We start from the raw sequence: 72,089 nt of genomic DNA, 5'->3' as shown, positions 1-72,089 counted from the left end.
TTGCTTTCTTTTTCTCCAGAATAATCACCGTGTTTTCCTCTCTGCTTCCAAAAGTAAATCAGTGCAGCTTGCTGGACGCTATTGTGAAGTGTGCGTGTGGTGGGCCGTGATGTGCTGCACCTGCTGGACGTGCGTGGGCGTGCGTTATTTTGCAAACTGCTGCTCGCGTGCGTTTTTCTCCCAGCCAGCTGCACGCTCATGTGCATGTGACATGCTTCTGGACGCTCCCCTCCACTGGACGTGGCTTGGACGTAAATTGCTTTAATTCTCCATGGTGTGCGTACGGCTGCTGTTCTGGACCGTGAAGGCTGCTGGACGTGCGTATTCTCTCTGCTGGGCTTGCTGCTGCTCAAAAGATGGACGCGTGGTGCCTTCCGTGCTTGCTGGACGCTCCCCATGGGCTGTCTCTGTGTGAACCCCGCATGGACGTCCGTTGCTGCCCCAGCTGGACGCTGCTATCCGCGTGAAGCCAAAGCAGGCCGTGCGTTCTCTTCATTTTGCAACTCCCAAACTTGCTGGACCGCTCGTCATGGGCGTGTGCTTTCTTTCTTCCAGCACCCCTCTTTCATAAGCCCAAAAAGTAAAATCACCGTAATACCCTTTGTGCACACTTCTTTTGTGGAAAGTCTTGAATCATGTGATGGCCCTCTAAATGTCCCAAATTATATTTCCAAAATTTTCCCTGAAATCAATAATGCAAATAATTTGCTCAAATAATCCAAATTAATTAAAATTAGAATTTTTGGTCAAATTAAGCACAATTAGTAAAAATGGGAAAATACTGGACAATTAAGCACAATTCCCCGATTAAATTCGGTACAATAAACTAAGTGAAATTGAGAAAATATTGACTCATCACAGTGTAACGAGCTATCACTGTAATGAGTTATCACTGTCTTTATGACCATGGAGTCATTCTGATCGGGGTGTGGGGTGTGGAAATCTTCATCCGAAAAAATGATTACAGGCATCAACCTTTGCTTCCTGTCCACATGGTGAACGATTTTCAAGCCCCTTAGATGTTTTTTCCGTGCCGATGCATATGATCCTCTCCATGCGAAACCAACAGAAATTGTATTCATATGACCGTGCAATGGGCGATTTTTGCTTCAGTTTCTACTTCTACTCTGGCGTCGATTCTTATATCAACGCATGTTTCGCTGAGGAGGTCGACCATAATTGCCATGGCCTTTGGCGGCCTGACACACAGGCTGTTAGCGAACGGGTCAACTTTCAACGCCGTCGACAGATTATTAAGTATAAACTCCTGACTCACATCCTTCACCTACTGAATAGTTCGGTCCATGAAGTTTTTTAATGATTCATCTTTACCTTGCTTGGTGCTTATTAACGCAAGATAAGTAAGACTTTGAGTTCGGCTAGACCATATTGTCTGTCGAACAAGGTACGTATGGTGGTGAAGCAGTCCACCGTGTTTGGTGGTAGCGTATTAAACCAAGCTAATGCCTCCCCTTTTAGAGACAAAGAAAACGTTCGACACTATATCGGGTCACTTGATGAATAAAAAGCCATGGTGTTTGCAAAGGATCGAAGGTGCTCGTCAGGATCAGTTGATCCATCATATTTCTCAAACACAATGGGCATTTTGTTTCTAGCATTAGTGCCTCCATAGCTGCAATCGTGAATGGGTGCAAACCCTCTGCCTTATTAGTTTGGACGAAACAGGTTATCCTGATCATGACGCTATTTGCCTCCTGTCCTGTTTTGCCCGACTTTCCTGCCTGATTGTTCTCTCTCGTAGGAACATGAGTAAGCGATATCAACTGTTGGGCAGATTGTTCACCTCGCCTTACAGTACGCTCGAATCTTAAAGTTGTTATCTCCGTATCACATCTCCTCTGCATCTCCTGCATTTGTCGCTACATTTCTCGAATCAACTCCATCGGATCTGGTTGATCTCCTATGTTCCTTGTGGTTACTATTGGGTTTCTTCTCTCATCCTCGAGCCCCATGATAGACACCAAAATTTCTTTCAATAGGGTCGAGGATCTAACTCCTTGCTTGATTTTTCTCCAAATAGTTCGTTGTTGTTCGTGAGTCGTGCGGTCTATCCGGTGGTCACCTACATAAAACACTCCGACTAGCTATTTTTCTATGAGTCTAATAAAAACTAGGTTATGAAAAAATATCGTTTACCTCAATGTCAAATCTATATTTATAAACCTCCTAATGATCTTTTGATTCAATTAAACCCATTAAATGCTCATTAATAGTTGTTATTATTCTCATTAATCGCTTATCAATAACTTTTATCTTGATTAATTACCTTAATTACTACCCTTGCTAATCGGACGTTATTGGCGCCCGCCCGGTCCATTGACCCAACTGCGGTCATAGAGTAAAATTATCTTTCGGGTTATATGTATTTTGGCAACTCTTGAGATGAAGTGAGAAAAAAAGAAGTAAAAGGTGGTTTTCGGTAATCATGAAGTTGGACAACGATGACTTGTGAGAATGAAATTAGGGTCACCAGTGGATTTTGGGACTGGTTGCAGTGACGACAGTGCAAGCGTTCATTCACTTGCGGAATTCTTTCGTCTTCATGTTGCGTCTCGCCTCCTCCATTGGCACCTTTGCGATGCAATTGTAGAAGCACCGTCTGTTGACCATGCCAGCACCATCATAGTCTTTACCCCTGTGTGAGGTTTGTTCTCTGTCCAATTGGTTTCTCTTTCCGGTAAACATCCACCACGTTTTTGTACTCATGACTAAAGGAGGTGTTTCCGATTGCGAATACTAAATCCTCTTTCCCTCTGGTTAATTGACTTTTCTGATTGTGCTGTCTTGGTTATTTGTTGTAGGTGGGTGTGTTGATTATGATGGTGCATCATAGAGCCACACCATTTTATGCCTTTTCGGTTGACAGGTTTAGAAACACATATTGATAAGTTGTCAAAGGTTGCTTCCTACATACTTGATTCATAATTTTGATCTAACTTTCCAATGCTCCTCCCTCTACAAAAGAGAGAATGAATTGTTGCACAGAAACCCTTCACATTTTTTTGGCATAGAAGTTAATTGTAGGACTCTGTTGTATTTAAGTATAATTTTTGTACATATGCAAGAAGTCATGTCGTATATATTTGTGTAATAGTATTTATTATTGTAGCACAATGTATTGTAGTACTTATTGGAGCAAGTAAAAATTGTACTAATCACCTTAATTCTTCTTTTATATAGCAGAATGGTCTTATTTTGTATGTCTTTGGAGGAGTCAATTTGATGTATATTATTTATGTTCATTATCCTCGTTGCAGATACACACTATCCTTCAAACTATGTCATGCATGCTTTTGAAATTTCAAAACCCTTTTAAGTCATGTCTAATCAAGAATTATCATAGAAAAAATACAAATGATATTATTTTTCTTTGGATTAAATAGTGTTTAGTTTCTTGGTTGAAAAATTGAAATTTGTTTATATTTCAAATTTTAATAAAGTTTGATTTACAAACTTGAAAAATAAAGAAATATAGTTTTTTTAATTCAATTGTATTAAACTTTTATACATGTCAAAACACGTTTTTAATATTTGAATTGTTTATATCAATAAATTAGTGTTATTGAATTCAAATGAATATATATACTTTTTCAAAATTTAAGTATAAAAATATATAAAACTTCAAATTTTAATTTCGTGTTAAAGTTTACAAAAACGCAAAATGTTTATCTTGTTTTCATTTTCTATATATTTATGTTATTCTTATCTTTATTATATATTAATAACTAAGTATTTCATTAAACTTAGATTCAATGTAATATATTAATAAAATATAATGTTCATATACTATTTATAATGAGTAGAATATTTAAATAACTGAAATAAAGTAAAATGAGTATGAAATAGCTAATTTATAAACTTATAAGTCTTCCCTTAATCAATACTTACTTGTTATTTGTTATTTAGTGATTATGTTTATCACTCGAACATGAAATAAATATTATAATTGTGAATGATTTTACATAACAATTCCTCCATCTTTTTTATAAAATTTTGTGGTTATTCTATGATTATGCCAATGAAACAGTGAACATTTTTTTATTATATAGATAACTATTTATGAAATTAAAAATATTAAATACATTTCTTAATTCCTGACAGAAACTTTAAACATTAAATAAAATAAGACGAATTAAGTATCACTCTCTAAATATGAATTTATTAAGTAGGATCCTTATTCTATAAATCAAATATAATTTCTATATGTTCTTCTCTTTAACATCATTAAAGTATTTTTTAAAGAACAAAGTCATGATAAAACTAAACTTAAAGTACAAAAATAAACAATACTTTATATATAACACTAACAATATGATCTAAATATACTTAAAATTAAAGTATTTGATGTGTTTTTTTATGTTAAGTATCATCTTATTTTCTTGTATTACCAAATTTTTTAAATATCTTAAGATACTATAATTGAATTTATTTTACTAAGTGAAGTTTAAACATGGATGTAAAGTAAGAAATAAAACGTAAAATTCACACTAGAAATCATTAGAAATCAAATAGTTGGATAGTTCTGTTCATTTCTCAGTAAAATAGAATAACATGATCAATATACTTAGAAATTTAAATATGTAAATAATATTATTTAATCATTTTTATTTTTTATTAAAATATTATATTCTTTTAAAGTTTTTATTGAAAAGACAAATTATATAGTTTTGTGTTATTTTACAATTTTTAAATTAAATATTGGAGTATCATTTTTTTTATAATGTTATTCTTTCTATTTTGAAAATTATAAATAATTGTAATATCTGATTGCATTGTCTTGTTATTATATTTTCTATGTTTTTTTAATAATACCTTACCTAATTTAACTTTAAGGTAGAGATTAATATGATTAAAAAAATTAAAGTAACAATAATTTTAAATTTAATTAACTTTATTTTCCAGAATATATATATATATATATATATATATATATATATATATATATATATATATAAAGAGCTGTTGTAAATCATATTTACTTTTCAGTATGAGTTTATGTTTGGATTAAAAGATAAATTTAAAAAATTGAAAATAAAAAAGGGAAAATTTGGAGGTGAACTTGTTTAAACAAGAGATATTGTAAGAGATGAAGAGAAATAAAAGAGATATGAAATATTTTATAAAATAATAAAAAGTAAAAGATGTATATTATTATTTTTTATTAGTATCACTATGATTATTAATTGTTATTATTATTATTATTTCATTATTAAAATATTAATCTGTTTATTTTATTATTATTAATTGTAATATTTAATTTTATTAATTTTTTGTATTATTATTATATCATGTATAGACTTTTTCTACTTTATACGAGGAAGGAAAATTTAAAAGGAAAAAAATATGACATCAGATTTGACCTAATTTTTTCCACTTTGGTACTCCCCTGTTATCCATTGCTGAAAACAAATAGCGGCTATAGGGTTCTCTCTGTTGTTGCATTCTCAAGTTTTCTTCTTTTGTGCCAAATCCTTTCACAGTGAGCCCCCTTTCCCTGACGCTCACAATCTTCTCCACGCTTCTTCTATTTTCCCTTATAAGCATATGGAGATCAAGGGAATTAGCCCTGAATTTGTCATTCTTTAAGCGTCATTTGTCATGAAAGTTGAGTGCTTTCTTAACCTAATTCAGATAAATCACGTTGGATTTTTGTATTAGTTCAAGAAAGCATTCAAATTCATGACAAGTGATTACACAAGAATATGTCAACCGAATTACTGCCAAGAAAGCATTCATAAGGATGTGGTAATGTACAGCGCAATTATTCACACTATATTCAAAGGTAGAGTTGCAGACGACGGTTATGGTTTGTATTCTGAAATTATTGCCAAGGGAATTTTTCATAATCTTTTGATCTATAATAGTCTAGTTTATGGTTTTTTCATTGCTGATAATTTACCAGAAGCTATTGGTTTTGTAAATGAAATGATATTGAACCGTCTCGGACCGACAAGGTGCCGGCAGGGGACTTATTGTCCAATCTCGTGTGAATACCATGTCGATAGCCGGAATGTGATCGATCCGCCTTCAGAAGAACCTTAATCAAAATAAAGGTTAATTGGCCTTCACCGATCCATCGGTACACTAACTATCTCTATATAGACAGAAGAGGAGGAAAGGGGAAAAAAGGTTAACTTTTCTGATATAACTTATACTTTTTTAATCTCTTTACTAGATTTTGCTGACTTGATCGGAGTGTTTTTTCTTTTTACAGGTACCGATGGTGGGAGTATTATTTTGACAGGTACCTCTGACAGGTACCGATTAATGGACTAATGAAAGAGTGGATGAGGCAATGAATCTTTCAGGAAATGCATGGAGGAATATGGTTCCTGAGATAGTGACTTATACTTCTCTTATCGATATGCAAATGTGAAAGAATCTCTTCTGTTTGGATCTTATTGATGAGATGCATGATTGAAATCAACAACCAGATAGCTTATCTGTGTTGTAGTAATGATTTTAATGTATTGCTGTGTACAAGATCACATTAATTTATAGTAACCAAAATAATGTTATTTTTTCTGTCTCTGTGCATAATCCTTTGTGTGACTTCAAGTGCTTCAGATGCTAACCAAACTGGTTTATGTTTTTAATGTAGTTTCCACTTTTCAAACCACGGTTTCAAAAGTAGAGAGATAGTTACAAGAACCAGGATATTGACCAACATTCTTTTGTCAAAACATATAAATAACAATAGTTAAACTAAAAATTTAATCACAATAAGAGATGTCATATGAAGCATAATTTTTCTTGGCAATGAGCAAACCATAAATATGTTATCATCTACACCCAACATGTGTTAACTCAAGGAGATGAATTAGATTTTTTTTTAAACCTAAACTGATACTTATTCTCTAATTGTAAACTGGGTTACACTAATATAAAGAAATCTGTAAAAGTATAAAACTACCCACATCATGTGTCATATGGGTGATTACCTAAAAACCAGGAGCTAAATTTTAGCATCCTTACCACTAGAGAATCGGTCAACATGACCAAGTCTTATTGAATCAAATCTAAAACAACTTAAATGCAAAATAGAAGTTTAAATGACTTAACTACAAACAATCCTTCTTTTAAACTAAATGTTTAAGACATTTAGTTTACTTCTGATTGTTCCAATTTGAGTAACTTAATTTAACATCAATATGCTTGCTTCTACAATGAAATACTAGATTTTCATACAGTTTAATAGCTGAACTACTATCACATAAAACTAGAATATGTTTCCGTTTGTTAAGTCCAATATTATCTTAATGCAAACATGCACATTATGTAGTAGCTATATATTCTGATTCTATTGCAGAAAGTATTATTGGTTGCTTCTTGAAAGACCATAAACTGCTCCAGTTCCTAGAGAGAATACAAAACCTAATGTACTCTTCCTATCATCTATGTTTTTAGCAAAATTACTATCAATATAAGTTATCAATGTTGTATCTTCTTCGTTTTTGTAGAAAATTCCAAATTTGTTAGATCCTTTCAAATATCTTACAATATAGTATATTATATTTAACCAAAGTGTAATGTGAACTTTGCATTTCTAGCAACCCTTCACAGCTTGACAGAGCAAGAACACCAACTTCTTCCCCAGAGCAACTTCCTTATTTGAACGGTCCTAAAGGTTTATTGATAACGACATCAAGGTTCTGTGACATGCCTTCTTACCTTTATGCTTGTGTTTTCTTTCAATGTTTCTAACCTCGTCAAGTCTGCAACTTCTATTTTTCTTTACCTTTATGCTTGTGTATGCAATTTAATGTTAGGTTCGTGATATTTAATTATGATGTTGCTTTTTCATCCTTGGAAGTACTTACAGTGAGTGCATTGGTTCAGGTACCAAATACCAGAGACTCTCATACTAAAATACTTTATATTTATTTGTCTATCTATCTATATATTCTGCTCTTTGGCAATATTATTAAGTTGCATTGTGTTGCCTTACAAGTTAATATCACTGTGATTTATATCATCATGTTTATATCGATGTGGTTATTATTTTTAACGAGTTCTTCTATGAATAAATCTCTGATATTTCATGTTATCTCAAGGTCCTTATTTTTATTTTATTTTTGCTTATATTACTGTTAAACAGTTATTCCAATGTTAATGGTCTTACAATATACTTTCCCATTCAGTTTAGAAAAGTTAGCTGTAAGATTCTTTGCTATTCCTTGAGCATAGTTTTTTATGCTATTCCTTGAGCATATTTTTTTGCTCTGTTAGTCACTTTGTGCTTTGAGTTTGTCTTTTTTGCTATTTGACTACTTATATGCTCTCTTTGACTCAGGAAAACTCTGCTGTGTTTTACAAGTAGTTTTAGCCTAAAATAGAGAGTAGTTGAATATTCCATAATTATGTTTTCTCCTCAATAAATTGAGTAGCTCTGTTGTGGTCTAAACATACGAAAAAAATTGATGATTATATACAGAGAAATAGGTATTGAAGACGATGATTATATCCCTGATAAAAATAATTAATTAACACCAAAAATTGATAAATGTTATTATGTAACACATTGTACCTTACATGCTTATTATGTTTATTTTAAAGAAAATGTTTTTTAATAACTTGGTTTTTACAATGTAGACGTGTGATGATGATTTGATTTGTGATTGGTTCATTTCAAATATTTTTTTTAAAATAAATTTAAACAAAAATGAATAAAATAATAATACGTGGTTATTGTGAAAAATTGTTATGAAAAATTCTTATTTTAATTTTCACCTTTGAACCTACTTGGCTTCGATTGGACCATGGTGGTTTAGTAGTCATGCTTTTTGTTATCAATCAAAGGAGTGCAAAAGAGGAAAGTATCCACTCGTAATGGATCAAAGTGAACAACCAATTTAGGAAGTACTACCTAATTATGAACATTGTCATATAAGTATAATTTTGTAATAGCACTTCATGTTGTCTCTATCACTCTGTGCCAGGTAATTATTAGAGTGGTTCATGAGATCCTTCACCGATCATACAGTCTGGAAGCCGATATATGGAGTATTGGTGTTATTGCCTATATCTTATTATCTAGAAGTCGACCTTTTTAGGCACGAACAGAATCTAGAATTTTGAAAAAGAATATAAAACTGAATGAGAAAATATTTTAAAAAATTAGCTTCTCATAAAATTAGCTGATTCTTTTAAAAAAAATATTGTAAACAAACATAAAGTAGCTTCTGCATTTTTAAAAATATCTAAACAAAAACATAATCACTATAATCACTTTTTTATAAAAATTTATAACTAATGTTAATATCAGAACATTTCCACAAAGGAGCCGTGAGTCATACCTACTGCATAATCACTCCTTATTTTGTGTGTTTGCGTACATGAATATACAAGATTTATTTATTAGAACTTTATATTTTGTATTATTGTTTTCAAAATTTTTTAATGGTATTTAATTAATTTATATATGTCAAGGTGGTGTGTTATGGAAAAGAAATAAAGAACCTGATTTGATCAAATGCATTACAGAATTTGAAACGGATACATGATCACATCCTTCAATTTTCCAAGAGAAGGGAACCTTTATATGACTCAGCCTAGCCTATGAAACTACTCTGATTATACCAAAACAGGAAAATGCTTCCAATTCGGTTAGTATATGGATCTCATCCTTACATTCTTCTCATCTACAGCTTTAAAATATTTTGGTACATATTTTCAAGAGAGCACGACTTAATTATTAATTGTTTTATTGTTAACTTGAAAACTGAATCATAGTGTCAAACTACAAATGAGGAGGAAGTTTTCAAAATTCTAAACGAAAGATCCATTTATCCTGTAGGATGGATTCATGTATGTCTTTCTATCTTTTCACTAATGTTAATTAAGAGTAGAGGTAAAGTCTTTTGGTGCTACTTCTATATTTTTTTTTATGGATTAATTCATGTCTATATTGCTCCTTTTTGTAGTATCTGACTATCTGTAAATATATTTGTTCCACGGTGCAGAAAGAGTTTTGAGTGTAAGTGTCTCCCCAGTGTTCCTCATGCTAATGGGGTTGCTCTAGTGCCTCCCTGTCCCTTTGCTAGGTCGCTCCTGGTTCAATTACCACCCCTCAAGCATATGAAGTTGTCATGGAGGATGAAAAGTTCTTCTACAAGTAATTAGGAGAACTTCACTTATAATGATCAAGTGCAACAACAAGAGAACTTCACTTATAATGATCAAGTGCAACAACAAGATGAACAATCCTTTAATTTGTCTTTTTTTATAGTGATTATTAGTATTAAGGAATTCCAGATTTTATTAATTGATATGTTTAAGTATTTATCGACTCTAGACTTTATTTATTAGTATTAGACATTTGTATTTTACAATATTTGAATTTTAGAGTTTTTATGTATGAAAATTGTTGTATATTGACATTATTTATTTAATGAGTATTTCTTAGATATACATTGTATATGTACTTTAATCTATGTCCAAGTATGTATAATTGTTCTAAAAACCAAGCTATTTTATCAAAGCTGATGATTATGTTACATATAAATTTATTTGTAGATAATTACATACAGATTTTACTTACGAATAAATCCGTATGTAATGTTATTTATGACCATTTTACTTATATTTTTTGTCTGTATGTAATTCGTAGGTAACACTGTTTTACCTATGAAATTTTGACCTTACATATGGATTTTGGCTATGGTAATAGCAACAATTTTTCTTGTAGTGTTCGGAGATTCTTCTTCCTTTCACACTTCACACTAGTGCAGTTAAGAGAAACGACAGCGGTTATTTTTGCTTATAGGCACCGGTTCCGCAATCGAGGCATATACAAGCGAGGTAAAAAGGAGTAGACTTTTTGCCTCGGTTTAGAACCGAGGCAAAAAGTTTCGGATTCTGTCTCGGTTCACAGACAACCGAGGCGATAGAGTGTTTTTAATTTTTTTTTTTTAGATCCAAATCGGATAACCATTTTTCTAGAAACCCTAGCCGTGTTTTCTTCCTTCTTCGCGCCTCCACCAAATCATCTCCGAACCTCCAAGCACGCGAGCTCGTCGTAATCTCCTCCATACGCGAAACTAATTGCAACAACCATCGCAAGAACTCATCTTCATCACGCGAAGCCATCGTGCCACCATGGAAATTGCGAGACAACGCCTTTGAAAGCTTCATCTTCACAAAAACTCCATTCGCGACCTACAAATAAAAATCACCAAACTAGAAATCAAGCCCCAAATCGCGAGATCCAGCACCTAACCGCCACCACACCGTCGTCGCGTCCTCGTCGTGCCATGAGAAAAGAGTTTTCTTCCGATCTCGCGAAACTCAGCCATGCCCAACGAGACACTTTGGAGCAGCAGCGAGAGAACCAGAGGCACCAACGCGTGAAGAAAGCGAGCAACGAGGATGACGCCAGAGCAATGGAGGCTTGCATGAGGAAGAAGAAGAATTCTTGGGTGCGCGAGGAAGAATAGCTCTTGCGGTAAGAAGAAGATTAAACAGTAGCTTAAAATTTTTAACGCGTTCTGAAGTATAAAAAGCTATACTACCTCAGTTCTTCACTTACCCTAGGCAATAAATGCCTATATGCCTCGGTTAACAAAGCAACTGATGCCTATACACCTCAGAAATGAAAAAAAAAATAATATAAAATGACATTTTTGAAATTACATTCAACTTATACGCGCCACAAAACCGAGGCAGTAGGCAGGATCTGAAAAGCTGTCACGCGTGGGAAGTCAGTTATGCAGGGGGTGGTTGAATTTTTCAGGGTATTAGGCATCGGTTAAAATTGCAACTGAGGTAATACAACTTATATGCCTCGGTTCCCTTTGAACCGAGACATATAAGTTCGACAGAATTACAAAAATGTCACCGCATTCTGATAGGCTTCGGTTTCTCCTAAACCGAGGCTTATTATGCGAGTTTAAATGTTGTTTTTTACTAGTGTCACTTTTGACCTAGGGCGACTAAGAGAGACCCTTTGAGGTTTTTTGGAGTGTTGGAAAGCTCTCCCACTCCTCCTTGGGTCTTTAATCTTCGACCATGGTGTTTTCCCCTTCTTAGAGTTAATGAAGGAGATGAATTACGAATTGGAGATCTTGAGGCATAAGGAAGGCATAATTTGAGCATAGAGCAGCTGCCAAAAACCTTGGGAGATGGCTTGCGTCTTCTTTTTAGCTTCATTTCTTTCTTATCTCTTCAATTTGTACAATCCTAAGTTCTCCACCATGGAGGACTATTCTTATATGTTAAGATTAGTTGTAAAACATGAAGCTCTTTTGTAATTTTTTGCTATTAATGACATTTGTCTTTCCAATTCATGTTGGTGTTCAATTTTCATGCTTAATACTTGATGTGAATTGTTTTCGTGCTTGATTTGTGATTCTTGAGGTGTTGGAAAATATCTTTAGAATACAGACTTGAAATTGAATGTTTAATGGATGTTTGTATTTAAAAGTAAAACTTGATTCAATAGTAATCTTGTTTGTATCTTGAACTTAATGCATGGTTGCTTGTTGAGGATTCAATGAGAGAACTTAAGGTTTAATAGGTATTTTGGTCTAATTAAGATTGATTTAATATGATTTTTTGTTTTCTTATTTTAATTTTTGTTTTTTTTAATTTAATTTTCTGATTTAAAAAAAAACTAAAATAAGTATTAAATTAAAGAGAAGTAATTAAAAACTTACACAAAATAAATTTCTCAAATAAGATAAAATATTAATTAAGTCAATTAACAAAAAAAAAGGATAACTAGAAAGAAAATAAATATTTCTATTTTTTAAAAAAAGACATATAAATAAAATATATTAAAAATGCTATTTTTAAAATTTTGTTGTTACCAATTTATATTCTATTATATTAATAAAGTTTATAATGGTTTCTAAGATAGTAATCACAAATAGTATAAATATTATCTATTAAAACAAATAGTATAAATACTATCAGAATGTGCAAAAAATTGTAATGTTTCGAATGTGTTCAATTTTTAACACTTCATAAGAACTGCTTTTAGAATGGATAACAATTTTAATACTTTCGAAAAATACTTAAAAAGTAACTTCAGAAAATTACTTTCTACAAATAGTTGTTAATACAATAACTTATATAAATTCTACAATTTAAAAAGTATATTAATATGACTTTGGAAAGTTAAAAAATAGTGGCAAGCCCAGCTCTTGTAATTGTAAAAAGTTTCAAACCCGATAGATTTTAAATAAAGAAAAAAATAGCAAAATTCTATAACTCTCTAGAAGCGTGAGAATCTCGGTAGAAGATGTAAATGACTGAAGCCACTAGAATATAGAGAAAGGTTCCACAATACGCTTTGATTTTGTCCAGAAAGTTCCATTTCTTTCTGGAATAATCTGTTCCCCTTATAAATTGCTCTTTCTAATCCCTCCTCATCACAGAAACGTAGCAAATCAAAAACAGAGAAATATTCGCAGATTCAAATACAGAAAGAGATGGATTTCAGAGTGATGGGTTTGGAATCTCCATTTTTCCCCACGCTGCACCGCATGATGGACATGTCAGAGGAGGGTGCAGGGGAGAAGACAAACAATGCTCCTACACAGAAATACGTGCGAGACGCGAAAGCGATGGCTGCAACAGCTGCGGATGTGAAAGAATATCCGAATTCCTACGTGTTCCTGATCGACATGCCGGGATTGAAATCTGGTGACATAAAGGTTCAGGTTGAAGATGATAACGTGCTTTTGATTAGCGGGGAGAGAAAGAGGGAAGAAGAGAAAGAAGGGGTGAAGTTTGTGAGAATGGAACGAAGAATTGGGAAATTCATGCGTAAGTTTGTTTTACCTGAAAATGCAAACATTGATGCAATCTCTGCTGTGTGTCAAGATGGTGTTCTCAGTGTTACTGTGCAGAAATTGCCTCCTCCTGAACCTAAGAAGCCTAGGACTATTGAAGTGAAGATTGCTTGATATGTGTCTCTTAGTGGCAAAGAGTTGTTCATTTTCATTGTTACAAGATGTTTTAGCTTGGTTTTGTTGTAATTTCTTATTAATGTCCTCTTTTGCTTTCTAGTTCTGTGATAATGTCAGCAATGGTTTTGGTTTAATCATCTCAAATTTTTAATTCTTCTATCCTTTAAGCTTTGTTTTTTTGGGTGTATTGGGAGCTTTGTTCTTTTGGGTGTATTTGGAGGAAATGATTTGAATGGATTTGAAGATAATATTTTAGTTGTTTTTTTGAGTGGATTTGTGGATAATTGAGATTGGATTTGGAAGTAAAGTTATGTAGGAATTAATATAGAATTTGATTGATGTGATAGATTTTAAAAATTAGTTTAATTGATAGAAATTAAAGATTACTAATATCTTAGTTATAAAAGTAATATAGAATGTTATTTATAAATGTTATATTTAATTAAAAAATGTTTAAAGAGAAAAAAATTATGAATAATTTATAAAATTAATGTTTAAAAATTATAAAAATTATAATGTATAGTCTTGTAATCGATTATCCGTTTGTGTAATCCATTACACATGTGTCAGTCAAAACTTATACTTCCGTAACAAGTGGAGAGTACACACGATTTTTTCGCAACAGTCCATGCAAATTTTTTCGATTTTGCGAGTGACCAAAATCGAGGGTATCCTGTAAATCCATGCTCGACGATTCGTCCTTCTTCTCTCAAACGAACAACACACAGTTTATAATTCATTGTCTGCAATTTCGCTTGAACAGTGTTATCTGTTCATGCGAATATAGGCTTAATGATTTAATGTAGATAAAGTAAATAAATTATAAATGTGATAAGAAAAAAATGACTAGTAACAAAAGTAACAATAAAATGTATTATGGTAAATTTCTAGTTCATCATAAAATCAATTCATTTTAATACTATTATTAATTAAACTAAATATACTACTTATTTAAAGTATAATTTTAAAACCAAACTAATTAATAAACCATTTAAAACATCGATTTTAAGATTAGTCAGTCGACTAGTAACTAAACCAAGGTAAAATAATATTAATACATTATATAAAAAAACAGTAGAGAAATACAGTATCAAAGTTTAATAATACTAAAACCTAAAATAACAAGTTATACAAGGTTTTAACATTTTTTAATGGTAAAAAAATAAAATACTTCATAATGTTTGAATTTAAAACCCAAGCATATTCCTAATTTTCAATTCTAACGTGAAATTAAAATAATGTATTTTTAAAATGCATTAACTAGTATTTAGATTTTTTGGATGAATTTATCACCTTTTCATGTGAATATTAGTTGTATGGTTCAAAAAGCAATAGGTTGACACGAATGCCAAATGAAAATGGATGTGGTTAAACCATATCTGCTTAGGTGAAGGTTATAGATACAAAATTTTCCATTCTAATACATGGTACATTCCAAACAAAACTGTTAATCCAAAAGACTGTACAACGTTATAAACATGAAAGTTAACTAATGTACAAGTCGTCCTAAAAGGAGAGGGTGGCCTGAGAACAGAGAAAAAGTTTATTTATATTCCAGTGTCGATTATGAGCTCTGTTGCAGCACCCATTGTACCTATCCCACGAACGGCCAACAGAGCAAGTGCAAGCTCCTCCTCGTTCAACTGCCTCAACCCATTGCTTAGTCTCTTCAACACATGCATATCTACTTCCAGCACCCAGTTAGGTGTGCAATCTACCATCAAACTCACAAAACCTGACACATAGGCACGCCATGCAGCTGAATCACAGCCTAGAGATATCTTACCATCAAGTGCACTAGCCAGAAACTCCATGTGGGTGCCCAAAACCTTCAGACGTCGCTTTGAAGTTGAGGATGACGAATCAACTCCCCACGTAGGCGGTGAATCGGGTTGAGCTTGCACAGGTACCTACGTAGTGTAGTGTCAGTCGCACATTCAACATAGCGTTCAGACTCATGTGCCTTCCAGAACCAGGGGTCTTCCAGCCACCTTTTCACGTTTCAACCTAATACCACTCCCCGTAACCAAAATAACACTTTTCAGGATAGTCTGTAACCGGTTACCACTTCCACGTAACTGATTACACAACTGCACACAATCCTTCACACCACTGTAACCGCATAACGAATGCGTGTAACCGATTACGCCTACCACTTTAGCACTGTTCATCATCTTCTCAAACTCGCGGATCCATTATCTTCATCTTCAACAACCAGCTTCTTCATTCCATCAACACGCACAACGTCCTTCTTCCTCCTCCTCTACATGTAATCGGTTCTGTGTTGCACTGTGCTACGAAATCGGTTTTAATTTGCTAATGTTGACTGTTATGGAATTTAAGAAAATATATATACTACTAAAATTATATACTACTGAAGATGTTGTGTGACAAAGATTCGTTATAAGAAACTTTGCCATTGAAAGATTATAAAAGATAAGGACATATAGACTTAAAATTCATGAAATCAATCTTTAATGACATACAACATTGCAATTTTCTTTGATATGTCAAATGATAATAGATATAAATATTTCACATATGATAAATTACTTAAGCACTTCATCTTCTTCCTTCTAAAATTAAGGATTCTTTTACAAATCTCATAGCTACAGATTTATCACTCAACATCATCTTCTTTATCCTCTACCCACATAAAATTTTTACTAAAGTTTGAGTTGTGTGAAAGTGTAATTTCAGAATTCAAAACAATTAGTCGTGTAAGGGTTGAACCATAACCACCACTTTTAGGTCCACTACTACCAAGTTCAATACTTTTAGGTTCTCCATCTTAAGTTCGCCTTTAAATTCACCACAACCAAGCTTATCACCTCCATAACCTACCTAGGTCCACCACTACCAAGCTCATTATATACAGATCTACTACCTTAACCTCTACCCGCCTCACCACCACTAAGCTAACCATCACCTTCAGATCTCCAATATTGCCAATGACATGTGTACATTTAATCCCATCATATATAACTAAATTGATGTGTAATTGTAAGAAAAAAAATAAAATTCAATTATATAGTGGATGTTTGACTATAATCCTATGTGAAAAAATTATTTATCACATAATTTTTTTTATATCATTTGTTATCAAAGACGCTTTACATTAATTTATAAAATGTAAAGACGTATATACTTTAATTCACAAATGAAATATAATTGAGTCAACAAGTCAAAAACAAAAAACTTATTTATTCTTAAAATTTAAAACTATATTAATTACATTAGTTATTATTGTTTTATAAATTATATTTTATTTCACATTTTTTTGAGAAGAGGAAAAAAAATGATATTTTATAGAAGAATATAACTTATTTTTTTTTGTAATAATCTATATTTTTATAAGGATTAAGTATGATTTTAGTTTTTGAACTTTGACATAAAATTAAAATTTGTTTATGGATGAAACTTTGATATATTTTGATTTTTAGACTTTAAAAATGAATAAATATAATCATTTTAATTAAATTATGTCACGTCTCAATTAATTGGACTGCTGAGTCACTAGGATGCTTCCATTAATGCACCACGTCACACGTGTAGTGCCATTAATGTGCACTTATCCCCTCTGACTTGTGTCTGCCATGTGTCCATTCGGAAGGTTCGAAAACTGTGAGTGGAAACCAGGTGTCAATTGGAGAGGGGGACGTTCGTTTTCAACCGTGGAACGAAAATGAGTTTTTCAGAAAAACCCTTCATTCTCCTCTGCATGCACCTTCTTTCCAAAAACTTGATTTTTCATCTTCCTCCGTCTTCTCTCTAAACACCATTCTCCTTCTCTCTTCTGCAACTTATCATTCCCTACTCCGATCAAACTTCAGGCACCGTGGAAGCAGTCCCGGAGTCATAAGCTACGTTTTGAACCGAACGGTTTTGGATTCTGAAACGGGTAAGTTTCACGTCCTTAACTGCTCTTCCTTATCAACATGCAAGCCTCATTCTGAATTTGCATGCACCTTATCTGAACCAATCTTGCTTTTCTGTAATTTTAGCTTGAGGAGTTTTGGGTTGAGCGTTAAGGGTAGAAGAGATTTTCACTGAAAACTAATTCTCTGTCTGGAAAACGTACGCACACTTCTAATTCGGGTAAGGGAAGCTTATTAGATTTAATTCATATGATCTTACTGTACTGCATGTGCGTTTATGTGTTGTTTGAAGTATGGATTATGATATGGGATTTTTGGTATATGAATATGATCCTGAAATGATGTATGAAAATGATGAAATGTTCTATGGTTTGATTAAATTGAAAAATGAGTTGTATGATGAGATGATGCATGAAAAAGTATGGATTTGTACTATGATATGAGCAATTTAATGTATGAAAGTTTATACTGAAAAATGTGTTTACTGTAAGATGAATTTGAATATGAAATTCTATGTTAATGAACGTTCGTTATCGAAACGGTCTTTGACCGTTCGGTACTCTCAGTAAAATCTTTGAAAATAGCTGAACCCTTTCATTTGGAAAGGATTCTATTTAAGGACGAACACCCTCTTATATATAGCTTTACGTTTGAGCGTTCGGCCAAACGTAAATATCTTGAGAGTTGTGTGAGAGATTTGAGAAGCCTGAAAATATATTCAAACACTTAGTCATATTGTTAAAAAGGTAACGTCACCATTATAACTTATGAAAAATCCTATTTCAAATATATTGAATCAGTGATGGATCTCGACCCAAAACCGTACGTCTTGAGTGGCGCTCGGTCTTATACCGAACGCTTGTCCCAAAATGTAAGTGATAAGTAGCGCTCGGTCCTATACCGAACGTTCATTCTTTCCGTAATTATCAACGAGCTGAAACAGCGTTCGTCCTGAATTTTAATAGCGTTCGTCCATAAACTTAAATAGCGTTCGTCCTAAATTTCATTAAATTCTCGTGTCGCGTTCGGTCATTCACTAGCAGTCGGTTAATCCAACTAAATTGTACTTAGTACTTTTTAGTACTCGTATTTTTATCTTCATTTAGTTGAATTGAATCTGAAATCTTGTCAAGGGAATTATTCTAAGTATAAGTTGAATTGTTCTAGAATCAGTTCATTTAACTGATTCAAATGGTAATAACTTTCGTCATGAAAGATGGGTCAGCTTTATCCCTTCGGAAAAGAAGTTCCTTCAGTCTCGCTCTTGACGTTCGTCCTCGTTATGAAGAGGATTGAACGCTCGTCTTTTTATGGAAGTGGAACAAAGAATGAAAATGTTAATAAGAGGAAGTATTAAGATGTGTGAACACTATAAGAACTGAATTTATGATTATGGATTTTGAACGAGCGTTCCAGGGAGGAACGACTCTTGAATGGAAATTGAGATTTGGTAAAGTATGAACGTGGTAAGCTTAGATGGTGGTTCATCCTGATATTCCGTGAGTGCTCGTTCTCAAGTAGAGAGGAGTATGTCATGTGTGGGAATGGCAGGAGGTCTTAGTCCATAACTGTAACTTGGACAGAACGGACTAACCTCAGGAGGAGACTGATGAGCATTCCAGTTATCCCACCTGAGTGCACGGACGCCTTAGCTACACAGGATTCATACAGTCCGGACGGTCAGTCTAGTACCAGGGATTTGATTGAGTTAATGGATGAATTGAATGTATGTGTTATGAAACTATTTGATGTATTTGATATGTATGAAATGTATGTTTTACTTGAATTAAATTCAATAAGCTTACCCTTGCACTTTCCTTTGTGTTGTCTGTATATGTATGTCCGTCTTGTCTGTGCAATGATCATCCGTGTGGATGTGAGCAGAGGGAGATGCGTCTTTGGAGGAAACGCTCGAAGAGGAAGTCATTGCTGGGGAAAATCTCGTGGAGATCGAAGTGAAGGCCGAACAGTAGGTCGTTCGGTTATAGTTTATTTTAGTTAGGGTAGTGGGCCGTTCTAGAACGAGCGTCTTTTTCTGTATGTTGAATAGTTGGACGATCGGTAATTATTTTTGTAAACCATTCGTCCTCATTGATTTGTGAACGCTCGTAAACTTATGTTTGTATATGAGGCCGTTCGGCCACTTGCGAATTTATCCCTTTTATTGTAAGACTGTTTTGTCATATTAATATACGTTAATATTCTATTATATAGTTGTTGACTGTATAATTCTGGGATGTTACAAATTACATTAAACTTCTTTTATAAACATGTTCGACATGTAAAAAAAAATTAAACTAATTAAATTAAAATATTATATTCATTAACTTTTTAAGTTTAAAAATTACAACTATCAAAGTTTCGAAATTTTATTTTTTTATCAAAATATAAGAACTAAAAACATACTTATCATTTTTATAACTAATAATGATGATAATATTTTGTAATTTTTAATAGCCTATTTTTAAGCTATGCATTTGATTATTAATTTTATCCTTATCAATATAAACTATTTTATTAATTATTTTATTTTTTAGATTTTGAAACTTTTTTTAAAATTATTCTTATTAGATACATGTATTTTATAAATTTAATAACATTTTTTAAAAGTTTAATAATATTTGTTTATTTTAATAATAGTTAGAAGAATTAATTGTCTTTTCATAAGGTAGATGTGGATTAATATGTTTTCATTTAAGATGACAACGTAGATTCACTTGTATCATTTTGACATGTCTGATATTTGGTGTACAAAGACTATATTAGGTTAGTCCGTCCTACAGAAAAAATAATAATAAGCCTCCAATTAGATCATGTAAATAAAATTAAATATAAATATTATAATAATAATTTTATTTTAATATTTCAATCTTTATTCATTCCATAAATCTATTATTTACAACAACGTTAAAATAAATTAAGTACACAAAAACATTAAAATTCACATTAATAAAAAAACATAAAAGTTAATTTTTTTAATAATAAAATATAAAATAAATTATTATTTAAAGTAAAAAAACTATGATAATCAATCAATATTAAGTTTCAACAAGAAAACTTAAAAAAATTACAAAATGAAATAAAATAATTATGTCTGACTTAAAAATTAAAAATTTTATTCATCTCATCCATTATTAACTCTCACTTATTCGAGTCATAATTAAAATATTTAGTTCACTATGAACCTTTCCCAACTAACATACCGATGCCTCTTGTCATAATATTTCTAGTAGTTTATAACAAAATAATGTAAAAATTAAGAATTTATTACAAAGCATAAGTTAACATTTTCATTAGTTAAATAAATATTAAAAGTATTAAGGAGAAAAGGAGATAATAGTAATAATGACTTAAATTCTGGAAATTATTAGAAGGATCCGGAAAGTCAAGGACTAATAACATAACCCAGTCTTCTTCTTCCAGTAGCTTCTATTTGCAATTAGCGTATTGGCTTACATCAGAAACTTCCATTTCTATCTGGAACAAGGTACATTCCCCTTTAAATAGCCACATACGTTCTTCCCAACGAAGAAATATCCACAAAACAATTCTCAAACAAAAATCTTGGCTTTCTAAACAGCTTTCCTCGTATCTGAAAAGTGATGGATTTCAGAGTGATGGGTTTGGAATCTCCATTGTTCCACACGCTGCACCGCATGATGGACATGTCGGAGGAGGGTGCAGGGGAGAAGACAAACAATGCTCCGACACAGACATACGTGAGAGACGCGAAAGCGATGGCTGCAACAGCTGCGGATGTGAAAGAATATCCGAATTCCTACGTGTTACTGATCGACATGCCGGGGTTGAAATCTGGTGACATAAAGGTTCAGGTTGAAGATGATAACGTGCTTTTGATTAGTGGGGAGAGAAAGAGGGAAGAAGAGAAAGAAGGGGTGAAGTTTCTGAAAATGGAACGAAGAGTTGGGAAATTCATGCGCAAGTTTGTTTTACCTGAAAATGCAAACATTGATGCAATCTCTGCTGTGTGTCAAGATGGTGTTCTCAGTGTTACTGTGCAGAAATTGCCTCCTCCTGAACCCAAGAAGCCTAGGACTATTGAAGTGAAGATTGCTTGATATGGAAGAACTGAACAAATGAATGTTTGTGTCTCTTAGAGGCTAAGAGTTGTTTACTTTCACTGTTACAAGATGTTTAAGCTTGGTTTTGTTGTAATTTCTTATTAATGTCCTCTGTTGCTTTGTAGTTTTGTGATATCAGCAATGACTTTGGTTTAATCATTTCAAATTTCTAATTCTTCTATCCTTTTAGGCCGATCTCTCATTTGTTATGTGTTTAAATAATGGAACAGCAGAATTTAAGAACATATTATATTCGTCTTGTTGATATATGAATATGGTCATCACATATAAAAGAGAAAAACAGAGCTTTATAATTTCTTATATATCTTCCCATCTATATGTTATGAAATCTTTATATTACAAAAGTTTCGTTTCTTTTATTTTTGGTTTTTATTTTGGTTGAGTTAATATTGGTCAAATTTGTGTTAGTTGAATTTATGTGATAAGTTTCTGTTGATTGATTTTGTTTATTAAATTTGTATTGGTTGAGTTTGTGCTGTCTGATCATGTTTGTTGGTCAAACTTAATTACAACAAATTTGTTGTTGAATGATTCTTCCTCTGCTTATTCGGATAGCTGTAACAATAAGTTTTGTAAGGTTGTTGCTTGTTTTTAAGAAGAAGGTACGATTAATAATCTTTATTCTTTTAGTATTTTTTAGTGTTTATAAGGAAGTTTTTTATTTATTTATGAATTTTTTATAACAATATTAAAGACTTATGATTAACATTAACAATTTAAATTTGGATAATTAGAATATTAATCAGACAATCTTTATTAATTCATTTTAAGATGTTTCAAAAATCGAAGTGATAGAAAATTATTTCGTAATTTCTATAAAAAAAAAACTTGAAAGAGATCATTACAATTCAAAAGACCTATGATATGATTTAGGAACAAATAATTCAAGAACAAATCTCTCGAGGCTCATGATGTTCTATGAATAATAGAATTCAAGAAATAAAGATTATGACTTGAAACATAATTATACAATAGCTTAAACGATTAAAAATATTTGAAATTTTCTTTAATTGTATACAATTTATTCTATTTTTAAAGTTTTAAGTTATTTTTGGACCCATCTCTTTGAGCTTTCTTTTATGACTTTTTAGGTGATTTAAACATTTGTGTCTATATAAACCAAATGCATATGTAAACACTTTTAAGTTATATTAACTTTCTAAACTTATAAATAAGTTTTCATATTAATTATATTTAAAACCAAATTATAAACTTAAAAATATTTATTATTTCTTTCTTGAACATATAAACCTCTTTGAATAAATATTCAAACAAGAATCAACTCGTGCCTGGACTCAAGGAAAAAATTAGTTATTATAAAAAGAGGATTCCTTACTTAAAATGAGTACATTAAACACTTATATTAGTAGTGGAAGAGATTGAAGAACAAATTAGAAACTATAAGCTTCTACTTCTACAGAAGTTTTAGTTGATGAAGTTGTGATTGTAGAATTTAAAACAGGTAGTCATGTGAAGGTTGCAACTATAATCACCACTTTCAGGTCCACCACCACCAAGTTCACTACATGTTTTTCATTTTAACCTTGCCTTTAATTCCATCACTAGTAAGTTGGTCACCTTTATAACCCTACCTAGGTCCACCACTACTAAGTTCATTATATTCAGACTCACTACCCTAACTTCTACAAGCCTCACCACAACCAAGGTCTCCCGATAACCATCAGATCCTCTAGTGCCACCAACGTCATTTATACATTTAATCCAATCATATTAACGTGTAATTGTAAGAAATAAAATAAAATCCAATTATATACAACCATATGGATGTTTGACTACAATCCACCGTAAAAACTATTTGTCACAAATTTTTTAATGATGTTTGTTGTCAAAATCATTTTACACTCTTTTGTAAGATATAAACATGAAATTAGTACATATTTTAATTCAAAAACGAAATACAACTGATTCAATAATTCAAAGACAAATTCTTAAAATTTAAAATTATATTAATTACATTGATTATCATTCGTTTATCAATTATCTATGTCACATTCTCTTGTATGAAGAAGAGGAAAAATAGATATTTTATAGTAAAATATAACTTGTTTCTTTGTAATATGATTTATATTTTTATAATGATTAAATATATTTTTAGTTTCTAAATTTTAAAACAAAATTGATTTTTTTTTAATGTTTAAAACTGATATATTTAGATCTTCAAAAATGAATGGATATAATTTTTTAATTAAATTATGTTAAAATTTTTAGCATTATCAAATCAGTCGATATTTTAGTGAGAACATGATGTAAACAATTCAAGTATTAAGACGAACATATCTAACATGTAAAAATTAACATAATTGGGTTAACATGACTACACTCGTTCATTTTCTGAGTTTAGGATCAAAATTTTAGATATAGATAAATTTTAATTTCACATCAAAATTCAAAGATTATAAATATATTTAACCGTACACTGTGTTTTCAGTTAAGGATGACAATGTAATAAATTCACTCATGTTATTTTGACATGTCAAACGAGTGAATTAGGTTAATCCCTCTTGCATAAGAATTTTGAACTACTTTTATTGATCTTTAAAAAATAATGATAAACCTACAACTAATCCATCTGAATAAAATTAAATATAAATATTATAATAATAAAGTTATTTTAAATCTTTGTTTCATTACATATAAATCTATTATTAACAACAAAATTAAAATAAATTAAGTACACAAAAAATTAAAATTCGCATTAAATAAATATATTAAAGTTAAATTTTTTATGAATAATAATATATAAAATTAAATTATAACTTAAAGTAAAAAAAAACTATGATAATTAATCAATATTATGTTAAAGAAGAAAAATTATAAAAAAAACAATTAACAAAATAAAATAATTATGTTTAACTTAAAAATTAAAATTTTTACACAAAATGTGTTTATCTCTTCCATTACTAGCTCTTATTAAAAATGACAAAAAAATATTTGTGATGGTGATATTTGTGATCAAAATTTTTATAAATAATTTGTACCTACGAATGTTTATTATTTATAAATATTGGATAATTGTAATAATGAGTTAAATTCCAGAAATTATTAGAAGGATCCGGAAAGTCAAGGACTAATAACGTAACCCAGTATTGTTCTTCCGGAAACTTCTATTTGCAATTAGTGGTATTGGCTTACATCAGAAACTTCCATTTGTTTCTGGAACAAGGTAAGTTCCCCATTTAAATAGCCTCATAGCTTCTTCCCAACCAAGAAATATCCACAAAACAAATTCTCAAACAAAAATCTTGGCTTTCTAAACAGCTTTTCTCGTATCTGAAAAGTGATGGATTTCAGAGTGATGGGTTTGGAATCTCCATTGTTCCACACGCTGCACCGCATGATGGACATGTCGGAGGAGGGTGTAGAAGAGAAGACAAACAATGCTCCGACACAGAAATACGTGCGAGACGCGAAAGCGATGGCTGCAACAGCTGCGGATGTGAAAGAATATCCGAATTTCTACGTGTTCCTGGTCGATATGCCGGGGTTGAAATCTGGTGACATAAAGGTTCAGGTTGAAGATGATAACGTGCTTTTGATTAGCGGAGAGAGAAAGAGGAAAGAAGAGAAAGAAGGGGTGAAGTTTCTGAGAATGGAACGAAGAGTTGGGAAATTCATGCGCAAGTTTGTTTTACCTGAAAATGCAAACATTGATGCAATCTCTGCTGTGTGTCAAGATGGCGTTCTTAGTGTTACTGTGCAGAAATTGCCTCCTCCTGAACCCAAGAAGCCTAGGACTATTGAAGTGAAGATTGCTTAATATGGAAGAACAGAACAAATGAATGTTTGTGTCTTTTAGTGGCAAAGAGTTGTTCATTTTCACTGTTACAAGATGTTTTAGCTTGGTTTTGTTGTAATTTCTTTTTAATGTCCTCTGTTGCTTTGTAGTTTTGTGATAATTGCAGCCATGATTTTGGTTTAATCATCTCAGACTTCTAATTCTTCGATCCTCTTTTGACATATCTCTCAATCGTGTAATGGAATAGCTGAATTTAAGAGCTAATTATATAGATTTTTTCATATCATGAATGGTCACCATCACACATAAAAGACCAAAAACGGAGCTTTATAATTTCTTAAATATCTTCCCATCTATCACAAACTAATATCATGAAAATTGAAGTGGTAGAATTGAAGTGGTAGAACCTTTTGAAACAGAGACTCTATTTTATTTGCTGGTGAAGAACATGATAACATGATGAGAGTGATGGATTTCAAAATTGTTCTATCGTAGATTTCTATTGAGCTAGGTGAATGTATCAGATAAGTGAGTCAGGGAAATAAAATTTTCTAGAAACTTAGTGTATTAATGAACTGGATATTGATGTTATGGTAATAAGAACAATAAAATAAAAGATGAAGACACTTTAAAATGAAGAGTAAGATTTCTGATAACGAGTCCTATCTACAAGTTTCTTGGTTAGTCACATTCTTTTTAAGAGTTATAATCGAACCACTCTATTTCCTCCGTTATATTTGCTAAAAAATAAAAAAGTGTTTATATATTTTAAAATTATATATTTTCTGTTTTTTAATTTACAACTATATTACGAGAATTCATATTACCTTATTTTTAAATAAATATGATTAATCAGTCAGAGAATGTTCTCATGTTAAACTCTATAGAAAGTGCAATTGTCAGATTTTTAAATCATAAATTTCCGAGATGTAGTAAATTTTAAAATTTCAGAAATTAAAAAGAATGTATCACTCAACTTTCATACAATACTTCTCCTTCCTCCGTTCCTATTAGTTTTTTAATTTTGTTTATCTATCATTTATATTAGTTATCATCCTCGTATTAACTATATTATATTTCACATCTTTTTTGGAGAAGAGAAAAATTTTATATTTTATCAAAGAAATTACTTATTCTTTTGTAATAATTTAGATAAATAATATAACTATTATTTTACAAAAGTAAGCACTCATTAAAAATTATAAAAGTTAATATTTGATTAATCAAATAAACCTTAAGCGTATTAAGGAGAAAATGGATAATAATAATGACTCGAACATTCTGGAAATTATTAGAAGGACCTCGAAAGTGAAAGACTAAAATAACCGAGCCTTGTGTTCCAGAAAACTATTTGCATTTAGCGCGTTTTCATCAGAAACGTCCATTTCTTTCTGGAACAATGTACATTCCCCTATTTAAATAGCCACCTACCTTCTTCCCTACCAAGAAACATTCACAAAACTAAACAAAATTTCAAACAAAAATCTTTGCTTTCAAAGCGGTTTTTTTTGCTCGTATCTGAAAAGTGATGGATTTGAGGGTGATGGGTCTGGAATCTCCTTTGTTCCACACGCTGCACCACATCATGGACATGTCGGAGGAAAGTGCCGGGGACAAGACACACAATGCTCCGACACTGTCATACGTGCGGGACGCGAAAGCCGTGGCTGCAACACCTGCAGATGTGAAGGAATATCCGAATTCCTATGTGCTCCAGATCGACATGCCGGGTTTGAAATGTGGGGACATAAAGGTTCTGGTTGAAGATGGTAACGTGCTTTTCATCAGCGGTGAGAGAAAGAGGGAAGAAGAGAAAGAAGGGGCAAAGTATCTCAGAATGGAACGAAGGGTTGGGAAATTCATGCGTAAGTTTGTGTTACCTGAAAATGCAAACACTGATGAAATCTCTGCAGTGTGTGAAGATGGTGTGCTTAGTGTCACTGTGAAGAAATTGCCTCCTCCTGAACCCAAGAAATCAAGAACTATTGAAGTTAAGGTTGCTTGAGTTTGCTAAACTTTTTAAGAACTACATAAATAAAGATATAAACAGAAGAGACAACAGTGTTGTCTCTGTTTGAGTTCTTATCTTCCTGTTAGAAGAGTTTTATGGTTGACTGTGTTGTGTTTTTGCTAAAGTGATTTGTGGCTTTTGATGATTTCGTGAATATAAGTAAATTATGTTACTTTAACTATCTTCTCCTTTTGCAGTCTGATTAGCATAGTTGTCCTAATTTTCAAGATGTACTGATCCTTTACCAATTAAGTTGTGATCATATCCAAATTATTACAACATTGAGAATAAATTTTGATATCGTGTTGTATCAGTCCAGTATCCTGCAGAAAGTACAAATAAGTCACCAATATGAGCATAACATTCCAAGTAACATCATGATACAAGGTTACAAAAGCACTGTAATGGTTTTTAAGGGGAGTTTTACTTAAACTGAAGAGGGTACTACTATCAGCATTTATCTCTAATACATTCAAATCTAATCATTTCATTGAAATCTCCTACTGACACACTGGTGCAATTCTTAAGTTTACTGACAATTCGATTCTCAAAATATTTGTTTGTTACATGTTGTCAGACATCATAAAAAAGTACCCAAAATTTCTCTGAGTAGACGTCAGGTGTCAAGCGAAGAAAATTTGGAAATCAGAAAGTGGAAAATAAGTGGCTGCGGGAGAGTGGACGTTCGGTCTTGGTGACGGTAGTGGTAAATGCCAAATTCCAAAATCCTGTGTCGCTTCTTTACATGTTCACCTTCTTCTCCAAATCTTTGAACCATTTTCTCCTCCTTCTCTCTAGATTTCTTTATCTTCTCTCTAAAAAACACTCACTTTCTCTTCTCCGATCACCATTCAGGCACCGCAGAAGCACTTTCAGCGTCAAGAGCTTCCAGTTAAATCGTTCGGTTTGGGAAGCTGAGCTGGTAAGTTCTTCCCTTCATTCAGTCGTGCGTTTTCCTGAACATGCAAACCAAGTCCTGGTTTCATGTGTTGATCACCCTCCTCTAAAATGAGAGGTTCTAATAGTGTTTTGGTTTTATTTGGTTTAGTTGGAAAATTGTCGAGCGTTGAAGGTAGAAGAACTTGTAGTGGTGAAATTGTACTCTGTCTCTGTGAACGTTCGGTCACGTTAGAGGTAAGGGAAGCTTATATAATTTGATTGTATGTTAGTTTCTACGTTCGTTTTAATGAATGCATGTTTGTTGAGTTGCTGAATGTATATTGTCGCAACCGTTGACATATATGAAGTATGATTGTTGATATGTTTTGACTATATGAAGTATGATTATTTACTATATGATATGGATGTTTGATTTTATGAAAATAGATGTTGAGAAATGAATTGATATAAAGAATTCTAGTATGAAATTTTCCTATGAAAGTGTACGTTCGTCATTGAACGGTCCTTGACCGTTCGGTTTTTCTAATGAACTTGGTTGGAATTGAATTCTTTCATTTGGGAAGAATCCTAGTTGAGGACGAACGTCTTCGTTTTGTAATACTGTGCATGAGCGTTCGGCCAAGGGTAGTCGTTCCTTGGTATTCGGTTATAAACTTAAGTATATCTATATGTATTTGTATATTTTTGTTTGTTCTTAAACACTATTTAAAATGGTATCTATTACATTCATCAATCCTTTTTTCTATAAGTTTAGTAGTGCGTAGTCTTATACCAAGTGTTCGTACTAAGCAAGTGTTTGGTCTTATACCAGGTACTTGTTCTAGTTTTCGTAAGCTAACTTCATAATAAGAGCGTTCGTCCAAGCCCAATAGGGTTCGCTCATCATAGTGTTCAGTCTTTGACTGACATTCTGATTTTCTTGATGTTCAACTCATTCAAAAGTTAAGTATATATATTGACGTTCGGTCTCTTCACCAGATCCAGTTATGTACCCTTATTTGATATCCTAAGTGTTTGTCTAAATTGGTTCCGGCCTAGAGTTTTAGTACTCGGCCTAGGTTTGTTGGTGTTCGGTCTAACTCGTGAGTTAGTTCATCCAATTGGCTCACTTAGTATATAAACGTTTGGTTCTAATCATCCTCGAGAAATATTATGTTAATCACTCCCTTTCTTAAACCAATGATTCTCTCTCTCTCGGTTTTGATCCGCTTGGAACTGAAGACCTTTGGTCTCACTCCAAGCGTTCGGTCTTGTTCAGAGTCGAAGTTAACGTTTGACATTTGATATCTTCAAAGACGTTTATTCAAATTGATCGCATTTAGGTCTTATTAATGAAGGATGATGAAATATGATGTGTATGAAATGAATTGGATTATGAACGAGCGTTCCGGGGAGGAATAGCTCATGAATGAATATTGGAAATTTGGTAAAGTATGAATGTGGGCATGCTAAGCTGGCGGTTCATCCTGATATTCCGTGATAACTCGTTCTCACGTAGAGAAGGGTAAGTCATGAGTGGGAATGACAGCTTATGGTTAATTTGGACAGATAGGACTAACCTCGGGTGACAACTGTTGAGGGTATCCCAGTTACTACAACACCCGGATGCACGAACGTCGTAGCTACACAGAATTCATACAGTCCGGACAGTCAGAGTCTACTATTAGACTTTACATGCAAAAGTGAATGAAATTATCTGGTTTAATTGCATTGTGTGAAGTACATGTTGATGATTAAATTGAATTACATAAGCTTACCCTATTTCCTGTCTTGTCTTTTGTACGTTCGTTGGTTGTCTTTCTGTTGCAATGATCATCCGTATGGATGTGAGCAGAAAGAGAAGATTTGCTGGAAGAGGCATTAGAAGAAAATCTGGTCGAAGTGGAAGTTAAGGCCAAACAGTAGAACCGGTCAGTTATTGTTTTTCTTGGTATGACTGTTCAGTCATCTTTTGGCCATTTCTTTTGTAGGACCGTTTCGTATAGGTCTGTTGTAAACCATTCGACCTAGTTGTATCTAGTGTGCTATTTTAACTCTTAGTATGTTGTAAGGCCGTTCGACCACAACCGTACGTTCTTTATTTTGTAAGACTGATCTGGAATATTATTAATTGTGATAATTCTCTTATATGATTTTGATATTGTATCTTTGGGATGTTATACACGTGCACCAAATGATCCACAGCACAAGAACGTCATTGTAAGCTATATTCCCTCATGTCTTGTCGACTGTAACACGTTCAAGATTTATGAGGGAAGACACATATTGTCCATTCCCAAAGCTTGTCAAGGTTGGGTTGCTCATTCACTGAAGTATATAGTGTCATAACATCTGGACCATAGCTAATTTAGTGTGAAGATAAATTACTACACAATATAGTGTTAACATTCACTGAAGATATATTAACAATGAGAATATCTCAGCAATATAGTGTCATAACATCTTGACCATAGCTAATGAGGATAAAATGCCAATAGCTATTAAGGATGAACTATAATTAACATGGAAGGTTTAGGCATAAATCACATTAACAAAATCTTAAAAAACTTAAGGTAAATTATCTACACAACCTAGGTCCAACTAAATTAAAATCCATAACTTCATTGTAAAATTACAGTTCACAAGCTAAATTACTACACATTCAATATAACATTTATTATGATTTGATTTAGAGTTAAAGTATGTTTTAAAGGCACACTCCACCTTGAATGTTGTAGATACCACAATCCTACCATATTTTAGACTATTTGGAAGTGAAGTGGAACATCACATATTACGATGTGAGGACTGAAAAGTGTGAAGAAGTATCTTACGGATATTTGATCTGTGTATGAACAATATATATATATATATATATATATATATATATATATATATATATATATATATATATATATATATATATATATATATATATTCAAGGTTACAATATAGACAAATGAATCTATTATTAAGCTTATTTTTTAGAGTGTGAGTATAGTTAAAATATCAAAATTAAAACATACTTTTACTTAGAAGTGAATAATTGAATGAATTTATCTTAGCTAGAATAACATAGTTGTCATTGAAAAAATTAAAATATTTGTAGGTATTTTAAATTTCCACAATCGAGTTTCAGTTGTCTGAAAATGAATTCCTATAACCAATTATAGAACCTAGAAAAGAAAAAAAAAATTGATAGAATATTATGAAAAAACACAACTTTAATGAAGTAACTTCTTGCAATTCTATAATTTTAATATAGACTTAATTATATATTTAGTTCTCGTAGTTTCGTTGGTTTATTTCGCTTAATTTTTTTGGGTTAATTTAGTTCTTTTACTTTTTAAAGTTGACATAACTGTCGTACGTGTAACACGTCAATTCACGAATTTTTTTATTTTTTAAATTTTAAGTTTTTATTTTATTTTTAAAATTTTTTAATTTTAAAAAATTATATAAACAGTCATATCTTAGATCATATATAACCAAGTAATAAATGAGTAAGTTCTGATATTGTTTTTCTACGTAGACTTACGTTGTTTAGAAAAAAATATATTTATTCATTAATTTACGTTAAATAACTTTTGAATAATAAAAAGATTTAAATTCTTTTAGAATAATTCTAAGATCTAGACTGCCATTAAATGTATAAAAATACTTATGTAGAAATACTTCATTGTGGTTAGATTCCATGTATCAAATCAATATGAAATCACTAAACAATATATTTTTAATTTCTATTCTAGTATTTTCATACCACTATTTATCATAGTATTTTCATACCACTATTTATCAAGTCTTATGTGTTAGAAATAAGTCTAAATTTATTAATAAAAGTCCTAATGTTTAGATCTTTTTATTAAAACTTTACATTAAGTATTAAGTTTGGATTTCTAGATACATAATCAATTAATTATTCTATCCTAGTATAGGTTCCAACATTGTGACCAATAATAAGATATCCATAATGCACTCAATAAATTATCATGCAGTTATCAACGAGAATAGAAACAAAAGTAATGGAAACGAAATATATTGAATAACAAAAATCATAAAAAATTAAGATACATTATGTCTAACCTCGTGAATAAGGGAGTTAGTTACTCTTATACATTGTGAACACTAAAAAATAAATAATGATGAATGCCTCCGGTTTCTAGAATGAGTTTCTACCCAAGAATTGAATTTCAACTTTGTAAAACCTTCTATTTATAGATTTTTAGAAATGTAGAACACGCTGGGTTAAACTTGAAATTTGTACTTGAAGTAACCAACTCTATTGATAACTGATTTTGTTGATATATTCTTTAATCCTTTGTGATTTCCACTTATGTATAAAATTATAAACCAAATACTTATCTTTTCCAAATTATTAAAGAAAATCTTAATTATCTAAAAAGATAATAATCAAAATACCAATAAAAGATAAAATATTATATTTCTTAAATTTATCTATAAAATCTCAATATCTAAACATATAATAATTAAAATATCAATAAAAGAGTGTTACTTTATTAAAACATAAGGGTGAATACTTCATTTATTAAAGAAACAAAAATAATTATCTGTATAAAGATACTTATATCTTTTCTATTTAGAAATTATCAAGATTTAATCAAGGTTAATATGCATTTTTCATACATTAAAAAACAAGTACTTGAAATAAAATTCAAAATTAATTATTCAAAATATTTGTTTCAAATTTGAATCATACTTTAATTTATTTGTTATATCATATATCACAATTAATTTACTATTATAGGCTTTAGATTATTTAAATATTTTATTTGTGTAAAATTTTAGAAAATCATGTTTTAAAATTGTTAGTGAGTTAAAAATAGTGAGACTCAATTATTTTAATAGTAAAAGTTTAACGTATAAATAGAATTCTTATAAACGACATTCATTATTCTAAATCACATCATATCTCTAAAATTCTCTTTTTTTAGAGTTCTCTACCCTCTCTAAACTTTCTAACCACTTGTTCATTTGTCTGAAGATCGGAGACCACCCGAGTAATCTTTAAGGCGAGATCTTCAACTGTATCCGATTAGTTTATCTAAAAGAGTAAGTTGGTTTATGCTCTTTTCCTTAGTCTATGCGTGTTTTTGTGCATGCAGATGGTTTTAGCTTGCATGTGGGGTCTGAGTCTCCTATAAGAATCTTTACTGATAAATGGTCTTAATGGTGTACTCTGATCGTGTTTATGTTGTTTGTATGAGCATATAGAGTTTCTTGTGCTTTTGGAATTATTGTAGGATCTTTAGAGCCATTTTGTCATCTGACACGTAAGAGAAACTAATTACATTGATTTTAACTGATAAACAACTTATAATTTCTGACTATATGCTTGTATGATAGTTGGTTTATGAAATTGAATTGTTTGTTGAATTATGACCTATTGAGTTAGGTTAGAGTTTTGAATCGTCTTTAGTGATCATATGTTGGAATGTTGATATCTTGTATGGTTGAGATTGTATTTGAGGTGAATTTAGTCATTGAATTGTGCATAACTTGATGGTTGGTTGTTTTGACATCTCTGGTGTGTTAAACTGATTTTGCAGAACTAGAATGACATAAATCTATAAAATTTTGTTATGTAGAATTATGCACACTCGTTGGGCGAGGATATTGTTAACTTTATGGCAAGTGAACCAATTCGTTATAAGTATTAAAATGGAAGTCCAAGTATCGTTTTTCCTAAGGGATTTGTGCTTGTTCGTCTAATTATTGTTATTTACTAACTATAGCTTTGATAAAAGTATGGTTTGATTCATAGCAAAGTAAAACGCATTTATGACAACAAATTTATAAGTTTAGTAAAATGATTCACTAAAAGCTTCATTAGGATTGAATTTCATAAATCAAATTATGTAAAAACTCTATACAATATATCTCTATCTAATTCAAGCATTCACATCAAAAGCATACTAGTCCTAATTGCTTAGGGGCAAGTTCTAAATCTATATGTTAAATTACTAATTCCTTAGTTAAATAAGCATACAATTTGCATTAAAATCAAATGTCTAGAATGACCAAGAGAGATTGAATCCATTCCTAGAACCAATCCTCTTGGGTGCTCTATTTGTGTCTATGTTTCAATTCATTCTCCAATGATTAGATACATTAAAAAAGGCATGATATTCCAACATACACATTACTATTCCAGATAAAACATATGAACAAAAATAAATTATATTGCACAAGGAAATTTACATCATGTTGAGTTTATTACATCAAATCCTAATTAAATGGGAGTTTAAATACTCCTATGAATCTAGAACATACAAGTTTGATGGAAATTGATGATTGAACCCTAGAGTCGTCTCTGACCGAATTTCGAGTTTCTATGCGTTTCCACACACCACGATAACCAACTTCTTTGTTCATTCACGATTAAATAACCACTTTCAAAAATTACCCTTTTGTTGGGTGAGAATACACATTCATCGGGCGAGAATAAACTTTTGTTTCGCTTTTAAGTGATCTGTCTCACTAAGCGAGTCAATATACTTGCTTAACGAGTATCTTTCTCCTTCGTTGAGTGAGCAAATGGTGGCTGCGCAAAAAAGGTTGTGGCAACAATCTTCTTTAAATCTCTATTTTTCTACACAACAATCTACAAAAGACCACATAATATTTAAATTAAAATAAACAGAAAAATTTACATCCTTCCATGAAAAAACATATAATACATGAATAAATACAAATTTAAGGTTAAAAATACCCATGAATTATAAGTATTTTTATAACACTTATCACATAATAGTTGTACTGCTAGTTGATTATCATATAATATTATATTTAGTAGTTATACATTATTAAATGGGATGTTACAATTTACTCTAATTTCCAATTAAGATATAAATTAACTTTCATTTAATTAAATGAAAATAAGAATATAAGCATAAATATTTAAGCACACACATACACATACATATATAAAAAACATAATTTGGAATATTTCTAAAAAACATAAGTAATATAATATTTTGGTTGAAAAATTTTCATTCTTTACTAATCTTTTTGTTCCATGTTCATCATCCCTAATGAGAATTGAAAAAGAAAGGTTAAATTATTTCAATGGTCAATTTTCGTATCAAAGTCGCAAATCGGTTCCTCTATTAACTTTTGTGTCAATTGATCCCTAATTTTGAAAAATTGATGCAATCTGGTCCTTGCCGTTAAATTGGTTAAACAACGTTACATAAATAGTGATTAGACATGTCGTTATAGAGTTTTTAAATGTCGTGGCTTAATAAAAACGTATGTGATGTGAAATTTGGTTTTTTTAAAATTGAAAATTGGTGAATAGCAACAACCTCACCACTGGTGCAACCAACTAACACAATCAGTGATGGAAAGGGAGATCATCGTGCCACCACTTGCAACAAAACCTTGCGACACCACAACCAAGATCAATCTACTACATATCGTACATCCTAACACACGAAACCTTGTGACTAAGCAAGATCTCCACCTCTGGTCTCGCTTGTAGCTCTTCCACAATGCTTTTGCCAGGGAGAAAAAGGAACGGTGTGCCTCCCAAGAATGGCTCCTCAAAAGTAGAACGAAGAGCAGAAAGTAATTTGAAAATTTTCCCAATTTTAAGGTTTTGTAAATAAATTGAGATTTTTCAATTGTTTGGTCGTGATTCGAAACTCACGAGACAAAAGAACAACGACAGTGTGAGGGAACAAAGGAAACAAAGAAGAACGGGCCAGGAAACAAACATAGAGCAACACAATACGAACCTAAGCTAGTGAAGAGGGCTCGTCGCTCATAGGGGATTTGCAACTAGCCGTCAGGACAACGTGACAAATAGGGATTTGGAGTCGCTACATGGGACATCCAAGTTTTGTATTTCCTTTTTATCAATTGTTATATAACAAGACAAGAGCATAAAGCAATTGAGAATATTTTCCCATTTTAGGGTTTCACAAAGAAGTTAAGATTTTCCAATTGTTTAGTCATGGTTCAAAACTCACGAGACACAAGAAAAGATCCACTAGACTAGCAATAAGATTTAGTGGTAACCCATGATAAAGATAAAAAGATTTAGTAGTAGTAAAATAAAATCTAACATTAATAACTTTAAAAGATCCTAATTTCAATAATTAATTTTTCAATCCCTAAACTTTCTTAATGAACCTACTAATTGAATTCCTAATTTTTACACAAAATCTATTTTATCAAATATTCACCAATTTTTTATTTTTAGAAAACGAAATTTCATATCACATCATTCTTTATTAAACCGCGTCATTTTAAAAATTCGCTTAGTCAATATTTATTTTACTTCGTTTTAGTTAACGCTAATCTAAGGATAATGACATAATATGTCAGTTTTTTCAAATTATTTAACAAAAGTAAAAGAAACAAAAGTTGTGAAGTTAAAGTGACTATGAGCATGAAAGAGAAAGAAGGTTTAGAAGAGTGAGTGGACCGCAGAAATTTTAGTATTTGATGGAACTGTGAAATTCATAATCTTAATCTTCTTTCTTCCAATCATCACCATGTTTTGGTTTACTATGTTCCAAGTCAATGTGCCTCCACTCTTCTAATCAAATTTTGTTTTGTATAAATAAGGTTAATTTTAGGGCCATTTTTTCAAACATTATTATCTGTTTAAAATCTTCCATCCTAGTGATTTCATTAACTTATAATTCTGACCAAAAAACAAAATAACATTCAGTTCTTCGTCTTTTCAAAACTTATTATTATAAAGTATTGTTATTAATATCTTGTGTGAATAATACATCAATAATTCTATATTAGAAATTGAATGACGCATACCAATATATTATTATTGTTTGATTTTAAAGCGTGTGAAGATAAATATATATATATATATATATATATATATATATATATATAATTTTTATTAAAAGAAAACATGAAATTATATAATTAAAAATGGATTTAAGTATTATTTTTAAAAATATTTTCATGTGATTGAAATTTATTAAAAATTATCAATTTTGGTAATTTTCATCACTGCTGGAGAGAAGAAAACAAAAGGAAAGAAAATATGAGAAAATGGTGAGCTTGATTGGATGGCAATAACACAAAGTATGATGAAATAACTTATGTGGGATCCACTGAAATGTAGATAGGAGAGTAGAAAAGTATGCATGATGAACATTTGTGTGGAGGTTTGCGATTTTTTTAATTGCTACAAATTGATAAGTATGACAGTTTTTATGAATAGACACAATTTTTGAGACTTAAAAAAAATATAAAATAGCTTAAATGACTTTATTTATTTATAGTCTTATATATGTTATCTATATTCAAATATTTTATATAATAAATCACTTTAGTATTTAAATATTAATTATTAAAATCAGTATCCATCACAATTTGAAGACATAATTAATTAAGAACAAACAAAAAATTAAAAAAAAAAACAACAAAATTCATATACAAAGATTAAGCAACTTTCCTTGTTGAAATACTAGTGATATTTTTATAAATGTCCAAATATAAATTTTAATAAGGATCATTGCTGACTCTAAATAGTTTTTACAAATAACTATACTAGAGATGATCACAAAGAGAATATTAGAGAGCATAGTTTATAAATGTTTTTTTCTAAATTCATTAAACACAAAAATATGTGGTGGGCCCTTCCATAAAAAATATGTGGAACCCTAAAAAGATGACTTTGACCACTTTTGTGGACTAGTATGAATGCCATGTCCATGTTCATGGTTTACTGGATTACCATAAATTGATGTATACAGTGATGAGTCAACGTTGAGCTTGAAAGTCAAGAAACTTAACATCTAACTACTGCCATTGTTTTTACGGAAACCATCATTTTTCATTATATTTTTTTTTATTATTATTGAACTTTTTAGTTAAGACATCATATCAATTTACCCAAATTAAATAAACCATATCAAATTTAAAAGATTGTCATTAGATCTCAATGAATACAATGTACTTTTTATGAAAGATAAAATGTTTTTATAAAAGAGTGCCATTTTGGAAAGTAATAAAAGCACAATAACACGAACAATGTTTTAGCATTCTGGAATGACGGTTCTGAAACGGATGATTTACCTCGTCATTGCCGTTGGGCTGTTTCTGAAACATATTGATATTGAGCACCTGCAACCAGAAACACAGTGCACACAGAAGTAAGTTACGCCAAAACAGTGATCTCCAATGGCAACACAATGCATAACATCGAAAAAAATACAATAATGGCAACACCGAAACAGTCGTATGAGCACCAATTACAATAAATAAGAGATGAGCAGTGACAACAACCAGAGTCCAATTAGGGATGGCGAGGAAGAGGAACACTCACTTGAGGAACAATGTGCAGCGACTTCACCCAGCGACAAGATTGAAACTCTGTCTTCCGAAACACCTTCAAATTCTCCGAAAGGAAGGACACCAATCTCTCAAACAATCCGGTGATACCTATTAAATCAAAACATTTTGCTCTTTTAATCCCAAAATTTAAGCAAATTTCAATATAACATTTTTGGGTTAGGAAAGTACTAACCTCTTCAAGATGCAATGACAGAGGAAGACAACAAGAATATAGAACTCGAGAATGGAAGACGCGAAGTGCTACGCAAAGACGAACTGCTACCCAACCTACTACGCAATCAAGTAGGGTTACACAATCACATAACCGTTCCTAGCCTTGCAATTGAGGAGGAAGCTACTGTCGATGAAACCCTCGTGCTTTATGAGTTCGCCAGCGTTGGAGGAGTTCATGTGATCCATCTCGAAAAAGGATGAGGCAGAGGAACGAATATGGAATTAAGTTTCTCACACATGATGAAGAATGGCAAAATAGAAATGGGCAATAATGGAGAGAGCGGAGATTTAGATGTGTTTATTTTCGGGAATGAATTTTGATAAATTTAAGGGGATTTTTGATAAATTTGTATTTATATTTTTAAGTGATTTTAGAGGTGACTAAGAGTAGATTTGAAGATAAATTCTTTTAAAATTTGTGTAAGATTGGATTTATATGATAAATTAAGAAAAAAGTTTAATTTTTCAGGAGATTCCACTTTTAGGATAGTAGATTTACTTGGTTCTTGTCCACAATCGTGTTAATATATATTAATCTAGTTCATTATTTGTAACAAAATATATTTGTAACGTATAATCCACACTAATGTGAAAATTTGGGATTATGGTTTAGAAAAAAAGTTATCAATTTTGGAAGTAGTTAGGGGTCTCCTCCATCACCACATTAGTGTTGGAACAATCTTCGGAGCCTTTTGTCGGTGATCCCTAACAATGTATGAGCCTCTCACATGGGGTTCTTTCCGTCTATGCTGAATTGGATTGAGATGTTGCGTTTTCACAAGATAGAGGTGGACCTTCATGATGCTATTTTTGCTAATGTGGAATGCCATAGAGGATTATGCCACCAAGAATACCGCAATGATGAAGAAGACGATTTGAGACACCTTTTTTAATACCACAATGTTCACGTCCTTCTTCTTTCTTCCCCTTCTTTTTTGGGGTGAAGACAATGAAAACCCTAACCATAATTTCAAATTGCATCAGGACGATTGTGTCTAGGTTTCGTGGGATTTGGAGAAGTAGGCAGTAGGTTGCATTGAGGAAAATTAATGGGGTTTAGTTTAATTTGGATAGTGACCTTGGCACCTTTCCATCTTTTCTTGATGCACATGAAGTAAGGGAGTTCTTGGATTTTACATTACCACAATGAGGGGAGGTTTTGCTTGTCTTGAATGAGAAAATGTCTTGAAAAATTTGAACTTAATACTTGTTCACTTGACCATTTGAAGTTATCCATGTGTACAATACCAGATTGATTACATTTCAGTATAGAATGTAACTTTGATCATTATTATTGTTATTAAGATATGTTTTCCCTTGTGCGGAGAAAATGTGAGGATAATGAAATGTTTCGAGAAATTGATAAAATGTATGAGTGAAAAGGAAGAACATATGCAGAGTAAGTACATGCAGAAATAGAGAAGATAATGATTTGAATTTGATATTACTGTGTGGCTCTTTCGTTTCTTTTTATTTACTATATTTTTATACATTACAAATTTGTTTTGCCACATCACCACACAATTAATTTCGAAAAATTAACGGAATGAATTTATTGATGCACATTAATGCGATTGTGGATGAAGTTGATACTTTTCTAAAATTGAGACAAAGTGAACACAATTATTATCTCTTAAAGAATTCCTTCAAAAATAACTTCTTTGAAACATTTCATTACATTCCTCTCATATTTTCATATGATATAACCTCTCGAAACATTTTCATATTTTTTATACTCCTCATTAATTTTCTCCTGACTCATATGCATAAAACAACCACCAACTATATATAACATTATTTCATCACATTAGCATACTTTCCATTTCATATCACACACATTTATCATTTACAAAATACATACTTTTATATCAAGAATCCAAAACCATAACATTACATAACAACCTATTAATCTCATCACGTATAAATGCTCTTTATAAAAAAGGAAACCTAAAATAAATTTACAAGATTGTTGATTCTTTGTTAAAGGAGTCCAAATTTAACCATATTTATTTGTATATCGTGTAGAAATTCATGAGATTGCTTATGTTGTTGATGCATATGTCTCTTATGGGAGATCCGATGCTTTGAATGGAAAAGTCATCGTAAGCTATTGTCTCATTATTTTGTATTAATAATTTATTGCTGGGTTGTAGAATAAAAATGAATTTCCTTCTCTAATTAGATACCTGGCATGTATCTTGACTATTTTTTCTTGAATATTTAGATTGCATCATCTGGAAGACTATAGATGCAATTGCACGTGCACATCATATTCTTACTGGTAAATTTTAGATGTGTTGTTTTAAACAGGTTTTGAACTTGATATGCATTAAGAAAAGGGCCATTTGTTTTAGTTATATTTGAAGGTTAATTTATTGTTGCCTTTTGTTGACAGCAATGTGTGAAAAGCTCTTCACTTTTGAGGGTGAAATTGGTGGTGGCAGGTTTACTTCGTTCTTGCTCTTTTAAAATCTAATATTGCCATTACGTAAAATTCTTTAACTGGACCATTCCTTGTTTTTCTCCCTCTCCCATGAAGTGAAAATAATTAACTTAGATTATAATCCTAACATTGCCATTGTCATAAGTTAACTTAGATTATAATCATAACTTTTATTTTTTAAATCTTACCTTTTTACTTTTATGACTAAAGGTTTTATCTACACTATTATTATTTTAAAGAATCTTATATTATTTTATAAATTAGAGTATTTGTCAGTGTATTAGTGAACATACAATAAGTGTATAAGTTGTAATATAACACTTTGCACTATTTTAATGATCATCGGTAATAATTGTTAAATTTATTTGTATGATTTTTTTATTAAATATATTATCAACTAACTATTATGTTATATTTTAGGTATCTGATAAGGGAGTGGGCCAAACAATGGATGTAATGAAGAAGAAAATTAGATATTGTTATTGAATATCTTTGAGTCATACTTTTAGTATTGAACATTTGTATTGAACATCTATATTGAACATATGTAATGAACATCTTTCTTTTTAATTTTGATGTATGAACAATTAGTTGTATGAATGATATTAGGTTGAACAATGTAATTTATTTTATACAATATTATTCAATTTTAGTTCATATTAATTTATTGTTTGTTTTGTCAATAAAACCATTTTTATCATAGTCTAATTTTATTACAATAAACAAAATAAACTATATAAATTCCCGGTGGTTTTAACCCCGGTAAGCTAAACCATGCAAAATAGGGGTGGTTTTGAGATAACTCCAGCTAGTTCCGGCGGTTTTTTAGTAACTCTGTTATTCCTGGCGGTTTTCACAAAACTCCCGCTAATTCCGGCGGTTTTTACAAAACCCCTGAAAATTCCGGCGGTTTCTGGAAATCCCGCTAATACCGGCGGTTTTTTCCTGAACCGCCGGTACTTGCTTGGCGACGGGCGTTTTCCCAACGATTTTTCCAACCGCGAAAAATGTGATTTGTGGGGGTTAAAACCGCCCATAATATTTAAAAAAACCCCTGGTAAAATTACAATTTTTTGTAGTGAAAATAATCATAAGAGACTAATTTTTTTAATCACAAACTCTAGATCAAATATCCTAATGCTCAAAATAAAGATTTATGTAACTAAGACCAATTGTGAAAATTTTAATTTGATGCAATGAGTAATAAATCTGAGAATCCTAATTTTCTCGAGATGATTGGTAACAGAAAAACTCACCTAATAGAAAATCAAATTCTATAATTTGCAAGTTCCCAAAATACCAAAAAAACTAATACCAAAATTTTACTAAATCAAAAACATCTCCAACTTCATACTAGGGATTCAACCAAACTTATCTCATTTTCCCCCAATTTTTATATTCGCATGCGAACATGCAAATTAGAGATTCTTCTTCTCCCACAAGTTAGGGATTCACTATCATTATTTTCTTTATATGGATTTATGCGTTCATCTTAATAATTTATTTTTATCATTAGTACCAATTTTCTTACATTTTTTTATTCTTGCATTTTGTTTTTCTAGTTTTTTCTAAGACTTTTGGATGTTTATACTTCAAAATATTTCTTATTCAATTTCCTTCCCTCAAAGAAACTTGAAAGAACTTTCAAAATCTTTTCCGGATTAACATAAAAAAAGGGTGTTTTATTAAATGGCACCATTATTTTTATTTTAATGTAAATGAAGTTTATTTAATGTAATATATATTTATATATATATATATATATATATATATATATTTAAATTATTTTAAAAATTTGTGTTTTATTTTCAAATTAAATTATATATTAATTTTGTATAAAATTATCTAAAACATTATTAGGGGTATAAATGTTATATTATAGTGAATTATGAAATTCCGTCCGTTATGTAGAAATACTCTATGTTCTTTTTATTGAGAAGAATATTTTACACTATTTTATAGTAAGAAACAAAAAAAGATAAAAAAAAGATATATAATTTAATTTGTCATTTAGAAGACTAAATGTAACAACCCACAAATACAGCAATAAGCTATGTATTAGAATAATCTCATTAATAATAAGCTATGTATTACTCTAAGCTAAGCACACTTAACCATGGAGTTCTTATGAGTCAGGCTACCGAAAAGCAAATGCATTTGGTGATATGAGTAGCCAAATCAATCCCTTTAAGCTATCCTTCAACCGTATAGTCCCATACCTATACAGTCTCCAGATCCCTCTCATTCCGGTGTATGTTCGATTCGTCCATGTACCCCTTCCACTCGAAGCTGCCAGGAGCCGCTCCTTGTCTGTGCCCCCTGCACCATGCCTCTTGCACCGGCGTCACTCCCCGCCCTCGTCAGTGCCCGGATGTCACAGCAAACCTGACCGAACGGTTTACAAAAAAAAAATACCGAACGATTTACAAAAGAAAAATACCGAACGGTCATTCTTAACGATAGGGAAGGTGCTCGAACGGCCACCTCATTAACTAGACAAAGGACCGAACGTTCTACTATTCTATCTTTGCTTCAACTTCTTCCAAATTTTCTTCTTCCAGCGCCTCTTCCAGCCGCTCGTCTCCTTCTGCTCACATCCACACGGATGATCATTGCAATGACAAGGACGAACATACAAAACCAGACACGACAGGAAACGCATGGTAAGCTTATGTAATTTAATTCATGCATAAACATACATTTCAAACAATCCAACACCAAATAAATTTCAACGTACGTATCATACAAAGCCTATTACTAGACTGACTGTCCGGACTGTATGAAATCTGCGTAGCTACAGGCGTTCGTGCACCCGGATGATGTAGTAACTGGAATACTCTCATCAGCTGCCACCCGAGGTTAGTCCTATTCATCCAAAGTACCCCTAAGGATGGGACCTCCTGTCGTTTCCACACATTACCTACCCTCCTCTACGTGAGGACAAGTACCCACGAAACATCAGGATGAACTGCCAGAATTAGCATAACCGTAGTCATACTTTACAAATCTCAAATTCTCAAACCTGAGTCATTCCTCCCTGGAACGCTCGTACAAATCCACAACATTCCATTCATCTCATATTTTCTTCATCAATCATTATCAATCATCTCAAGTTTGTCTTTCATTACCAATCATTTCAATTTCCTCTTTGTTCAAAGATTATTAAGGACATCAGGTACCGAACGTTCAATCCTCCCTCAGAACGAGGACGAACACTTGGAACGAGACAAAGAGGTCTCTAGTTCCAGAATAGAATAAGACCGAGAGGGTTACTGTCAGTTTGAGAGAGAAACCGAGAGTACTAAATATAGCAAGGAACGAATGAACCGAACATTCATTACAAAGTGATTGAATTATATAAACTGACTCTTGATAACTCTGACCGAACGCTGAAAAGGCCTCGCTAAAGGCTACGACTCTATGCTAAAACCAATCGATACAGATACTTCAAGATATTCCAATAATAATACTTAGAAGAATTCTCATGAAGAAACCAAACGCTTATGAATGTTTAACTTATTTGATTTTACATCAAGAAATCCGAATGCCAGTAAATGACCGAGCACGGTAGAGAAGAAAAATTCTATTGAAGTTAAACGAACACTATTTTCATCAAGATAGACTATACAAGAAACGAGTACGAGCGCTTGGTGTAAGACCGAACACTACTCAGTATGAGCGCTTGGTGTAAGACCGAGCACTACTCAACTTATAATAAAAGGCTTGATAATTATTCTTATATATATTACTAGGATCGTGTTTTCGAATAACTACATATATAGATATTTAAATTTATAATAGGACAACAATACACAGCTATACTTGACCGAACGCTCAAGCATAGTGGTTTGAGATACAAACGCTCGTTCTCAAATAGGATTCTTTCCAAATGAAAGAATCCACCCCCAACCAACTTCACTAGAAAACCGATTACGAACGTATAATTTCTTAGGGAAACTCATATCAGGATCATTTATATTTACACTCATTTATTAACATATAGTTTCACCACTTATTACATTCATATCATAATCAACTTTCATACTTCATACAATCCATATCATATAAGTTTCATGTATTTCAAGCATCAGAACATGGCAACCATCATATATCATATAGTCAAATATCACAATAATCATACTTCATTTTAATTTAGTAACTCAACGAACGTTCATGCAATCCAATCACATCAGTCATCATGCATCAAAATCATTCAATCAACTAAACGAACGTTCAAACATTTCAACAACATACAAATTAAATTAAATAAGCTTCCCTTACCTCTAGTGTGAACGTACGTCCTTCAGACTAAAACTCAGTTCTCTGAACTACGATCCTTTCTACCCTCAACGCTCAACGACTCTTCGATCCAAAGTAAAACAACAGACCCAAACTCGATCAGAATGAAACTAAGGGCTAATGCAACCAGAACTTGGTTTACATGTTTACAAGAACGAACGGTTAAGACAAGAAAAACTTACCCGTTCAGAATTTGAAACCAATCGAATCAAACTAAAGCTTGGGACGCCGAAAGTGATCCTACGGTGCAGGAATAGTGATCGGAGGAGAGAAAGTGAGTATTTTCTCAGAGAGAAGATGAAGAAGACGTAGAGAGAAGGAGGAGAGAATGTGATTCTTCATAAATCTGGAAAAGAGGGTGCATGCAGAGAGTGAAATAGATTTTCTGAAAATTCAAGTTTTGTTCCACACGTCAGAACGAACGTCCCCTCTTCAGTCGACACCTGTTTTCCACTAACTGACATTCTGATCCTCTTCGCTTGACACCTGGCGTTTGTTATCTAAGTGTCGAGCCTCCCTCTCGACACGTGAATTCCACTAAACGACGTGCGTGGGTTTTACTGGTTCTGACACTAAATGCTATGTTATATTTAAAAATAATTGTAAAAATATTATAATAAATTAAAAATTTAAAAACTTGTGATATTTAATTAATACCGTGTCTAATATATTTAAATTGAAAATATTTTGGATTAAAAAATATTAATTTTGCTTGTTGAATGATCTATTTTAATCATTAAGTTTTCATCGAAAACAGTAGATTTTATATATAATTGTATAATTCAATTTATATGACTATATAAATTGATCAGCACAACTTTACAAAAAAGAAGTATTAATAAGGATGCTTCCCAGAAATAAGGTGCAGATATGTTTTGTTTTGATTAGATAAACTGACAATCACACTTACTTTCTTTTCTGTTCTCACTGAGATGAGAGGAAAGAAAAAAAATAAAATAAACGGTTACTTAAATTGACCAGAAAAAATATGTCTTTTATAAGTTAATTAATTTAAATTTTTGGTATACATATTTAAAAAATATAATCATTGTAATTTTAGTTCCTCAATTAATTTAGTCCATATTTTTTTAAACGGACAATAGTTTGTTACTTCATAATTCAAGTTTTATCTATTTCAATTATGCAATAAACCAATCAGTTAATTTGTTTCGAGTAATGTCTTTTCATAATTTTATTTACTATTTCATAATTTATTTAATATAAAATAAAATTATTTCATATTAAATAATTTGAGTCCTAAAATTAAATATTTAATGTCACATCCTCCCTTACACAAATCCTTGCATTACCAAACCTGTTAAAAATTGAACTACAAATTCACGATAAAATTTAAAATAATTTTTTAAACGTAGAATAAAATCACATATTAAAAACGACCAAAACTAAATTTACGATGAATAAAAACTGAACCATTTAAATTGTGAAACCAAAATTACCCAAAGGATTAAAAGTATATATAATGAATTGTTTTATATTAATTTTTTCTTTAATTGAGTAATACGTTTCCCTGATCTAAATAAACACTTTTAAGTTTTATTGTCATGTGGTCTCATGAATTAACATGTTGAATGTTGACGTAATGGGTGACGAATCACTTGATATCAAACACTTATAATATTAATTATTTTGAACTAAAGAAGATGAAGATTACCACTTGTTCTTTCAAACATGAAAGGTCGTGGAAGATACCTATGAACTTCCTAGAACTGTGTTTTTAAGATTTCTATTACCAGAATTTGGTATAAATTCATCTTCATTGTCATAACTTAATGTGCATCTAAAATAAAGTCAACGCAAACAGATTCTTGATACTAACTTGTAAGGCTGGGCATAGTTAATGTAATTGTACTGAATTTTAATTTATCTATACTTTTTTTATACTATAAAAACTAAACTATTTATACTAAAAACTAAATTATACCAGTTTTTAATTCAATTTAGAGAAACTGAATTTTTGTATTTGTAGTTCAATTAACTTTATAAACTGAACCATGAACACTAGTTATTAGTAAAGAATATGTCAACACATTTATTTTTTGTTGTTGTAACTGACCCTATAAGTTGGTTGACATTTTTTTGTGGTGATTCAATAATTATTTTCAATTATTATCTATACATTATGTATAAATTAAAAATTATATTATGTATACAAATGTATAAAGAGATATAATATTTTTATATATATTTTACATATTTTATTTAATCTTATAATTATAATTTTGAATTATTACTTACCTGACAATCTAATTTTCATCTAGTCTTTGATTTAGTTTTTTAACATGACAACATAAATTGTCCAATATTGATTATTTAATCATTATCCATTATATTTATTATTTAATCACATAATTATTATTTTAATTTTATTAAAAAATAAAAATTGACATGAAATTATTCTTGACCATAGATATTTTGAATATTTTGTATTATATGGTATCATAGTTAAAAATAAAAGCGTTATATATATATATATATATTCAAATTATTTAAAAATTAGTTTTATGATTAAACTAAATTATATATCCAATTTGTCTTTATAGTTTATGATATAAAACAAAATGAAAGATTCTGAGACAAATATAATTTAAAAGGTTAAATGTATTTTATATTTTGTAAGAATAATTTATTATTAAACTAAATATATTTTTTCTCTTGAGAGTTAGACGTAAGTTTTGAAGAAAGAAAATTAGGAAAAAGAATAAAAACATAAAGGAAAACCAAAAATAAATAAAATTTATTAGAATTATATGTTAATTTTAATTATTTGTTTATAGAAAATATTATAAAGTTATTTAAATTTATTTATATAATAAGGTTTGAAATAAATCTGAAGTATTTTTCGGAGGTTTAAGAGTAAACGTTTTAAATAAAACAAACTTCCAATAATCTATTCTTAAAATTACATTAATTTCTGATAAATGATTTTTTTAAATATGAATTTTTTTAATAAATAACATGTAAAAATAGAAATAATAATTTATATGATTGGTATAAAGTCTAAGAATATATAACTTATCTTAAAAACAAAAACAAAAGAATAATATTTAAAACTCAAAATAAAATATTTTCCGTAAAAGTGATGGAAAAGTAAGGAGTTTTATAAAACTGACTTACACTGATAACTTGAAAGGATTTGGTTATTAGTTAATTGGTATAACTACAGTTTTTTATAACTGACTATTAAACAATACAGTTTATATATTGTATATGTAGTTCAATTTTTTTTAGTTTATTAGAAATATAGTTAACTATAATTTATTATAGTTTAGGTACTTATGTCCAGCCCTACTAACTTGGGACACATGAATGTGAAAGCACATGCTAAAACACAAGCTTTTTGGATATATATATATATATATATATATATATATATATATATATATATATATATATATATATATATATATATATATATATATATATATATATATATATATATCATATGAATGTAATAATGATAAAAGAAAACACTTGCAAGTAGTTGATCCAAATAATATTGAATTTTGTTACTTGAAATAAGATTAAAGTTTTGTGGATGAAAAAATTGTTAGGGCAACAAAACAAAGTATTGTTTCCTCAAATATGGAAGAATACTTTACACTTTTTTCAAAGATTTTTCTATGGTATATCCATAGCAAGTATTGGAAACAAACATGATCGTATTACAAAAATTGAGACAATAAAAAACACACAAACTAATAATATATACAAGAGTGAAAGATAGAAGGCAAGAAAAATGTCTCAGTGTAACAAAAAAATAATAGAAAACAACAAAGGTAATGAAAGATAACTTTATGAGAAAAATCTGTCGGTTTCGTGAGAAATGTTTGACAAAAATATTAGATAACTTTATGTTTCTATTTATTTATTTTTAATTCATTTTTCTGTTCTCAATATCTACACTTTCTTTAAGCGTTTACTTTAATTTATCAATTTTTTTTTTCTTTCTCAAAACTTCGATTTAATATTTCTATGAATGTTAAGTTTTAGAAATATTTATAATTGAAAATCTATATGAAAGTGATAATTTTTTATTGTTAATAAAATGTGCTAATAGTCATAAAAGTGAAGTTTAATTCTTTTAATAATGAATTAAAAAATAAAGTTAATTACTTTATGTAAATGATCGTCATCATCCAAATTTGAAAATTCTTATTTTAAATAAAAAATATAAGTTATATATATTTTGTATTGAAGGGAAGACTTATAAACCCAGACAATATTATTAATCTCAGGTAAAAAGTTGAAACAGCTAAGAATGAAAACCAAAATTTTCTTGAAGTTAATTTGATACGTCTCATCCAAATCAATCGAAACCATTTTATAGCAGCTTGCTGTAAAGGAATATCATGATATATTAAAAAAACTATAAACATACATACTATATATATATATTTAATTGAAAATAATGCATGCACTGGCAGCAACATATAAACAGTGCAAAGAGTTTTCTTTCTAGTGACTAATTAAAATTTGTCTGATAATTTGAAACTTTTAAGAAAAGAAATTTTAACAGTGATTTCCTAACCTAATTTCTGTGTAAGAAAAACACTTTACATGGTAGATTTAAATTAATCTCTTGTTTAATAATTTTGCTACCAGGAAAGAGAGAAAAAGGAGTCAGACTTTCACTTTCACTCTCTATTTTCTTTGATTTTCACTTTTTTGGAGTAACCACTTAGCCCATTAATTAAAGTTTGAATGACACACTAAAGATAATCTAGAAGGAAGAGTTTGATTCCTCCACTTGCACAACGTAAAATAGTAACTTTTCGAAAACCCTATTTTGTGTAAACAACTTAACAATTTTATTATAATATATACACAAAAATGAAAGTGAGCTTGACACTTATGATTCTAAATATAATTTCAATTTCCCTTAAAACAAGATTTATATTCATTTATATTCTGGAAATTCGTCGTTATAGATATATATATAAGAAAAGAAAGGTCAAAAACATGAAGAACATACGTAACAGTGATGAAGTCAGTTTTGTAGTGGCTGTGATGAAAGTAGCGTCTTGTGGTTCGAAGAAACTTGCACAAGACCATACGAAAACATCATATCTTTTGACTTGGACTTGTACTGTTAAGCGTTAATTGGTCTAACAATCAATCAACATTACCATCTCTTGAAAGTCTTCCCCAAGTCATCCCAAGGTGTACCCCACTAATGCTTTGTCTTCTATTGATCACTATTCTTAGATATTCTTTTTCATCCACATCAATTGGTTTGTGCCATTGTTTTTTCTACTGCTTCTCATTACCTTTGAAACTTCCTAGATTTCTTGCTCCTAGGAAGCTACCATGAAGCAGCCTTTCAAATAAAACCATCACTGTGGCGTGTCTTTATATATTGTCTCCGCCGTGATCCTTTCTTTTCATATCGTTCAGTGTTGTGCCAAAATGACAGACAACAATCCAAAACCACCACCTGATACACCTGACAGTGATGATTTCTGCAACCAGTGGTCTTTTGAGCTCTCTGAGTACATGCAATTCGATGATAACCAATGGATGCATGACGATATTCCGTCTTTTTCTTCTGAGAATGTCTCCAACCAGGTTCATCAACCCAGTAATGTACGTGAGTTTGAAGGAGACGAAAGCTACTTTGAAGGGTCTTCTAGCAGTAAGCATATATAAACATATGTAGTAGTTCCTCATGAGACGAAAGTGTGCTTTGTTTTGTATACCTTGAGTATGTTTATTTAGCCATTTTTAAATATTAGTCTCCCTTTTGCTTATAGTTATTGACTGATGTGAACATGTGTGTAATTTTAGGAGAAACTGGTGGACGTGAGAATCGGCAAGTTGTTAGAGAGAGATTTGCATTCAAAACAATTTCAGAGATTGAAGTGCTAGACGATGGATACAGATGGAGGAAGTACGGAAAGAAAATGGTGAAGAACAATCCCAATCCAAGGTATGTATATATATGCTTATGATAGAATATGTTAACCTTAAACATTTTTCTACTAGTGTTCATAATATATATAAATAGTTAATTATCATGCTGCTAAATAAACGTAAACAACTGATGAAATATAGATTAACGAAACCGATGAGGGAAAAGATAAGCACATAAAATCACATACGTACTTGCATATAAGAGCTATAATTAGCATGTTTGGTTATGCTTCTACACCAAGTTTTATCATCTTGAAGCTACAGCTTCTGCATCATTCTAAGATTTTGACGTGAAAATTGAAGGGTAGGTGCATTCAGAAAGGTTTCTCACACGCACTCTAATGAACAAATATAGGTTGCAATACTACATAAAACATCAATAAGGAAGATGAAGATACAAATTTCTTAGGAAATATTTTGTTCTCATTTTTTATGTTTTTACTTTGTAGCATACTCATCATAAAAGTGTTTGATCACAGGAATTACTATAGATGTTCAGTGGATGGATGCTCTGTGAAGAAGAGAGTGGAGAGAGATAAGGATGACCCTAGGTGTGTAATAACAACCTACGAAGGAAACCACACACATCCAAGTTCTTCCTAGGTTGAATATGAATAAGTTTTGGCACTGTATAGAAGTTTTGTTGGCCACAGCTACTACTACTTTCTTATTAATGCTTGCTTGCCAAGTTTTGTCATGTGCATACATGTTTAATTTCACCTTATATATCGTTTACATGTTTGATTTCATGTTCTATAATATAATTAACTATGAATTTTAAATTGATTTTGAATTTAAGCCACTTTTAAGTAGCTTTCTGTGATGAATAACAATCTGCACTTTTAGAATGAAAACATCAAACACAAAGCTCGTCACTTCCATGAGTTCATTTAAAATCTATTTTTTTCAAATGATCGTTCAAACACAACACTGTTGGTAATAGCTCAACCTGGCAGATTAATCGACCTTCTAAAGATCTTATAATATACGTTTCTGTTGTTATCTATACAGAAATTTCTGACAGGTGCTATGTTGTCTCATCAAGATTAATTCAGGTAAGATTAATGAAAATGAAAAAAAAAAGAGTAAGATGGATCAGTGTCTTTCAATTAAACGATAACAATGAACGTGAGAGGATTAACAATAAGAGTGTGTAAAGAGCTTGTAGCGGTAGGAAGACTCATCTGACTTGTCGTTTATTAAGAAGTCTATCGAACTTTGGTTTCATTCTATCAACGGTTCAGCAGCAGAAATTCACGGTACACTACGGACAAATCCAATTGCGAGTGGAAAACATAGAATTTCTTATCGTAACTAAACACAAGTCGATAAATACAATAAATAAAACGTGTGATTCATCTGAAAATGACATTTTCCCTTATGTAGTAAGTTTAAGTTTAACTCAACTGATTAAATAAAGTGAGGTTTGTCTCATCTTTAAGTTTGAACATGGAAATTTAGGAGCTCTCGATATCAAATCTCAACTAAAATAAACTTTTATGGTTTTAACACCATTTTAAGACACAGAGTTCAAGTTTAACTCAAAAAATTTATTACACTTATATATATTATAATTTGATTTTATCTTTTATATGATATATGATCTTTAACACATCTTTCATATTAAAATAATTTAGAATGCTCGATAAAGAGTAATACAATAGACCCATTTAAATTACTATATCTCTAATATTATATCAAGGTATGCGCCTAACTCAAAGTAAGAGAAATCTCACCTTACTAAGTGAATTTAGTCTATTAGATTTAAAAACCTACTACCTTCCTATAAATTTATAGTTATAGTAAGAGTCTATCTTAGTCAAGATTTGAACTTATTTTAATTTTCATGCTTGAAGAAAGGAACATTTAATGTTATAATTGTGTACAAAAGATTTAAATTAACTAAAAATAATATCAATTTACAATAAATATATATATATATATATATATATATATATATATATATATATATATATATATAATATGAGTTTGTAAGAGAAAACAAATTTTATATTATTAAACTAATTTTATAAAATTGAATTAAGCTTAAACACATTATCCTAATATACACTAAAAGATTATCTACCCAAGACCTAATACATACTAAAGTGTTCTCAAACATTTCTTTACTTTGTGTTAAAAGCGGTTTATGTGAAAATTTGCCTGCAAAGCAAATTTTGTATTTTAAAATTATATATCATAATTTAATTATATAATTATAGGTAATTCTATACTAATGAACACAATACATCTAAACAAATCTTTTACAAAAGTTATTGTAAAATAAAATTTACACTTATATATATATATATATATATATATATATATATATATATATATATATATATATAATATTTCTCCATACAAACTCTTATTGTTAACAAGACATGAGACTGTAAAAAACATCATAAATGAAGAACTTATCAAGCATTTAAGGCTTATGCTTATCCTCCTACTTAATTAGTATAGCATCATATCAGTTTTTGCCCCCTTTAGTATCCTAATAAGGCCATTTTAAGAATTAGCACCCCTCCCCTACCTTACAGATTAGAAAAGAATGCTCAAAATCCTTAGTAGGCCCAAATTAAGAAGTTTCTTTGTTCGAGACAGGCCACTTAAACAACTGAAGTGGAAAAGGTTAATGCCCTCTTACCTTCTTGATCAGTCATGGAATAGGGAAAAATTATAATGGTATAACTTTATAACAAAGGAAAAACGTGAGTAAAATGAATAGCATGATAGAGAGAAAGATTGAATTATGAAAAAGTTTGCAGAAAGTATATCCTCCAATCAGGTAAAGTCTATTGGGATAGGCCATCATATCAGGTCGGTGAGTCAAACTTGTTTCCACTCACGGAGGGTCATGTAAGTAGATTTTCCATTCAATTTTCAAAGAACAAAATTTGTGATAAATTAAGGTTGATTAAATTTCTTAGAGAATACTAATAGTAAAAGAAAATAAGATTAAATGAATTAAGTTTCTCGTACAAGATAAAAATAACATGCAATAGTTAAAATGAGTTGAGAAATTTTCTATAATTTGTGTATTACTTTTTTATCCAGTGTCTTTTCTAATAATAATTGTTCAGAAACTTATTCAAATAGTTACTACAACCTAATCAGCTTCTGGAATACCATGTTCCCGACATACCCACCCGAGTGATTTTGCAGTCACCTTAATACCTGCTCATATGTTTTTATGGTCAAGACTCAACTGGCAATTGTGGTTAAGAATTTGTTTTAAGGAACAAGTTCACCATGACAATTGAAAAGTGAAGACACAATAATTTAGACGTAAACTCAGTTACGTTTTATTAATTGCAAATAGTTTTAGCAGTTGCGTGGTGCAAACAAAACAGCCAAACTGTGTACAGTGTTTAATTTTGTGTATACATCACCAAGGGTGATTGGAGGAAGAAAGAATTAAAAATTTGTGCATGCTGACTGGTATAACTTCTTGACAGTGTAGTATAATAACTATATAGATTGAGAAATTTAAAAAAAAATTAATAAAATTGCACGTAAAAAATGATCTGACAGTTCAACTTGGGAAGATGATATCAGGGTTCCGGATGTGTACATTTTCAGCAAGCAGCTCTTTACTATTATTAACACAAGAAATGCTCCAGAGCGTGTCCTCATTCAGCAACTTCTTGGTACACAGCGGAGATGACAAAACAATTGCTTTTGATGTTGAAGTTGAATGTTTGACAGTACTAGCCATGCCACTGGCAAGCAACCACCGGATCCCAGACTGTTGCTGAGTTACAGTACCCCAATGTTGCTTGCTTCCGGATTTGGTAAGGACACCTGAAAGATGAATCTCTCTGATTTTGAATCCAAATCGAGGTGATTCATTTTCGGTATTTGAATCTTCAAAAAACTTGCCACTTATTTCATTTAGTAAGGTCTCATTCTCCATTCCCTTTTCTTTTCTTTCCAGAAAATTGCTGTCATCTTGCTGCATTACATGTATGTTAACCCTTTCCACCTGAGTCAAAACCAGCATTGGAGCACCAACTGGTTCATAATTTCGTAGAGGATTCCTAAGCTGGATCATATAAGCCACCGTTAGGTGGTTCCCCAAGAGTCCATGCTTTCTGCCAAATGTTTTTACCTGGTCCATGGCATTTTTCAACCCTCGATCATGCAGTAACTCTGTGATTTTAGAATGGTGTACTTGTAAGATCTTCAAAATTTGTTCTGAATTCTGATCTCCTTCAATAATGCCAGAATCCAATCTCAACCATTGATCTAATGTTACTGACAGACCCATCAATCCATGATCATCATGACCAATTTCTCCACCATCTTCTAGTTGCATTTTATCACCTCTTTCTGATGTGGGAAACCATTTCCAGTTGGCTCTTCTGCTACCGATGAAAGGCGTCTTTGCATGTTGGGGATGCATATAAGATGGTGCCTCCTCGTACAACATGCCAGACTGCACTCTCAACCCTTCTATCAAAAGGGATTCAATCTTATCAACAGTCATAGGAGCTATTGCTTCTAGAGATACAATGTCCAAGCTCATGTCTTCATCTGTCAAATAGTTACAATGAAATTCATCAAAGGAATCGTGCTGCCATGTCCTCTGCCTGAAACAGAATTAAGAAAGGAGATCTTTAGAAAAATTCAAATACTTCAAACTAAAGAGTTTTTCACTAGTAATGTGACAAACACAGTTGCTTACCTTCCAGGAGTCCCTTTGTTGGTTATGGCTTCCCACGAAATATGCTCAATGGATTTTCCAGTGATATCTTGCAAAGGCAACAATTTATAGATATGATGACACAGCTCTTCAACTCCATCAGATGCCACATGCTGCAGTATATCCAGTATATCATTACCCATTTCTGCAGGTAGAACAACAGGATTAGAAGCCTGAGTGATGAGGTTACCACAATTCTTAGCATTTTTGAAAAGGGAAGGACTCATGGACCTTAAGAAGCCTCCACCCATAATTTGAACAAATGAACCAAGTCCCTGTCCAATTGAAGGTAACATGCATGATTCTTCATTGGGTAGTTCAATTGGACTTCCAAACCCACCAGAACAAGTTCCCGGAGAATTTTCAAAGTCCCTCTCATTTAAACCCCAGAGTTGCATCAATGAATCTGTCTCCAGGTCTTCCAAAATTTTGGCCTTTCTTCTCTGCATTAACAACTGATTCTCCCTGGCATGCTCCTCTTCAGCAGCTTGAATAAATAAAGACAAATCAGAATCCACAGTACAATCATCGTAGCTATGTCCAAGCGTCTCTGTCTTCAATTCCTCTTCGTCTGCATTGAAATCAAAAGTGAAGTTACCTGAAGCTAGAGCCTCCTTTTCAAACTGTATTAAAAGCTTCTCTCTGGGAGAATGTGGATCCCCGTCACGACTTGAGCCAAATGAACCACTCTCTATGGCCAGCATGTTCAAGAAATCATTTGCAATAGATTCGGTGATAGAATCCAAGCTACTTGATTTTTTTGCCATTCTATGTGATTTATAATTTGATTTAACATTAGGGTAGTGCTCTTGGACAAGAAATTCTGATGTCTCAGGAAGTATATCTACATCCTTGATGCAAGTTAAACTGAGACACGAACTACTGCATTTATGTTTGCTGTCACCTGCCACAGTTCCATTTACACAACTAGTGTATATGTCATCCATTGAATCAAAACTTGTGTTCTTGTCAACAGATATGTCATCATCCTTAATAATATCATCTACATTAATGATTTCAACTGTTGACAAATCAACTGTTTGATTTCCTGCCTGATCAGTTTTCAAGGGATCCCCTTCCAATGTTTCTACTTGTTCTATAATGGAAAATTCAGTGTCATCAGCTTCAAAATTTGATTCTTGAGGTGACTTTGATTCTAGGACATGAGATTTAAGTGGTTCAAAATGTTCCGAGTCTGCCTGTACTGAATCATGGATGTTCTCCTCATCAAGTTTTTGATAAAGGAAACTGATTGATTTGGAAAGACTTGAGCCAGAATTCATCAATGCTTCCCGGGATAAAATCGCATCATCAGAATGAAAAGGGCCTGGACCAAAATTCATACTTGTGCTGCTTCGCCTGCCTGGCTTCATATTAATAAGGTTGAGAACATTCAAATTATCACCACCAAATTGCGTTAACTCATCCTTCACTATTTGATAGCTGAAACTAACATTTAGGCTAGCTCCCACAGCTTTTCCTGCCAACCTAAAACTTGTGCTCCATTTCCCTGAACTTCTATCACCCCCTAACTCTGCCAAAGTCAGAGGTAAAAGTCTAGTGAGATCCACCTGATGGCTCCCTATTTCATGTTCTGGTGCCCCCACAATGAAGGCATAGATCAAGAACCGCTTAGACTCATACTTGAGAGAATGACCAGAGACAGCGCGGCTAAAATAAACAGAACATCCATGACTCATAGTTTCATTGAACTCCACAACACCCTGGATAACCCTTGAGGGGCGAGTCTGCAAAATGTTGTTCTTTCTTTTCCAAACCACACACAGCCTAATGCTATCAAAACTCAAAGGCAGACCCTCAATTGAGTGAACATGAAGGTTAAAGCAACATTTGATCTTTTGATCACCAATATGGGTCAAAGCTTTCAAGGGCTTCTTCCAATTCCACGCGGAAGACAGCTTCTTGTCCTTTGACAACAGATCATCCTTCAGAAATCCCGGGGTTAAGGAAACTTGAGATTTCGACAACCGGGTTTTTCCCGCAGATTTGGATCGATTATGAACAGAGGAAAAGGAAGGCCTAGAAGGAGCATAGAGGGCTTTGCTTATTTCTTGAATGTCTTGCAGTAGGAGATGACCATTATTCCAATTAAGGTCTCCATCATCAACATTAGCATCTTGGTTTCCACACTCAAACATAGATTTCATCATTATGCTGGCATTACAATTGAACAGCAGTAAAACCAAGCAATTCTGAACATTGCATCATATCTCTTATCTCTAACAAAGCAGATAAAATAAAAACATAAGCTCGTTAGTGAGAAAGGAAAGAAAAAAACATCACAGGTAAAAAGGGGGAACAAAAAACATCATCCTATTCATCTTCATACAGCTCCTTTCAAAAGTTAAGTTCTTCAACAAGTAGATTAAAATACAGAAAACAAGAATTTTGAAGAAACCCCAATTGCTATTCCGTAAAATAGCTTACAAAGATCACATGATTGGAAGATGGGCTTCCAAGCAAAGAAGAAAAGCATAGGGAAAAAAGCACTTGGAAAGGAAAAGACTCACATGTAAAGAGAATACAGAGGCGTTGCAGTGAAGAAGATTGTGTGTCTTCGAATGCGGGCTTTGTCTGTAATAAGAGGAAAATGAAGGTGAAAACGTAGTTAATGAAAGGAGAAATATGATTTGACTTGTCGTTAGTTTAGTTTCGCTTGTTTCATATCTACCAGCTCAGCCGGTGGGGTAGGTGAACATTTTCATATTCTATTCTAAAATGACTGCTATATATTAAGATTTTTTACATATATTAAGAAAAAATAAAACAATATTTTATTTGAATAATTTTTATAAATAATTTCATAATTTTAGTAAAAAAATATTTTATATCTTACAAATACAAGTAGTCATTACATTCTAAATTTTCATTATTAAATTAGTTATCCTTACCTTTTCCTTTTTAGGTTTACTTTTTTATCTCGTTGTTTACTGTTTTATCTGTTCATATTCTTTTATTGTTTTAGAAAGTATTTATCTGGCTTTTTATATATCAATTTCTATCTTTGAATAATTTAATATAATTAATTTGATACGACGGTATGAAAAAACAGTAAATAATCTAAACATCAATTAAACGATAAAATAATGTAATACAACATGTACAATACATAGAGAATTGTTTTGTTAGACTTTTACCTATAAGTTTTATAAATTTATTAGTATTTACAAGTGATCAAATAAGTTGACCTATCCTCATTGCTTCGCCAAAAATACGTATATAAAGGAAAAAATATATAAAAAAACAAAAACAAAAAAGTGGATTTGCAGTTAACTTGTTAAATGTTTTAATTTTAACTTTATATTTAATAAATATGTACTAGCAAATTAAATATTTATATAAATTTTTTGAACAATAAATAATTTAAAAATTAAATAAGCATTGATGATATACTTATATAACATATATAATATGAAAATAAATACTAATTTTTTCTTTAAAAGATATGTTAGTGGTTGACTTCTTAACTTTTTTTTTAAAACAACACAAATCTAACTATCTTTTTCTTAAAACAAAAATTAAAATAAAAAACGAATTCATTACTAACATCAGCCCACCTTAAAAATAATCGATCCAACTTGTTTACTATCTTTATCAACTTTCTTACTCATGATAAAATGAATTCTATCATTCTCTTTTTCTTTTTTGTCAAATGACATTTACTTTCTCTTATTTTTTTTAACACTAGCACTCAATCATTCGATATGTTTCTTTCTATTTAACTCTCTCATTCCATATAAATATTTACATATATAATACTCCACAGTAGATATAAAATAGATAATTTTAATATAAAACTCTAAAGGTTATTGTTCATCGTTATGAATACAAATCAGAATAATTTTATTTGGCTTTATCTCAAAAATACACATGAGTAATATTACATTAATCTATGAAAAATACAAAACATAAGACACAAATAGAAAAACAAGACACATGCCAACATCTTAATAACACATTGAAAAACACATTTCAAAATAAAAAAAAATCATTCTCTTTAAGTAAATTATTAAAAAATTCATTCGCCCTTCCTGTGCAATAAACTTAAAATGTCATTTTCTCTTATGGAGTTCTTGATCTCTCTATTCGTGGTTTTTTCTTTTATCTACATTTTTACCGATTTTGATTTTGTTGGAAGTCTCACGTCGACTAGAGATAAGGCCAATTCATACTTTATAAGTAGGTGCAAACCTCACTCTACAAGCCATTTTTGTGGAGTTGAGTTAGGCTTAAAGTCCACTTCTAACAGATTTGTATTGGTATGAGTATGGGAACAAGGATGAGTCAAGTATACACATATTTATTTATGTCTTCATATCTTATTGAAAAAATCGAATAGTATCCAAACTCAGATAATATAGAAATTTCCTTTCAAAACAAGGACAAATTTGTACAATACTACAACTCCATCACTATGGCTTTGGTTTTTCCTTCTCTTCTTCTCCCTTCTTTTTCTCTTCATCTTCCCACTCATCTCTAATTCATTTATAAAAAAAATTCATCAAATTTGACATACTTTTTGTTGTTTCTTTTATCGACGAAAAAAAATTTGTTAATAATGAGAATTATAAATTATCAATAAATTTTAGGACATATAATTATCAAAAACTTTTACACGAATTGATTAAAACTCAAAGTGAAAAGTTTGACTCTATTTTACCGATGAAAAATTTCATTGGTAATAAGAATTATAAATTATTGATTGAATTTAACGAGAGAAATATTTCTCACTAATACAAATTTTAATTTTTTTGACAACTTTATTATCAACTAATATTTTTATTGATATTGAAATTTTAAAATTTGTTAATAAAATTCATTGATAAATTTGATTTTATTAATGAATTTGTTTTAATTGATACAATTTTGTTGATATTTGTGAATGTTTATGGAAAATTTGACTAATGCAATTCAATTGATAAGTTTTACATTGATTTTTAAACAATGCAAAAAAGAAAAATATTACAATACCATATTACAACAACTATGACTTGAATTGATATAATATATGTTTTTGTAAGCAAAATTTTATTAGATTTGAAAGCATATTACAAGGCTGCCTAAGAGAATCAATGTAATGTAACATCAAATCAACCAAAAATTGGCTTTCACATGAGACATTACATGAGTGAAATGCTTGTGATAACCAACATGTTGGGTGTTTGTTCTCCCTATGTAGTGTGAACTTTGGTTCTATTGTAAGTTTGATAAAAGTGTTGCCTTTGGGTTGTGCGTGGTTTTCCTTTGTACCTTCCTTGTATGTTTTATATTGACATGAAATTCATAGTAATCTAGTTGATCAAACATTACTCCTCGTATTGAGAAATTTGGAACATAAATACATTCATTAGATTGGTCATTCCGGTAATATTTACGGATCCGGTGACTTATTCCGTATTGTACATTTCGGTAAATACTTCTCTCAAATTTTGATCTCCAAATCATACATTTCGGTTCTTACACCTTCTGGATTCAGTAATCTAGTATTCACTGTCAGATCTGAGACAACGTTTCAAAGTAACCAATCCAGTTAACAACTATTTTTACTAAAATACCTGATTTGGATAGTATCACTGAGGGGTTAAAATGGAAAAGGGAAAACGTTGGAGGTATAGGAAAAAGAAGTGGGGTGTAGAAAGAAGTCCCCAAGATAATAAGTGAGTTAGATAAAATTGACAGGAAAGTGGGCCAGATGACGAGAAAGCAAGTGAGAGAATATAGCTCTTTGCTGAACTAAAAAATATACGTTTGAGGCAAGAATTAGTAGCTGGACAAGAATAAGAGCTAAAGTACACTACAATTAAATTAAAAGTTTAATTTATATAAAGATTGATGTTGGAGTAAATTAAATCATATGTCAATCAACATCGACCATCACTACACCTGTAAATCCAGATTCAGTAGCTTTTCCAGATCGCCAAGGCTGCAAAGTCGATGTTCCAGCTTGGGCTCTACGTCAATGGCCGCACCGGCTCATTTGTCGTCGTGATGAAGCTTTGCGACATGATGAATGTGGCGGCACCGAACAACGAGCTCGTAGAGTTACGTTCGATTATGTCGCTTCAACAGTGGTTGTCGCTATTCGAGGTGGATCTGCTACTGTGCAGGTGCGCTGTGAATCGATGGATCTGGTCACGGTGATGGAGTTTCTGCTGTTTGATGATGAGAGGTCGAGGATAATCTCTGCAGTCTATTCCGGATTACTCAATCCGGTAAGTTAGTTCTATTAGGAAATTTTTTAATTTAAAGAGGATAGTAAAAGAATAGATAAAATTGTAAAGATGAGAGTAAAGATGGGGATAAGAATTAGATAAAAATATCATATACGTAACTATAACAATATCGATGAGATGGTCAAATTTAAAAAGTCACCATAAAACATAAATGAGGTAGAAGAGAAAAACAAAATTGGTTCTTCATGTTTTAATTTTGCATTTAGATTTTGTACACTTTGTAAATTTACAACAAAAGCTTTATTATATGAGCATTTGATTTTACAACTTGCTCCTCTGAACTAACTCTTCTCGATGACATTCTCCTTAGGAGGAGTGATTCTTGAGCATCTGAAAATTTGAAATGGGAGGATTTATGCTTTTCTGGATGACGATTCAAAGGGATCGGGTTGCCCATTATTAGAGAATTTTGCAGAAAACATAGGCAATGGCACTGCTTGTTTAAGAACATTTATAACCTGTTCTGAGGTTGGCCTTTCCTTGTGGTCTTGGAGGGTACACCATATTCCTACATTGAGCAAGCATTTCATTTCATATATGTCAAAATCCATCTTCAATTCCTCATCAGCAGCATTCAAAATATTCCCATCCACGTAATGTTTCCATACCCATTTCGCCAAAGGCACATGATTATCTTCGCCATCCTGGTAAGTCCTCCTTCCACATGCTATCTCCAAAGCCAAAACCCCAAAACTGTACATGTCTGATTCTTTGCTAACCCTCCCTTCCTTTATATATTCTGGAGCTAGGTACCCATATGTCCCCACCACCTTTGTCCTCTGAGTCCTCAATCTTGGATCCACCAACCTTGCTATCCCAAAGTCACCAATCTTTGTGTTGAAATCTGTGTCCAACAAAACATTAGCTGATTTTATGTCCCTATGAAGAACACTTTGCTCCGCGTCTTCATGAAGATAACGAAGTGCTCTAGCCACACCTAATGCTATCTTGTATCTCACATCCCATGTCAAACTTCTTCTGTTGCCAAACAGATGATTGTCAAGGCTTCCATTGCTCATGTACTCAAAAACCAGTAATAACTCTTCTTTCTCTTGGCACCACCCCATGAATTGCACAAGGTTTCTATGTATAAGACGACTTATAATGTTCACCTCGTTTCTAAATATTCTCTCAGAATCTTCAACATCAGAAAAAATCCTTTTCACAGCAACCACGCGCCCTGAATCTCCCAGAAACCCTTTGTAAACTTGTCCAGAGCCTCCTTCTCCCAGTCTTCTATCATCTGCAAACCCGTTCGTGGCTGCAACTATTTCCTCATAACCAAACCTTCTAGGCATAACATCTCTATCTAAACCAAAACCATCCTCTGTTCTTCTCCTTTTGATAATCAACCAAGAAATACTAATAACCACAAGCACAAAAACAACAGAACAAATGACTAATAACTACTATCTTGACCTGAACCTTGCATTTGGTTGCGATGGCACTGTCCACTCCATGCGTAGAATTAAGATCTAGGTTTGAACTGAACTCCCAGGAATGGATCACGTTTTTCTCAGTGGACGATCCAGTTGAACCCGAAAACCCAACATTGACCCACTCCGGCAAAATTGCCCGCAGGTCAATCTTGTACGAAAGATAACCGCTAGGAGTAGAAGAAGATTTAGTTCCATCAAAGGACCACGAAACAGCCAGGAGTTGGGCAGAAGCATTGTAAGTTATCAACGCATGCACCATCTTCCCTAAGTTGTTTTCAATATCAAACTTGCTATAATTGAGAGATGCCACAGAGTTATTGTTGATCCCTACGTGTTGCATTGGTGGGTCTAACTCGTTTATAAAAGTGTCAAATTCGACAGCAATGATGTTATTTTGGGTGGCATCGTATAGGCCGAGAAAGGAGCCATCGGCGGTCGGTATCTGGTATAAAAGGGGTGCCAAGAAGAAGGCAAAGCCATCACCGTATTTGGCTACTGTTGTGTCGATAGTGAATGAAAAACGAGTTGAAAAATCAGTGGCAAGTCCATCAGAAGAGTCTTTTAGGCGTAGAGGCTGGCCATAAATGGCTCTTCCATTTCCATTCTCGATGATTGGGTTGAGCACAACAGATCCGTCCTCAACCTTGGCCACGCCGGCGTATGCAACGATGCTTGCATTTTTAGTGTCGTTAAAGTTAGTTATGGTGAAGGAAAGTGGTCGAGCCAAGTTTATTGGAAGGATACAGATGACGAGGAACAGAAGAAAAGCTTTCGAGTAGTGGAAATTTTCGATGGTTGGCAACATGGTTTATTACCACTGAGTCTAAGCTTGAGATAATGGCAAGACATAACATTGGATAGTTTATATGCCCGTACCATAAATTATAATAGCACGTTTTGTGAACCCCTAAACAAAGACTTTTTATTATCTTCTTAATGTGACCGGATCAAAAATTTAATTAGTGAAGTTGCTTGGAGTTCAGAAAAAAATTGCAGGGTCAAGAATAATATTATCATAATCATGCAAGTTTTTCTTGACAATATATACTATTATATCATGAGTATATGTATTTATATTTATTTGACTTAAAATAATTATGAAAAAGTAAAGTTTTGTAGTTTTTTTAAAAAAGAAAATATAAAATAAGAAAAAATAGTGTGAAATGAATTAAAAAAAAGTGTCAAATATATATATTTTTTACATTACTTATCTCTTTCTTATATTACTTATCTATACAGCTTCATAGATGGTCTTGCAGGCATGAGCGCCCTATTGTATGTCTTTTTTTGTCTCACTCTTAAAATCATGTGCATGCATAACTCTTAAATTCTGTCAGATTTTTTTGTTTTTTAATTTTATTTGTAGGGCTGTCACAGATCTGTAGTTAGAAAAGAGAGATCAATAAGGTAATGAAGGAAAGACAAGATAGGATATTTGGATGCTTTGAGCTCTTCACAATTCAAGAGCAAGTTTTTTCTTTTTTTTTAATTATTTTGAACTGGACAGCATTATGTTTATGACAATGAAATGCAGATGAAGGAAAACAAAGAAATGAAGTGTGTAGTGTATCTGTCGGCGTAACTGATATGGAGTTGACATTAAGGACTTGCGTGGGCTAAGAGTATAGAAGTTCTTGTCAAATGTCTATGCTCATAATTGTTTGCTTTAAATATTGTATTTCTCGGAACATGGCTTCCTTTGGCGTTAACTCATCCTTACACAAATATAATGTAAAAAAATTTAATCAAGGATTTTATCAATGGTCACTTTTTTCAAATTGGTTTTTTATTATTTTTAATTAGATTTTTATTTTTAAAAAATTGAAACTATTTGATTCTTGTCGTTAGTTTCATAGAGATGTCATACCCGAGTGGTTTTTTTAAAATATTTTTTTTAATTATTTTTATATTTTTAAAAGTTTTTTAGAAAAATAAAAAAATTGTCATATGTCAAACTGACATTATGTCATGTGACAATGACATAACACTGATAGTAGCACATGTTATTGTCATGTCACGTCTCATTGTATTAATCTCAATTTAGTTCATGTATTTTTATTTTATTTCGATTTAGTTTTTTTTTAAATTAAACAATTTTGTCCCTCTTCAACTTCAAACAAAATTTAATTTGTATATAAAAAAAGTCATTGAGTGAAAGGTGGGACCTCTAAGCCCTTGGATGGTGGTAATTTTATACTAAATTGCGGTTGGGTGCTAAGGTCTCTTTTAACCTAACCATAGAAGAGAAAGAAATGCTAAAGGGTATGACTGAGTAAGAAGCGATGGATTCCTTTACTAGCTTAGAGTTTAGGCAACACTATTGAGCACCAAGGTTTCCATAGTTGTTGATAAAGTCGAGGTCGAGCGATTAAGGAAGGAGTTGTCTAAGGCCCAAGTCAACTTGGAACTAGCTTTGAAGGCCAATGGTGAGTTGGATGACAAGTTGAAAGCTTTGAAGGCCTATGATCTCTTATCCTTGTTAGACAAAGTTTTCTTTGGCCATTCCTTGTATCTAAAGGAGGCATCGGTCAAGTAGAAAGAAATCTTCGACCTATTATCCTTGGTATAGAAGTGTGACCGGTCAACTGGGTTCACTACTATCTTAAACAACTCATTCTTAAATTTCTTGAATGAATGAGAATAAGCACTAACAAACACGTACTCAACCTGCCCATTAACAACAACCACGTGATAGGATCACTTAACCTGGTAAGGTAAAAATGAAGAAAACACTCAGGAGAATGTGACAAGTTAAGGGCTTGAGAACCAACCTAAAATGTTGAAGACAACCCCAATTATTTGAATGAAGTTGAGTTGGTGTAACATTAAGAAGAAGGATACTCATGATGAACTCGTTAAAAGGTAGTTAGATGTGAAGTTGAGTGAAGAAAGATATGTACATATAAAAAAATCTTTCTCACACCCCTCTTAACAATGATAGACATTGTCGATGACATTGTTAACTCTTTCACAAGCGTACCAAATCGTATAAGTAATATACCAGAAAGATCAAATATCATTTTCTAAGAGACTCGTGTAACATCAAACGATTGTATAATTTCTTAACTAATCGAGACTAAAGAATGATTCCATTAAATGAGTCTTAGGTGCAAATAAAATAAACATGATGCATAAATAGTAAAATGAACTTTTGTAGCTAAAACACTTGGAAATGGAATTAGATTCGAAATGATATAAAATGGTATTGTTGGAGTAAGATTTCACCTACTTCACTTTCATGCATGTTAAAAACACTTCTTCTTCATTAATATGCTAATGTCAACCTACTAGTTTACTCAAAACCCAATCCCTTGGTATAAAGAGCATAGACTTCCTCATTAGATTTCAATCCGTTGAAAACCCTAAAAAGTAACTCCGCATTAAGAAATAAGATTTACGACAACTAAAGGTCCAAGCTCCATTCCTAGATACAATTTCCTTTAGATAGCTTATTCCAAGTCTAGGTTCATAAGATATTTTCTAATGTCAAACAAACCAAAAATCAAGTTATGAGTGGTCAAACCATAACAAGCATTAAGTAAAGGAACAAGACTACTAGTATTCATTGAAAGAAGCAATATATATATTCAAAGCATATTCATGTACATGAAATTTCTTTGGTTACATCTTTTCCCAACAAAAAATGGAGTTAGCTCTCCATTATCATGGAGAGCTCAAGCTTACAATGGAAGAAATGGAAGAAAGTGGAGACCCAAAGAAGAAGAAAGGAGAGCTCTCACACACCCAAGCTAGTCTCTAGGTGCTCTAAGAAGTTGTTTTTTGTGTTCAGCCTCCAAAAGATACATTCCTATTTGCATGTTAGCAATAAATAGGTTAAAACTCTCACATAAGCAAAAGTCGCGCTCAGCGCCCAGACAAGAGGGCGTCCAAGCGCCAACTTTGCGAATTGAATGACGCTCAACGCTTTGGATGGGGCGCTTGGGCGCGAGATTTCTGAAGCAAATGGCACTCAGCGCCTTGGCTAGGGCACCCAGGGACCAACTTTGAGCATCAAATGGTGCTCAGAGCCTAGAAAAGGGGCGCCTAGGTGTAGTCTTTGCGAGGCAAATGGCGCTCAGGGCACTTGGAGGGGCGCCCAGGCGTGATCTTGGACTTCATGAGCTCATGCTTTTGATGTTCCTGGTGCTTTTCCTAGGTTCCATCGCCTTGATTTGGTTTAGGTTCTTCCAAAGCACATAATTAGCCTACAACATAATGGAATTAGTGATGATATCTCCTAACTGTAACCTAACTATAATTATTTACAAAAGTAAGATAAAAGAGAGAATTAAGCAAGTTTCAAGCTAAAAGGGAGCTGATTTTGTTTCTAAAATGAACATCGAATAATGGTAAGAATTACTGTTATCAAACTACCCCAAACTTAGAACTTTGTTTGTCTTCAAGCAAAATGTAACTTGGCCTAGAAAACAAATCAATTGTAGTGGTCTAGCAACTCAAGAAAGTACCTTCAATCAAAACAAAGAATTCAATCATACTTGCTCAACATGGTAAGAACGATCATGAGATAATGAGGCTTTAGCGAAACAAGCTTCAACTATGGTGCTCATAGAACAAAGACTATAAGACAAATGCACAAGGTTTATGAGGGATCAACAACACATGGCAAAATGTTTTCCTTAAATGCATGGAACCTTTTCTTACCAAAGAAAGTGTCTCACTCAAGCTCACTGGTGTATAAGGATGTGTGTCTTTGACTCTACCATCACAATGTCACACAAATTAACTTTGCCCTTCGTTTCAACCAAAATAAACACATTCACATGCAAGATAAAATCATAAGGACTTTCATGGCTTGAATTGTGGCTAGGCTAAGAAGAAAATTTGGTTTTTCTAGATACAAAGTACCTTGAGTTAAGAGAGCAGACAATTCAAAACATGATAACTTAAATCTCTTTTTTGCTTCAAATCAAATGTAACCAATTCCCAACTCATCATCTAGCTTTCATTCATTAAACTCTTTTTCTTGGTTTTGTTCTTCTTTCTTCTTTTTCTTTTCTTTCTTCATCTTGTTTCTTTTTGTTTTTCTCAATGCTCCTCTATAGCATGATTTTCCCAACTACCCCAAAATTAAATCATTCTCCTATACCAGAAATAAATGCTCTACTCAACTCAAGGTAAGGAGGTCAAGGATTTTTCATTGAGCTTGTTTGGCTCAAAATGTAGAAAAGAGAGAAGAAAAGATGGTCTTGATCATTTGTACCAAGCAAGTGAGTAATTCAAAAGAAGAAACTCAGGCAAAATCAATTGTGATCCAAAGTGATGACAGTTAACAAAACAAGACAATCTGGAGCACAACATCTGAAAGGTTTGCTCAAGGTTCCAAAAATTGTTAAACATAATGTCATGCACATTAACCACAAGAAAAACCAAGCATATATCCAAACACATGAGAGCAACCACAATATAAGCTTAACAAGCTTAACCAACATCATCTCAATTTTTTTTAAAGAAAATCAAATGGATAGTGAGCAAGCACAAAAGATTTACATTCAAAGTATGCATATCATATGACTAACTCAGATCACCAAACCAATTGCAAAAAAAGTATCCACTAGGCTAGTTATAACACAAAAACTAAGGATTTAAATCTAAACTAGGAATTAATGCAAAAAGTTTAAAAACAAAATTGAAACAAAACAAGGAAAATTTATGATCCTATGCAGCTTATGATACACTATCATCACTCCCATCAGAATTGTCGTCTTCTTAAGCTTTGAAAGAAGCACCACCTACCTAATTAGAGTAGGCCTGGTCCCTAAGCCATGCTACTCGAGTGTCAAACTCTTCAGGTGTCATGTAGTGAAGGTCAGGAGAAGCATAATAAAGGTGCTTGATCATCTTGGCGGTAGCTAGATCGCTTCTGTGTAATGCCTCAAGTTTGGCATCCAATAAGGCCATCTTCATCTCCATCATCTGGTATGGATCAGTTGAAGGTTGAACTAGTTGAACTGATTGAGGACGACGATGGATCTTGGGAGGTTGAGGTGGTGGGATAAGGAGACCTTCTTCATCAAGCAAGTAGTACTGAGTATAGTAAGCCAAGTCAATTCTCTTGCGAGATCTCTCAAATGGGGAGCTGAAATGTCAACCCCTACCAATTGGCATATATGAGTGATCAGAGATGGATGCCCAAGAGGGGATTTGACACTTGTAACATGGGCAAACATGTTTATTTCACTCGCAATGATCTGGCCTACATTGATGGATAGGCCTGAAAGGATGTAATATAAGATAATGGCACGAACAGTGGTGATGTCAGAGACATGTGAGCATGGCGAGAGGTTGGCATGTATAAAAGACATCCAAAGCTTGCTCAACGGGGTGAGAAAGGATCTCTTGATGTGAAGAGGTTGGTCTTGCCTGTTCCTTTGAAATTTTCACCCTAGAATGCATATAGTCCTTTCAACCTCCCCAAAATCGACATCACCTTCCAAAAGTTTGGCATGTTGGCATGGTGCATTTCCCCCTTCCCACACAGTGTTCAAAAATGCATTGAGGGTTACCACATCATAAGGAATGTGTTTGCCCCGCACGTAGCTCATGAATGGTTCAATGTCATCAGAATAAATCTGTGTGTTGGCATAGAATTCTTTGACCACCACAATGTTGGCAGGGGTTGGATAGGTGGCCAACTTATTCCAATGCCTCCTTACGAGTTCGTCCTCAAATTCAGTCACTTCTTGAGATGAGAGAGTGACTTTTCGCTCCATTAACAAATGCCAGTTTTGAATCACCTCAAAATTTGTTTGATGTTTCTTAGAGAGGAACTTGTGGGAGTGCATCTTTTCTTTCCTCTTCTAGCCTATCTCAGTGTTGGCAACAATGGTTTTGATTCTTTTGGAACTGGAGGAAGAAGTCATATCTGCACACAAAAATTGAACCCAACAACAACATTTGAGTGTCAATCAATGAGGACAAGAATTTTAACACTTCATCATTATGGATGCATGCATGAAGGCTCAAAGGTTATCAAATAACAAGGTGTTTTTGCAGGTAAATCATGAAAAACCAGACAAAATAGTGAGCATCAGCACGGTAGGCCAATCTGGTATGGCCCGTTGGTGCCTGGGCACCCCTCAATAGAGGGCACTGAGCGTAGCTAAGGCAGAAGCACATGGTATCACACTCAAGCTCAAAGCACATAGTCAGCTCCTAACGCGTTGGCGCCTAGACGCCCTGCAACATAGGGCGTTAGGGTGCGATCGAGTCAGTGTTGACAATGCAATTGAATGACATTAAGCATACAAACTACAATTTAAAGGGATTTGCATAAAATAGACAATAACTACAAGAAAACTTACTCAATTAACAAAAACATCAACTAAAGCACTAAAAGAACAAAAGATTGGATAAAGGAATGCCTACTTGAGTGGAAGAGAAGAAGAATTGAATAATTGAAGAATTGAAGAATTGAAATTGATGGTGTGAAAGCAAGGGGAAAAGGGAGAGGTTGCAGTAGCAACAACAAGGGCCCCTTAAGTGGTGAATGAACAAGTGAATGAGAAGAAGAGAGAGACCACGTGAGTGAATGGGTTGCAAAGGATAGATCTGTTTGTGAGTTTAGTGGAGAAGAATGTTGGCTTCTGGAGAAATTGGAAGAAAGCAAGGTTGAGAAGGGCTTGGGCATAAAGAGAGAGCTTTTGAAGTGGAGGGATAATGGTTAGGGTTAGAAAAGAGGAATGGGCCCAAGTATTGTGAACAAAAGCGCAACATGTCGCTTGGGTCTACAACGCTGGCGCTTGGGCGCCCCTAAGCAGAGGGCGATGAGCGCGACTCATCAGAGTGCAGTTTGCAAATCAGAGCGCTCAATGCCTTGGCTGAGGTGCCCAGGCGCCAACTTTGCGCATCAAATGGTGCTCAACGCCTAAA

At 32.1% G+C, this 72,089-nt stretch overlaps 6 protein-coding genes, 3 long non-coding RNA genes and 1 pseudogene across 9 annotated transcripts; 7 read left to right on the top strand and 3 right to left on the bottom strand.

The window, feature by feature from the left end:
• The first annotated feature begins 5,400 nt into the window (after positions 1 to 5,400).
• LOC128197986 (uncharacterized) lies at positions 5,401 to 10,331 on the top strand. Its single transcript, XR_008250768.1, has 3 exons — positions 5,401 to 6,150; positions 6,236 to 9,626; positions 9,984 to 10,331. It is a non-coding gene; the product is annotated as an uncharacterized LOC128197986 (long non-coding RNA).
• A 3,045-nt stretch (positions 10,332 to 13,376) lies between these two features.
• LOC108337400 (17.9 kDa class II heat shock protein) lies at positions 13,377 to 14,065 on the top strand. Its single transcript, XM_017573919.2, has one exon. It carries the CDS (start codon positions 13,452 to 13,454, stop codon positions 13,926 to 13,928), a length of 477 nt encoding a protein of 158 aa, XP_017429408.1. The 5' UTR covers positions 13,377 to 13,451; the 3' UTR covers positions 13,929 to 14,065.
• Positions 14,066 to 21,328: 7,263 nt separating this feature from the next.
• LOC108337401 (17.9 kDa class II heat shock protein) lies at positions 21,329 to 22,057 on the top strand. The gene has a single exon (XM_017573920.2). It carries the CDS (start codon positions 21,412 to 21,414, stop codon positions 21,886 to 21,888), a length of 477 nt encoding a protein of 158 aa, XP_017429409.1. The 5' UTR covers positions 21,329 to 21,411; the 3' UTR covers positions 21,889 to 22,057.
• A 3,068-nt stretch (positions 22,058 to 25,125) lies between these two features.
• On the top strand, positions 25,126 to 25,852 carry LOC108337763 (17.9 kDa class II heat shock protein). Its single transcript, XM_017574352.2, has one exon. It carries the CDS (start codon positions 25,214 to 25,216, stop codon positions 25,688 to 25,690), a length of 477 nt encoding a protein of 158 aa, XP_017429841.1. The 5' UTR covers positions 25,126 to 25,213; the 3' UTR covers positions 25,691 to 25,852.
• A 1,243-nt stretch (positions 25,853 to 27,095) lies between these two features.
• Positions 27,096 to 27,857, top strand: LOC108337748 (17.9 kDa class II heat shock protein). Its single transcript, XM_017574331.2, has one exon. It carries the CDS (start codon positions 27,198 to 27,200, stop codon positions 27,672 to 27,674), a length of 477 nt encoding a protein of 158 aa, XP_017429820.1. The 5' UTR covers positions 27,096 to 27,197; the 3' UTR covers positions 27,675 to 27,857.
• A 10,609-nt stretch (positions 27,858 to 38,466) lies between these two features.
• Positions 38,467 to 39,436, bottom strand: LOC108337911 (uncharacterized). The gene is made up of 3 exons (XR_001832961.2): positions 39,082 to 39,436; positions 38,881 to 38,996; positions 38,467 to 38,678 (listed from the first exon to the last, which is right to left on the bottom strand). It is a non-coding gene; the product is annotated as an uncharacterized LOC108337911 (long non-coding RNA).
• Positions 39,437 to 41,019: 1,583 nt separating this feature from the next.
• Positions 41,020 to 41,566, top strand: LOC128197702 (uncharacterized). The gene is made up of 3 exons (XR_008250350.1): positions 41,020 to 41,224; positions 41,347 to 41,403; positions 41,518 to 41,566. It is a non-coding gene; the product is annotated as an uncharacterized LOC128197702 (long non-coding RNA).
• Positions 41,567 to 51,175: 9,609 nt separating this feature from the next.
• LOC108337802 (probable WRKY transcription factor 50) lies at positions 51,176 to 52,539 on the top strand. Its single transcript, XM_017574401.2, has 3 exons — positions 51,176 to 51,517; positions 51,670 to 51,811; positions 52,275 to 52,539. Exons 1-3 carry the CDS (start codon positions 51,292 to 51,294, stop codon positions 52,396 to 52,398), a joined length of 492 nt encoding a protein of 163 aa, XP_017429890.1. The 5' UTR covers positions 51,176 to 51,291; the 3' UTR covers positions 52,399 to 52,539.
• A 2,663-nt stretch (positions 52,540 to 55,202) lies between these two features.
• On the bottom strand, positions 55,203 to 59,171 carry LOC108338434 (protein PLASTID MOVEMENT IMPAIRED 1-RELATED 2). The gene is made up of 3 exons (XM_017575312.2): positions 59,038 to 59,171; positions 56,489 to 58,746; positions 55,203 to 56,393 (listed from the first exon to the last, which is right to left on the bottom strand). The coding sequence occupies exons 2-3, from the start codon at positions 58,675 to 58,677 to the stop codon at positions 55,337 to 55,339; spliced, it is 3,246 nt and encodes a 1,081-aa protein (XP_017430801.1). The 5' UTR covers positions 58,678 to 58,746; positions 59,038 to 59,171; the 3' UTR covers positions 55,203 to 55,336.
• A 3,753-nt stretch (positions 59,172 to 62,924) lies between these two features.
• LOC108338560 (L-type lectin-domain containing receptor kinase IX.1-like) lies at positions 62,925 to 65,004 on the bottom strand (annotated as a pseudogene).
• Between the last annotated feature and the right edge of the window lie 7,085 nt (positions 65,005 to 72,089).

Source organism: Vigna angularis, chromosome 7 (genome assembly GCF_016808095.1).
Source record: "Vigna angularis cultivar LongXiaoDou No.4 chromosome 7, ASM1680809v1, whole genome shotgun sequence".
NCBI lineage: Eukaryota > Viridiplantae > Streptophyta > Magnoliopsida > Fabales > Fabaceae > Vigna > Vigna angularis.
The sequence above is the reverse complement of the archived record's forward strand: the minus strand, read 5'-3'. Positions and strand labels throughout refer to the sequence as shown.

Bases quoted from the DNA above. Each gene is read 5' to 3' on its own strand.
- LOC108337748 (XM_017574331.2), top strand. From the start codon at position 27,198: ATGGATTTGAGGGTGATGGGTCTGGAATCTCCTTTGTTCCACACGCTG.
- LOC108337400 (XM_017573919.2), top strand. From the start codon at position 13,452: ATGGATTTCAGAGTGATGGGTTTGGAATCTCCATTTTTCCCCACGCTG.
- LOC108337802 (XM_017574401.2), top strand. From the start codon at position 51,292: ATGACAGACAACAATCCAAAACCACCACCTGATACACCTGACAGTGAT. The intron at 51,518-51,669 runs GTAAGCATATAT...GTGTAATTTTAG, and splicing joins CTTTGAAGGGTCTTCTAGCA to GAGAAACTGGTGGACGTGAG. The intron at 51,812-52,274 runs GTATGTATATAT...GTTTGATCACAG, and splicing joins AAGAACAATCCCAATCCAAG to GAATTACTATAGATGTTCAG.
- LOC108337401 (XM_017573920.2), top strand. From the start codon at position 21,412: ATGGATTTCAGAGTGATGGGTTTGGAATCTCCATTGTTCCACACGCTG.
- LOC108338434 (XM_017575312.2), bottom strand. From the start codon at position 58,677: ATGATGAAATCTATGTTTGAGTGTGGAAACCAAGATGCTAATGTTGAT. The intron at 56,394-56,488 runs GTAAGCAACTGT...ATTCTGTTTCAG, and splicing joins AACAAAGGGACTCCTGGAAG to GCAGAGGACATGGCAGCACG.
- LOC108337763 (XM_017574352.2), top strand. From the start codon at position 25,214: ATGGATTTCAGAGTGATGGGTTTGGAATCTCCATTGTTCCACACGCTG.